This window comes from Procambarus clarkii, chromosome 54 (genome assembly GCF_040958095.1).
Source record: "Procambarus clarkii isolate CNS0578487 chromosome 54, FALCON_Pclarkii_2.0, whole genome shotgun sequence".
Classification (NCBI taxonomy): domain Eukaryota; kingdom Metazoa; phylum Arthropoda; class Malacostraca; order Decapoda; family Cambaridae; genus Procambarus; species Procambarus clarkii.
Genome location: NC_091203.1, coordinates 7,136,616 through 7,208,704, shown reverse-complemented (window position 1 = coordinate 7,208,704; position 72,089 = coordinate 7,136,616). Strand labels below are relative to the sequence as shown.

General features: G+C 41.9%; 2 protein-coding genes across 2 annotated transcripts; one reads left to right on the top strand and one right to left on the bottom strand.

The window, feature by feature from the left end:
- Nucleotides 1–3,150: 3,150 nt before the first annotated feature.
- Nucleotides 3,151–4,281, bottom strand: LOC138352663 (uncharacterized). The gene has a single exon (XM_069305235.1). The coding sequence runs from the start codon at nt 4,279–4,281 to the stop codon at nt 3,151–3,153; it is 1,131 nt and encodes a 376-aa protein (XP_069161336.1).
- Nucleotides 4,282–20,657: 16,376 nt separating this feature from the next.
- LOC123771364 (uncharacterized) lies at nt 20,658–61,338 on the top strand. The gene is made up of 7 exons (XM_069305234.1): nt 20,658–20,866; nt 21,030–21,221; nt 24,803–26,356; nt 50,692–50,894; nt 51,816–52,004; nt 60,761–60,949; nt 61,106–61,338. The coding sequence occupies exons 1-7, from the start codon at nt 20,658–20,660 to the stop codon at nt 61,336–61,338; spliced, it is 2,769 nt and encodes a 922-aa protein (XP_069161335.1).
- The last annotated feature ends 10,751 nt before the right edge of the window (nt 61,339–72,089 follow it).

Sequence of the window (72,089 nt, the reverse complement as noted above, 5' to 3'; positions counted from 1 at the left end):
GCAAGTGAGGTTTGGGGAAAATGTGACCCATCGCCGCTCTCAGTAAATTGAATATTTTCGGTATAAAAATTAATAATTTCAAACTGCGAATACGTGCAGAATTTGGCTGCAAAATATGGCTCACGGCTCGAATTTGTGATATTTTGAAAACTGCAGGGGAGTTTGGGCAAAATGTGACCCATCGCTGCATTCAGTAATTGTTATATTTTCGGTATAAAAAGTCGAAATTTCAAACTGCGAATACGTGCAGAGAGCCAGAGTTTGGCTCCTACATGTGGCTCAAGCGTCGAATTTGGAATGTTTGGGATATTTTGAAAACTGACGGGGTTGGTTTGGGCAAAATTTCACACATCGTTTCTCTCAGTAATTGACATGTTTTCGGTATAAAAAGTTGTAATTTCAAACTGCGAATACGTGCAGAGAGCAAGAACTTGGCTCCAAAATATGGATCAAGCGTTGAAATTGGGATGTTTGGAATATTTTGAGAACTGCAAGGAGGGTTTGGGCAAAATGTGATCCATCGTCCCCTATAGTAATTGCCATATTTTCAGTAAAAATAGTAGTATTTTCAAATTGCGAATACGTGCAGAGAGCCAGAATTTGGCTCCAAAATATGGCTCAAGCGTAGAATTTGGGATGTTTGGGATATTTTGAAAACTGCAGGGTGGTTTGGGCAAAATGTGATCCATCGCCGGTTTCAGTAATTGGCATATTTTCGGTATAAAAATTCGTAATGTCAAACTACGAATATGTGCAGAGAGCCGGAATTTAGCTCCAAAATATGGCTCAAGGGTCGAGTTTGGGATGTTTGGGATATTTTGAAAACTGCAGGGTGGGTTTGGGCAACATGTGACCCATCGCCGCTCTTAGTAATTGGCATATTTTCGGTATAAAAATTCATAATTTCAAAGGGCGATTACGTGCAGAGAACCAGAATTAGCCTGCAAAATATGGCTCAAGCGTCGAATTTGGGTTGTTTGGGATATTATAAAAACTGCAGAGAGGGTTTGGGCAAGATTTGATACATCGCCGCTTTCAGTAATTGGCACATTTTCTAAATAAAAAGTCGTAATTTCAAACTGCGAATACGTGCAGAGAGCCAGAATTTGGCTCCAAAATATGGCTCAAGCGTCGAATTTGGGATGTTTCTGATATATTTAAAACTGCAGGGGGGTTTTGGGCAAAATGTGACCCATCGCTGCTCCCAGTAATTGGCATATATTCGGTTTAAAAGACGTAATTTCAAACTGCGAATACGTGCAGAGAGCGAGAATTTGGCTCCAAAATATTGGTCAAGCGTCGAATTTTGGATGTTTGGGATATTTTGAAAACTGCAGGGAGGGTTTGGGCAAAATGTGACCCATCGCCGCTTTCAGTAATTGGCATATTTTGGGTATAAAAAGAAGTAATCTCAATCTGCTAATACGTGCAGAGCCAGAATTTGACACCAAAATATGGCTCAAGGGTCGAATTGGAGATGTTTGGGATATTTTGAAAACTGAAGGGGGGGGGGGGGGGTTTGGGCAAAATTTGACCCTTCGCTGCTCTCAGTAATTGGCATATTTTCGGTATAAAAAGTCGTAATTTCAAACTGCGAATACGTACAGAGAGCCAGAATTTGACTCCTACATATGGCTCAAGCGTCGAATTTGGGATGTTTGGGATATTTTAAAAACTGCCTGGGAGAGTTTGGCCAAAGTATGACCCATCGCCGCTCTAAGTAATTGCGATGTTTTCGTCATTAAAAGTCGTAATTTCAAACTGGGAATACCTGCAGAGATCTAGAATTAGGCTCCAAAATATGGATCAAGCATCGAATTTGGGATGTTTGTGAAATTTTGAAAACTGCAGGGGGGGTTTGTGCAAAATGTGACCCATTGCCGCTCCCAGTAATTGGCATATATTCGGTTTAAAAAGGCGTCCACGGAGTGCGACATATCCAGCACTGTCGCTCTACACTGGGCTGGCAACACTACCTGGTGCCTCGTACCTAGTGAATCTTCTCCAGCCTCCATTCTCACAGGCCTCCATTGTTTCATCAGCATTCCGTCTTGCATATAAAAATGGGTGGCCCTCCCAGGACCAACACGTCCTCCTTTGGCCTCCTGAATCAAATCTGGGAACTCCACCTGCTGCAACTTCCCCAGACGAGTGCGGTCCACTCTAAGAGAACTGGCGAGGGTCACTTGTAGCTCACCATCCGGGCTGCCATCGCCCACCACTTGTCCTCTGGGTTCCACGACGAGGTGATCGACTCCCAGGCTATCGGATGTCTCTTCTTCAGCCCCATCAGATCCACTCACTCCGTGTTCGTTGCACCGTCTTGGGATCACAGCACACACACAGGGAACGCCACCTCGGCGATTTCCTTCTCGTTTCCACATGCGTCTACCACTCTGCCTTTTTCTTTGTAGTGCTCCAAGCACTCTTCGCTCTTCACGAGGTTAGGGAGGACACACCCTCCACAGGCGTCATTTCCAAGGATAACTTGTGCCTCCATCTTGGGCATCGAGGCACAGACCCCTACCATTAGGGTCTGGCAGCCATAATCAGAATCTAGTCACCTCGTGCAGGGGCGTCCTTCTGGGCCTCCCACAGTGGTCACAACTGCCACCCCCACACTGGTACTCTCGTAACCCTCGGGGAACAGGGTTCTACTCACCAGGGTAAAATCAGCCGCAATGTCTCTCAATATCTTCACAGGACTGCGGGTCTGCGTCCCCCATCCTTACGGACCCCTCACACACGAACGGGTGAACTCTCTTCTCTCCACTTGGTACGGGCTCATCCCGCACCCTCTTGGCCTCTTGGTCCTCCACCCGAACGAAAGCAACGTTCCCCCGCTGCTTAGGGCGTGTGCATTCCCGCGAGATGTGTCTCAATCCTCCGCAGTTGTAGCAGCGGACCCTACTTGGCGGTGACCTTCCACCACCGCTCGCCCTGGCCACGCCTCCAGAGGCAGTCACTCCGTGGGTCTTCCTCGTGCCTTCCGTCGTCTCATTCGTAGCGTCTCTCGTCACAGCAGCAGCTCCTGCACTCTCAGCTAGGGGCTTTTTGACCGGTTCCACAGAACTCTTTGATCCTCTACCGTCTCCACTCGAGAGGTGGGACTTGGGAGAACTCGTTCCTGTCCTTCATCCGTCCGTCTTTCTATAACTTCCCCCCATATGCAGAGTATACTGGCGGTCGGTGCGGTCCCTCTCTGCGTGGTCTCAAGGCTTCCTCCAGCATGTCAGCTCTGTCAGCAGCAGTCCTCAGGTCCTTTATGTCCGCCTCCCTGACTCTAATCCTGATCTCAGGAGAGAGCACGGACATAAATTTCTCCATGACCATGAGCCTCTTGACATCCTCAGCTGACTTAGCCACTTCAGATTCCAACCACTTCAGGAATTTTCTCTCCATGTCTCTCTCCGTCTCTGCAGAAGATTTACCTGGCGAACGGGTACATTCTCTGAATCTTTTCCTATAACATTCTGGCGTCAGCTTGATAGAGTGGAGCACTGCTCTCTTCACAGCATCATAGTTGGCGCATTCCTTGAGGTCAAGCATGTTATAGGCCTCGCGAGCTTCATCGGTGAGCCTACCCTGGACCAGCTCCGCCCACTCTGCCCTTGGCCACTTCTTGAAGGTAGCGACCCTCTCGAAATGGTCAAAGAAGCCCTCAGCTTCATTAGGCACAAAGACCGGTAAATCTCGTTCACGCACCCGGCGGTCTTCCTGCTGCGGAGGTGCAGGTGGGGCTAGCCCTAGTTCAGCCCGCTTCAGCTCAACCTCTCTATTAACTTCAATTTCTTGCTGCTTCAACTTAGCGTCCAGCTCGCGCTCCTCCCGTCTCAGCTGTGCTTCATGCTCACGCTCTTCCCGTCTCAGCTGTGCCTTTCGTTCTTCACGCTTCAGCTGAGGTTCTTCTCTCCTCATCTGTGCTTCTTGCTCATGCTCTTCCTTGCGCAGCTGGGCCTCTTCACGCTTCAGCTGTGCTTCCAGCTGCAGCTTCATTATCTCCAGCTTAACGCTGCGTCTGCTGCCGCTGGATCCCCTACTGCTTCCACCGACGCTCAAGTTCTCCCCTGCGCTGGCAGGTGTTTGTGGCCGTTCCTCCCCCAAAGCCTCATCTCGGGCCCTGAGCTGTGCCACAATCTCAAGCCTCCTCTCTCCCACTTTGGAGGATCTCAACTTTATCCCAAAGTGGTCAGCTACCGACTGCAGCTGCGCCTTGGTGCAATCCTCCAGCACCTGCTCATCCCTGGTATCAATAAACTTTGCCACCTTATCGTCCTCCATACTTGTGCTATGAGTGATTATCTACTACCTGTACCTGATACTATGGCCACTATTAAGTACCACACTCGCAACCGTTATCGTTATCCTTGATCGTTATCCTGGCAAGGTCGCCAATGTTGGGGTTTCGCGTCAGTATGGTAAGTAACCGTACTTAATATCCTGGCCAGGTCGCCAATGTCGGGGTTTCTCTACCTCTCACCAGTCACTACCAAGTAGTTGTAGTGGTAACTGTTACTTACTGTAGCCCTGCGGATCTGCACTCCATCCTCGAGGTGCCACTGTTCAACTGGAGAGTATCCCAGTCTACCTCCGGCTGGCCTTATAACTTGAAGGCGAGTGGGAACACAATCTACTCTCTTGACCGTGTGCCCGCCCCGACAGAGGGCTCTACTGCTAACTGAAAGGTCGCCAACTGGTGTTCTCCATGTCCAAGACACGTCAGTGGTATTATGGAATTGTGGTAGTAGTGGCAGCGAGCACACTAATTAAATCCAGTAACAGACAGGTATGTATCTCAATCACTCTCTCTTTCAATGGACTCAATAGCAACAAGTAATGGAGGGATATTGCAAACACGGAGGTGGTTTTGTATTTTACTTTAAATATTAAAGTATTATCTCTATATATCAACAACAAGGTGATGAAGTACATGGCAGCAGATCACTCCCCCTTCATAAATAAACTGGAACACAACAAGACGGCAACACTCCCCCTCCTGTCATTCCCAGCTGCCACGCCCCCTCGCTGTATAATCTGTGTACTTGTTGTCCTGGCGTTAAGCGCCTATTTCTTTAAATTCATAGTAAACACAATACTGGCAGCCAACACAATAACTTGCTATAATGGCGTTAAACGCAATAATCACTGCACTGGCCTTAAGCTCAATAAATCACTTCAATGGCAATTAACACAGTAATTTTCAGTAATGGCATTAAACACTGTATATCACAGTAATGGTAATAAATGCAATAAATCACTGTACTGGCCTTAAACACCGTAAGTCACTTCAATGGCAATAACACAGTAAATCACTGTACACATGAATATGTTATTCAATACTCCAGCATATATATAGATCACTTCATCAATATTAGCAATAATGAGTCAATACGGGGCACACAACCTAATACTGATAAATGGTACACTTATATATATATATATTCTCTGACAAACTTATAATATTAATGTCACATGAGTATAAATGTCCTCGACACAGCAATCTCTTCAATAAATCACAGGTGCACTCACACACCACATATATATTTCATGAGAGCTCTCTATAGCATCTCTCTGCACAACTGTGCCTTACTATGACATAGACATTAGTGAGCCCTGCTCACGACATAGAAGATACTCTGGCTAAAATAGCTGACTAAAGGGGAATGGGGAGGGAAAACTGAATTACCTACTTCCATCTCAATGATGTGGACTTGCCCTCTGTTGAGAGTTGAACTGAAGCTCCTAGTCCCGGCTCTCGACTCGTTGTAGGGAACACCCCCACACACACACTGATGTTCTCTCCAGGAACCTCTTCAACACCTCAAAAAAAAAAGAGTCTTCACCGTGCTCTTATCCTCTGCAGGCCCGTGCTACTCCACAACTTCTTGAAGGGTTTGAATCGGTCTCCTGGCCGTTGAATTCTCCTCACAACTACGTCTGCAGTCCTTTCTCTCGGCTGTAGTCGTCCTGATTCCCAGCTAGTTCCGTTCTTCTACTGACTCTCGGTGGATTGGCCCGGCCGCTACGTCGTCACTAAACGGGTGAACTTGCTCAGACGTCCCAAACATCAAAGCACAGACTTCACTTCTTGCAAAGCCCCCCTCCCCTTCCGGCCCGTTGGCGTCGTGAGGGGGCTTGGTGGACGGCTGCCGGAGTGTGATGCTCCGTTGGGCGGTCCTCTGTCCTTTTCTGGCCTTGCACTCCTGCTGCTGTCTTCTCCAATTGTGCCGGATCGCTTTTCCTTTTCCTTATGTTTCGTTTTTCTCCCCCCTCTTCTCCTATCTGCTTGTCGTTTCCTGCCGACCTTTTGCTTGTTTTGGATTCTTTCTTTGGACTTCTTCTATTTTGACGCCCGGGTGCTTGAGGAGGCATACTCTTGCACCCGTAGAACTGTAGTACCCGACGTCTCGAGCGAGGGGAACCTTTTATTGTCAATCCCCCTTTCGTCGCTGAACCCGATCTCGACGGACTGACGGTTCTTAAGGTGGCGTTTGTGGGGCGTATACTCACGACGCACCCCTAGGGGGCCCCGGCATGATCAGCGATGGCTTCCTGTTGGGTGTCCTGCCTCTAATTGTGGCTCCATGGTGGGTATGGGGGCACATTCGTGGATGAATTTGTCACTTTTCGTCTCTATGTCGTTGAATGTTTCCGTTGTACCCTCTCAGGCTCGTGGGGTGGGCGACCAAGCCCCCGAGTCGGCCTGTATTGGAAGACCAGGCTCTGTAGCTCCCGCTGCGTTGGGCCCCGACCTTGCTCCTCCTTTGACCGCCCCGACTTCTTCTCCCAGCTCCCCTCCCTCCTCTGAGGTTGGGTCGAGCCTCCAGCCCCCGGTGGTGACCACTTCGTCCCCTGGTGTGGCTAAGTCTTTCGTTGTGACTACTGCGCCTTTTGACCCCTCTCTCTCTAGGGGTTCTCAACGCCGTTCGCGCCCCAACCGCACTCGCTCGATTCCTTCCCGTGCTGATGCGTATCAGGCCTTGTTTGGTCCTGCTTCATGGGCCAAATATTTTGATCTCCTCCCTCTTGATTCTGCGCCTCCTGACGATTTCTCCCTCCATCGGCATCTTGTAGATTCCGTGGATGCGTGTGTTACTTTCAACCCCACTCGTCTCGGTACACGAGTCGTTGCTGCTCCTTCTCAGGATGCGGCTTCCCGCTTGGCTGCCTTATCTTGCCTTGGCGAGATCCCTGTTCGGGTCTCCAAGAACGTTCAGTTGAATTCCAGTGTTGGCACTATTCTCCTCCCACCCCATGTTGCAACCGGTGTTCGGAATCTGCAGGATTGCCATGATGATATTCGGCATATCCTTGATGCCCAAGGCCATTCTGTCCTCCAGGTTGACTCGTTTACTCGTCCCCCTCGTGGTCGTCGCCGTCAACCCCTTCGCGTTGTGAAGATCACCTTTGATGGTAGGACCCTTCCATCCTCTGTCATTCTTGCTGGTGCTAGGTGCTCTGTCCAGGAGTATATTCCTTCTCCTCGACTTTGTAATAAGTGCTGGAGGTTTGGGCATGGTGCCCTCCGCTGCTCTGGGGCTGTCTCTCTCTGTCCTTTGTGTGGGAGTGAAGGTCACTCTAAGTCGGAGTGCACTTCTTCCCAAGCTCGCTGCCTCAACTGCGGTGAGGCCCATCCTACGTTCTCCCGTGCCTGTGTCCATTACAAGCTTGAGGCGGCCGTCCTTAACCTGAAGCACCGGGAGCGTTTGTCTTTTCCTGAGGCGAGGCGCCAGGTTCGCCGGCTCCCGCCTTATACTAACATCTCTTATGCTCGCGTGTTGCGCTCTTCCTCTCCTCGTCCTTCCCCCCTTCCTCAGACTCTCAACCGTTTCCGGGCCTTGGACCCTGATACGCCCACTGCCCCCTCCTCTGTTCCTTTGAGTTCTTTCCCGAGGGGTCCCCCTCCTGGTCCTCTGTCTGGGGTTCCCCTTCTTTCGACCCGGTCTGTCATGTCTCCTGTGTCTTCTTCCTCGTCCCCCTCCGATCCTCCTTCCCATCCTCTTCCTCCATCTATCGGCTCTCCCCGCCGCCTGTCGGTGCAGGCGGATGTCCATCGCTCTCCTAACGGCCGTCGTGTGTGCTCTCGTTCGGCTTCTCCTGTTGAGACACTGGAATCCGTTGCCCGGTACGTAGTTGCTGGGACACCTGTCTCTTTAAGTCAGAAGCGTAAGCCTGGCTCCTCTCCTTCCTCTTCCCCGGCGGGTAAGAAGGCTTCGCTTTCTTCCTTAGCTCCTACTTCTGGCTCTGTTGCTCCTTCCCCTCCCGTTTCAGTGGTTGCGCCCCCTGTTCCTGCTATGGAGGTTTCTTTGGCCCCTGCTTCCCTTTCGGTTGCTGCTCTTGCTGGGGTGCGCTCCCCTCTTTCTACTCCCCCTCTTCCTACTCCCCCTCTTCCTACTGCTGTCCTTGACTGCTCCTCTCCGTTGTCTCCTCCTCTTCCTCCTCCTCCTCCGGACCCCGCCCGCCCACCTCTGATCTGTTCTCCCGTTTCCTTCCCTCCGTCTTTGCTCAGTTTACCCATGCCCCCTAACCCTGACTTTGCTGACCCTGATCCCGACCCTGATATTCTTTAACGTGCTCTGTTGCTCTTTCGCCTTTGTTTCTTCCTTGTTCTCTGTTTTTGTCCTTTCTCTTCCCGTCGTTGTCCATTCTTCAATGGAACGTTCGAGGTTATTACGCCAATTTCCTCGAACTCCAACTTCTGATTTCGCGGTTTTCGCCCCTTTGTGTCTGTCTCCAGGAGCCAATGCTTGGTGCTCGTCCTGGTCGTTTTCGTGGCTATTCCTTTCTCTCCCCCCCCCAGCCATTGCTGGGGCTTCTAATTCTTCTGCTCTCTTGATTCGTGCAGATGTTCCCTTTGTTCCTTTACTTTTTCCTTCGCCTCTCCATTGTTCTGCTGCTCGTATCTTTGTGGGGAAATGGTACACAGTTTGTTCCATTTATCTCCCCCCGAGTGTCCCGCTCTCTCTTCCTGATTTGAAACACCTCCTAGACTCCTTGCCGGAGCCTGTGCTCCTGCTGGGTGACTTCAATTGTCGTCATTCTCTTTGGGGTGACGTTCTGACGAATGCCCGGGGTCGCCTCCTTGAGCCGTTTCTCCTATCTTCTTCACTGTCTCTTCTGAATTCTGGTGAGCCCACTCATTTGGACTCTCGGACTCGCGCCCTTTCTTGTCTTGATCTTTCTCTCTGCTCTTCTTCTCTTTACTTGGATTTCACGTGGCAGGTCCTTGATGACCTCCATGGAAGTGATCATTTCCCCATCCTTGTTTCCTTTTTCTCTTTTCGCCCTTCCCTCTCTTTCCCTAGGTGGCGGTTTGCTAAGGCAGACTGGACCCTATTTACCCTCAGTGCTGCTCTCTCTGACCTCTCCCTTCTGCCTCTCTCTCGCGCTCTCCTCCTTTTTCATGACACTGTCTTCAACGCTGCCCTCCGCTCTATTCCTCGCTCTTCCTCTCGGGGTCCACGGAAGTGCGTTCCCTGGTGGAATGCGGACTGTGCTCGGGCTGTCCGCTGTAAGCGTGCAGCCTGGAAGAGGCACCGCCGTAGGCAGACGACCGATTCTTTTCTTTTCTTTCGGAAAGCGAGTGCGGTGGCCCGTAGGGCCATCCGTACGGCTAAACGTGAATGTTGGGCATCTTATGTCTCAACAATTACGTCCGAAACCCCTCTGGCCCAGATCTGGAAGCGTATCCGCAAGATAGCGGGTAAGTTCGTTCCCGATGTTTCACCGGTCCTTCACCTCCATGATACTCTTGTGGCGGACCCGTTGCAGGTCGCTTCCGAACTGGGTTCCCACTTTTCTTCTGTTAGCTCTGGTCTTCATCTTCCCCAATCTTTCCTTCTTCGTAAACCTATCCTTGAGTCTCGTCCTTTAGATTTCTGCACTCATCTTCAGCTTCCCTATAATGATCCCTTCTCCCTCTCTGAACTTCGTTCTGCTCTGGCCCTCTGCGGTTCTACGGCGGCGGGCTCCGATGGTATTCATTATGAGATGCTTCGCCATCTCCCTCCGAGCACGTCTCAGTATTTACTGAGTCTGTATAATCGGATCTGGGAGTCGTCGTCAGTCCCTGAGGACTGGCTCGATGCCGTTGTCCTCCCTGTTCGCAAACCGGGGTCTCTGGGTACTTCCCCTAAGGACTTTCGCCCTATTGCTCTCACAAGTTGTGTCTGCAAACTTTTTGAACGTATGGTTAACGTTCGTCTGATGTGGTTCCTGGAACACCGTCACCTCCTCTCCCCTTCTCAATTTGGTTTCCGCAAGTGCCGCAGCACGACAGATGTCCTGGTGAACTTGGAGGTCTATATTCGTACTGCTTTTGCTGCGAAGACCTCCGTTGTTGCCGTCCTTTTTGACCTGGAAAAGGCTTACGACACCACTTGGCGTTATCATATCCTATCTCAACTTCATTCTTTTGGCCTTCGTGGTCATCTCCCTCTCTTTCTCCGCAGCTTCCTCTCTCGTCGTTCCTTTCGGGTGCGCCTTGGTACCGCTCTCTCTCCCTCTTTTCAGCAATATGAAGGTGTGCCCCAGGGTAGTGTTCTGAGCACTACTCTTTTTCTGGTTGCCCTCAATGGTCTTCTTTCCTCTCTTCCTTCTGGTGTCTTCTCCGCTCTCTATGTCGATGATCTTACCCTTTGTTGTCAGGGTGATGATTCGCCTCTCCTTCAACGCCGGCTTCAACTTGCAATTGATGCCGTGTCGTCTTGGGCCACTGATCATGGCTTCAAGTTCTCTACTTCTAAGACTTGTGCCATGACATTTACGCGGAAACGGGTTGTTCTTCGTCCCTCTTTGTCACTTTATGGTCATCCCCTTGAATACAAAGATTCCGCGAAGCTTTTGGGGTTATTCCTTGACACTCGTTTGTCTTGGTCTCCCCATATCTCTTACCTCCGTGTTGAGTGCTCTAAGGCCCTTACCCTCCTTCGGGTCTTGTCCCATACTTCTTGGGGGGCAGATAGGCGCACTCTCCTTGCTTTACATTCTTCTCTCGTCCTGTCTAAGCTCGATTATGGTTGCCCTGCTTACTCGTCTGCTTCTCCTTCTACTCTTCACCGTCTTGATGCTTTGCACCATACTGGGTTGCGCCTCAGTTCTGGTGCCTTTCGTTCGACTCCCGTCCTTAGCTTGTATGTTGACACTGGCTTCCTGTCTCTCCAGGACCGCCGTGATCGCTACTGTCTTCGCTATCTTGCGCGGTCCTTGCAACATCCTTCCTCTCGCCTCTGTCGTGCTTTAACTTTTACCCCTCCTGCGGTTCCTGTTCCTCTTCACCACCTCCCTCTTTCTGTCCGGTTATCTCGCCTGCAGGATTCTCTTTCCGTTCGTATTTCTGATGTTTCTCCTCGTGTTGTTCCTTCTTTGCCCCCGTGGAGGGTCCCTCTTCCGCGGTTTTGTACTTCCTTGACCCGTGTCACTAAAGCTTTTACCCCTCCTACGGTTCTAAAACGCCTTTTCCTCGAGCACTTTTCTTCTCACTCCCGCTCCGTTTCTGTCTTCACCGATGGGTCTAAGTCAGCGGACGGTGTTGGCTACTCTGTTGTTTTTCCTGATCGCACTTATATGTGTCGCTTGCCTCCGGAGACTAGCATCTTTACAGCGGAACTTTATGCTATTCTCTATGCTCTTCGTCTCCTACTTTCTCGTTGTCAGTCTTCCTTTGTAGTTGTTGTTGACTCTCGTAGTGCCCTCATGGCTCTCGGGTCCTTTAATCCAGTTCATCCAGTGGTTGTCGAGATCCAGCATTGGCTGTTTCTCGTTCATAGTAAATTTAAGTCGGTTGAGTTTTGTTGGGTTCCCAGCCATATTGGTGTGTCTTTAAATGAGCGTGCGGATGCTGCCGCCAAGGAAGCTGTCCGCTCTTGTCCCATCTCTCGTAAGGGCATTCCGTATTCCGACTTTTACCCGGTTATCCATTCCTCAGTCCTTACCCGTTGGCAGGCTTCTTGGTTGTCTGTTACTGGTAACAAGCTACGTACTCTTAAATGTTGTGTTTCCTCGTGGCAGTCCTCCTTCCACCGTAACCGGCGGTGGGAAACAGCTCTGGCGAGGTTGCGTATTGGCCATACTCGCTTAACCCATGGTCACTTGATGGAGCGCCGCCCTGCTCCTTATTGTCCTAGTTGCATTGTCCCTCTTACGGTCGTGCATGTCCTTCTTGAATGTCCTGACTTCCAGGACGAGCGTATGTCTTGCTTTCCGACCGCCCCTCGCGGTCACCTGTCCCTCGATAGAATTCTTGGTGACTCGGATACTTTTGATATCGTTCGCCTTATGCGTTTTTGTTCTCGTATTGGCATCCTTGGTGATATTTAGCGCCCTCTGATTATTTTGCGTATTTGATGGTGCTACATAGCCTTCCCGGTTTGGTGCCTTCTTTTGATAATTACTTACTTACTTACTTCTTGCAAAGCACCTGTCACTGGAGCACTTGCTGCTCAATTCTCGTCGATTCCTTCTTCGGTCCATCACATGGAATAAAGGAAGACCTCACAGGGTGCTTGTAGACTACTGGGTGACGCGTAAAATCCACCGGAGTTGGGTAAACTGTGAAACTGACAGGACCCTCGATCGCACGTCCGACCTTCTCGACGTGTCGTGTCAAACTGCTGGCGCCACGGGGGCGCGATGTCCGGACCCCCTTGCTCTCGTGACGTCATACTTGCCAAAAGCGTTTCTCATTGGCTCCCTGTGCCACGTCACTGTTCCTGACCAATCTGGAGCAACAGTGACGTCATACCGTTTTGGCTGTAAAATGGAGGGGCCGGCGCCATATTGGCGTTCTAAAAGGCCAAAACCACTGGCCAAGACACTCTTCTTATGCGAATTTCTCGCCAACGCGAGAACACTCCACGCTCCCACATATGTCAAATTGTTCCCCGGAACGTAGAGAACGTTCGGGAAAGGTGGATATGACTCTTACAGCTGGCGTGGAAGAAATATAAGGGGGGAACACCGTCATAGTATACATTATTATTGTCGTATATGTAATGAATTAATAACAATAAGCTGAAAATCCTTAAAAACATGGAAAAACTACAAAATATTGCATAAATCGGACATATTTGGTTCAAAACACCCAAAGGAAAATAGATGAAAGACGTCAAAATATTGCTAAATTCGTTGATTTTTAGTACAAAACATAATGCAAGAAAACTTACTAAAACGCAATATTATGCGGAATTCCAAGATTTGTAGGCCAAATCATATAACGTGAGAAAACCTATAGCAGTATCAAAATATTAGTAAATTCGATTACTATTACCTAAATCACACAACATTAAATATTTAAAAAAAGTGACTATATAACCAAATTCGAGGATATTTACTTCAAATCATAAAGCTAGGTTTCGTGTTATTTAGATCATTAATAAGGCATATAAAAGTGTTTTTTCCAATACAAACCATTAAAATCAATGTGTTTTCATTAGAATTAACTAAAATGTTCTTGATTTTCCGTTATTATTGCCGAAAGAAGATGTACACGTAAAACCGCTCTAATCTGGCTGAAACGTCGAAATATGCAATAAAAACAGTTTCTCTCCAAATCAATATCTTACTCGCTATTTTAACGAGGTACGAATGGTTGATTGAAAATAATGTATTTAATGTGAATTTGCAAATAATTACGTGTACAAATCATATTTGTCGTATATGTAATGAATTAATAACAATAAACTGAAAATCCTTGAAAACGTGGAAAAACTGCAAAATATTGCATACATCGGACATATTTGGTTCAACTCACCCAAAGGAAAAAAAATGAAAGAAGTCAAAATATTGCTAAATTCGCTGATTTTTAGTACAAAACATAATGCAAGAAAACTTATTAAACGAAATATTATGCGAAATTCTAATATTTGTACGCCAAATCATATATCGTGAGAAAACCTGTAGTAGTATCGAGATATTAGTAAATTCGATTACTATTACCTAAGTCACACAACATTAAATATTTAAAAAAAGTGACTATATAACCAAATTCGAAGATTTTTACTTCAAATCATAGAGCTAGGTTTCTTATTGCATATTTTGACGTTTCAGCCGGATTTGAGCGGTTTTACGTGTGTATCTTCTTTCGGTAATATTAACGGAAAATCAAGAACATTTTTGTTAAATCTAATGAAAACGCATTGATTTTTATGGTTTGTATTGGCAACAACATTTTCATATGCCTTATTAATGATCTAAATAACACGAAACCTAGCTCAATGATTTGAAGTAAAATCCTCGAATTTGGTTATATAGTATCGGGGTGTCTCTCTCTCTAAGCCACTCGTCACCAAGTATTAGTAGTTATAAACGTTACTTACTGTATCCCCCACGGGTCTGCACTCGATCCTCACGGTGCCACTGTTCACCAGGAGAGTCTCTCAGTCTGTCTCCGGCTTGCCTCGTAGCCTAATGACGAGTGAGAACATGATCACTTCACTTGATCATGTGTCGCCCCGACAGAGGGCTCTACCACTCACTATAGGTCGCCAACTGTTGTTTACCGTGTCCAGTAACACTTCAGTGGAATAGTAGTAATATAGTAGTGGCCCCAGGGAATACTAATCAATTTGGTAACAGGTAAGTATATGTTTAAATCACTCACTCTTAGATAGTCTCAATAGCAACAAGGTAATGGAGGGTTGACACAAACACTGTGGTGCTTTTGTAGTTTACTTAAAAGATCAAAGAATCATAACTCTCCATCAACAACATGGCAAAGGAATAAATGAGCAGCCTTCTCTCCGCCTCTTCACAATTCTGGAATACTCTGGGAACGGCAACACTCCCAGTTGACCTGCGTTCCCACGCTCCACATGCAGTGTTATCGAACGTTTGGCAACTCGCGAGATGCCACGCCCACTCACTCCTCACTGTTCCTCACACTGTTCACTTCCTCACTATACTCACACTATTGGCGTCAGGCGCCTATTATTCCCTTGTATTCACAGTATATCACAACACTGGCATACTCACAATTAACCACTAGACATATGAATATGCTATTTAAATTAATAACTCCAGTATATATAGTTCACTTTATCAATATTTATAATAATGAGGTAACTCTAGGCACACAGCCTTACACTATTAAATTGTATATTTATATATATAACCTTTGGCACGAACTTATAATATAAATGACATGTAAATATAAATGTCTTCGTCACAGTACTCTCTTCATTAAACCACAGGTGCAATCACACACCATATATATATATACCTTGTGAGAGCTCTATAGCATCTCCCTTCACAACTGTGTTTTACTAGAAACACAGACATTGGTGAGCCCTGCTCACGACATAGAAGATACTCTGGCTAATCGCTAACTAAAGGGGAATGGGAGGGAAAATTGAACTACCTACTTCCACCATAAATGATGTGGACTCGTCCTCTGTTGAGGGCTGAATTGAAGATCTTGGTCCCGGCTCACGACTTGCTGTATGGAACACCCCCAGACACACTGATGCTCTTCCCAGGACCTCAACCAACACCCAAAAAGCGCGTCTTCTCCGTACTACTTCTCTCTGCAGGCTCCATGCTCCTCCACAACCTCTTGAAGGGTTGGAGTCGGTCTCCTGGCCGTCGCCTCCTCCTCACAACTACGTCTGCAGTCCTTACTCCCGGCTGTAGTCGTTCGTATTCCCAGCTAGTTTTTTGTTCTTCTTCCTCACGGTGAACTGGCCCAGCCGCTACGTCATCACCCGACTGGTGAAACTGTACAGTCGTCCCTGACGTCACTGCCCAGGCTTCACTCTTGCTAAGCACCTGTCACTGGAGCACTTGTTGCTCGTTTCCCTTCAATTCCTTCTTCTGTCCGCCTCACGGAGTTCAGAAAGACCTCACAGGATGCTCGCAGACCACTGGTGATGCATATATTCACCAGAGAGGGGCGAATATTGTCAGACTGACAGGACCCCCTTATCGCACGTCCGCCCTTGACGACGTGTCGTATCTAACTCCTGGCGCCACGGGGGCGCACGGCCCGGACCTACCTCCACCCGTGACGTCACACATGCCAGGGGCGTTTCTCATTGGCTCCCTGTACCATGTCACTGTTCTTGGCCAATCTGGTGCCACTGATGTCATAACATTTTGGCGCGATAACGTAGGAGTCGGCGCCATCTTGGCGTCCAAAAGGGCCTAAGCCACTGGCCAAAACACTCTTCTTTAGTTAATTTCTCTCATATGCGAGAACACCTCATACTCCCACATATGTCAAATTGTTCTCTGGAAGGCAGAGAACGTTCGGGTAAAGTAGATATGACTTTTACAGCTGGCGTGGGAGAAATATTAGGGAGGGAACACCGTCACACTACTCTGCTTCGTTTGGCCAATATTCAGAGAGTAGGCAACAATCTTTATATTGAAGATTTAGCGCTGGCTTATCGAGCTCTACTGTCTCCTAATTACGTCGAATTTTCTTATAAAATTAGTATATTTCGAAGTAAAACTATTTTTTTTTACCTTCTACAGCCAGCACCGACAATGTAGTAAAAAAATGTTACTTTTGTTGTTTACCTAAGTAATTCTAAGAGATACTGTGAAGCTGTCCTTGTTGCTCGGAAGGTGCGCTGACAATTATTGTATATATTTACTGAATTTACCCAAGGGCCACTAACTATCTAGTGGCTTCGACGAGGACAGAAAGCCGGCGGCTTGTTAAAGGGACCGCCAATTGTCTTAATGATATTTTTTAGCTGGAATTTGTCTTTTACAGCTTCAGCGGGTAGTCGGTTCCATGGGTTTATTAGTGGAAAAAAACATCTGTTTTCAGTTCTACTTGAGAGAACATACTCTCCAACACTATATCTGTGATTGCCCTGTTATCAGTGACTTCATACCAAATGGTATGAGGTACTTTGAGCTCTGTAATTACTTCATACACTCAGGAATATTGGAAGATATTCTTGTGCTGCACCCAGATTTTGCCAGTGGAGGCTAATAGATCAGCCTTAAGTATTTTGTTCTCTCCTGATTCCATGTATAACTGGCCATCCTGAGAGGTGAGGATGTTGGATGAGCTTGTAGCTGGTTTTTGATCTACACTGTGTGGTCCTTCATACAGAATAGGGAAGCAGTACATTGTTGTGTATTCCTAAGCATGATAATTAATTCATTGTTTGAGAGGAGTCTTGTAGAAACTGGTTGGAGTAATTATAATATAATATTTCCATGCTTCAGTGCTTACCTCCTGTGAAAATCGTGAAGTGTTGTTTAGTCAGAGTTGATTTTTTTTTTTTTTGTATTGAGGCTGGAATTTTCTACCTTGATTCCATGTATGTCTAACTATCCTATGAAATGAGCGTATTGGATAAACTTATAGCCAGTTTTTTAACTACGCTGTATAATATTCCATATAGAATAGGGTAGCAGCACATTGCTGTGTATAATACCTAAGCTTCATAATAAAAAAATCAGGAATAAAGATTTTTAATTATAGTTTGTATTATTAAAAGTACCGTATTATCCTAATTAAATCATGTTAACCATGGATCATTTATATCTCATGTTGATATGTAAGTCATATTTCTTTTGAACTGCTAATCATTTTTTAGTCATTCATTAAATTGTGCATTATGTCTCAATTTTTCATTCGTTGGATATACTGTACAGTACAGATAAAAATAAACCAGTAATATTTATTTCATTACATTTTATATTTAAATAACTGCATCAATATTTTTACAGCTGACAGGATTTGTTTTATCATACAGGTCCATTATTTGTTAAAAAAATTGTTTTATTGTTACACATAATGGTGCTACATAGCCTTCCCAGCTTGGTGCCTTCTTTTAATACTTACTGATTAAAAAATAAATAATAAATACATTTTATTCAGGAAAAGTACATACAGTTGATTCTCAAACATAATATTGGATTTATAGACAGAGCTAGAACATACAATACTTAAAGCCACTAATACTCATAGCATTTCGGGCAAGGTGAAGCATAAAACACTTAGACTAAAACTTAATAGTAATCGGGATTAGGTATAAATTGTGTTGAAAGAAGGAATAAAAAATACAAAAAGGGGGGTTAACATAGCATAAATCAGCAATTGCACATGTTGGTGAACAGTGTTGTTTAAAAAATAGCAAGACATGGGTTGACATTTAAGAGGTAAATTAGGTTACATGGAGTTAATTAGGCAGTATTTGGTTTAACTCTTAAACTGGTTGAGAGAGGTACAGCCTTTGACATGATTCGGGAGGTCATTCCACATTCTTGGTCCCTTGATTTGTAGAGCACTTCTAGTTTGGTTACACACAGCCAAATTGTGTAACAGGCAGAGGTCTTGGACACAAATTTGTTCCATGCTAAATGTAAAGGAATCAGCTGAGTATTCCTCAAATAAAATAAGCTGCCTGAGCTTATAAGGTAAATAAAATAAGCATTCCTCAAATAAGTAGCTATCTAACCTCACTGTTTTACTGCTACATAACCTTCCCAGTGTTACTTATCGTTCGTTACGGCTCGGGACCCTACAACAGCCAACTTTAAAAAAGGTCTAGGGTTACTAAAACTGCTGTTCACAAGAGCGGGTCACCAGTGTAACCCCTTAATAAGTAATGAGCACTTTGTTAAAATTTTCCTTTAGGACTGAAGGAATACATATAAAATTTATATATATATATATATATATTCAACATAAATCTCAATAGCATTTATAAGTACAGATGGTTACTTTATCACAAATATATCAAATTAAAATATTACTGTCTCTCCCAGAAATTAATATAATATTATTATATGTATGGTTATGACAGAACAATAATGTACAACTAAACTCCACAAGATGTTAACTCTCCGGTTCCGTTACAGCTACTGACCTACATATCAGTGGGAGTCAAAATCATTGCTTCTGCCCCGCGAAAATTTGCCAAAGTTACAATATTTATTAATTCTACAATGGAGCAATACATTGTGACAAGAGTAATCTTAAACTAACTTAATGAATGGTCAATACATATTGGTATAACAAAAATAATGTAATTATTGTTTTACATAGTAATTAAAATACACATACAAAGGAGAATGATGGCATGCTCATCCAGCAACGGACTATCCCACGACAATTTGCCAGATAAGGCTCACATAATTATTATTCACCTATGTTACCCACATATGATCACATATAAATCATTAGTTCCCATGGGAAACTGAATACACAAAGAAATAAAACAATCATTCCCACGATACGTTGGGCCTAACGCCAACAATGTAACATGAAATTATTTTACATAGAACATATAAGTATATCAATATTCATACATGTAATTTATACACAATTATAAATGTACATATTAATTTATTTAATTACGTATCTTATAGAGGTACGTAACACCCGGCATAGTGCCTTCATTTGATAATTACTTGTTCCACACCCAAGATGTGTAACAGAAAGAGGTCTTGGACCCCTACTTCACTCTCTCTTTTTTAATAGTCCATATAGTTATAATTATAGCTTTAAATATTCAATAAATAAAGTTTTTGACGTTTTTACCCTTCTCCTTACCTAACATCATTTGTGCAGCATATTTTAATTTTATGTCTCACCCAGATTCAATTTCAAAATAAAACCAAACTAATAAATTAGAAATGGGTATGTATAGCTAAGGTACATCCTTACTACTAGGTGAACAGGGTGATAGTAAATGATCCCATCAGGCAAGACTCATCACCTTCTCTCATATTTCATGTTCACCAGTGTTTATTTACTTAATAACTACTTGTATAATATCTTGCTATTATAAAACTAATTCTAATATCATAAAAGACATATTTACTTCAAGTTTCAAGCAGAGAATGCATATATAACAAACACGAAGGACTCCTCTTCACGAGATTCACCAGCTATAATCTTTTGTTTACTTTCCAAAATCTTAAAATCGATCCTCCATGTTGTGTAGCAGAGAAAGGGACACTTAGATGACGGACTAAACGGACGAATGTTTTTCTTCTTAGTGTACCTATTTGAATACCGATGTAGCCGCCGCGAAGACGCTAAGAAGAAAAGCATTCGTAGCTAAGAAGAAAAACATTCGTAAGTACTTTCGTGAATCTGGCCCCAGGAGAGGACGGGTGATTAAGATAGTAGATGTAGGAGAGGACGTAGTCCTCTACCCAGCCAGGCAGAACTGACCCTATATATATCTCGGAAGACAAACTGGCACAAAAGCGGAGTAACAACGAACAGAATAGCAATATACGGAATTTAGAAGCTATTACTAAGCCAAATAGGAACAACGAAAGACATTTAAATTGCTTCTACACTAATGACAGAAGCCTGGTGAATAAATTTGATACATTGTGTACATACGCTGAGAACGATAATTTTAATATCACTGGCATCAGTGAAACATGGGGACGTGAGGAAATTATTGAAGGGGAATTCCTCCTCCCAGGGTATCATCTACCGTTCAGAAAGTACTGAACAACAGGAGCAAGTGGTGCTTCATGTGAAAAAGGATCTGAATGCAACAACAAATGAGGAACTGAACACCATGGGATCCTCAGAGACAGTATGATGCAACATACAAGCTCAAGACGGTAACATACTGACAGTGGAAGTATTCTACAGGGCTGACACAGGAACAGCAGAGTAAGTTACAGATTTGCAATATATGATCAATGTTGCATCCCAACCCAAAATCTTTATAATGGGCGACATTAACCACGAGACAATAGATTGGGTAAATCTGACATCACAAGAAGAAGGAGATCAGTTTCTAGACCTGGTGCAGGACTTCTTTCTCATACAATATGTGGTAGAGCCCACTCGAGGTAACAGCATTCTGGACTTTGTGCTAACATCAGAAGAGAGCATGATCGATCAAATTAAAGTTGGAGAAAAGCTCACCCTTATCGGGTGATCACAATATTGTAAGATGGAATACGATTACAGAAACTCACGTAAAGTTCCAGGATGATGACCTTCTAGAATACCATCGAGGAGACTATCGTAAAGGTAAATCCAGTGACGTAAAGGAATTGGCAGATGCATTATGCGTACAACTGAAATTCCTTTTCAGAAAAACCCTGGACCAAGGGATATTTCCCCTAGGTTGGAAATATACAAATGTTACCCCAGATTTTTACAAAAGGCAGAAAGAGCTCGGCAAAAAACTACCGTCTGATCAGCTTGACATCACACATCTGCAAACTCACGGAGAGAATCTTAGGGGAAAGAATCATCTAACATCTCAGGAGTGGGGAATTGACTTGTGAGATTTAAATTTATTGGATTTATATTAATTTATATAGCAATTTATATTTTACGTTAATTTATATTTTTCGTTGGGGGACTGTATGAGATTTAAAGTGGACTGTATAAGATTTAAAGTGGACTGTATAAGATTTAAAGTGGACTGTATAAGATTTAAAGTGGACTGTATGGTTTAAAATGTCTCACAAATCGCTTCCTTACACTTTCCGGGGGTTAATGGTTGATATGTAGTCTAGCAATCAAATTATTGATTGGTAGACATTCACTACAATATTACCAGGAGTTAAACCAAAACTAAAATGCATTAGACAATACTTGGGAATCCTTATCTGATAAGAAGGCTTCAGTTTAATAGTGTAGAGTAAGTGGGTAGCCTGCCAGTCACGTGGTCTCACTCTTTGAGTGGTTCCACATTAAGTACTTCACTTCTCAATTTACCTGTCAACGAGATTGCACAGTAATATTTGCTGCACATAAATAATTATGTTAACAGATATATTATAATATTCTGAAATAAAGGGATGAGAATATTGCTTTCTTTGGTGTTTTGTTTATATGTGGCATAACCATAGCAGTAAATTACACAATGAAATTAGAGCTCTACAAATCATCTTGTATACTGCACGGATATAATGCCTTTCCTGGATACGACGGAGTCAATATTTGCTAGCTAACTCTTCGATATTAACTTGTATGGTACAAATAATCGAGATGACAGCATGACAAGTCTGAACTGTCCGAGGTAAAAATGGCTACTGCCTGAGGCCTCCCTCTCAGTGTCCTTATACCTTACTCTCCAGATGCGTTAAGAAGTGGTAGAAGACCCTCATTTACTCAACATAAGTACTGATCAAGTGAAATGTTTTTATGTTTTTTTATGGTCCAAAGACTGCTGTATTAAGAATAATCCCCAACAGAATTAGCTGGTTAATTTAATATCGACGTGGCAATGATATCCTGTTTTCTTCCAAGGGAAAATTCCACTGTGCCACATCCACTTTAAGTGATTAAAGCACTATTTTTTGGGTTAATTTGTTATTTACACAACATCAGCAATATTATCTGCATATTGTATTAAATGTTGGTACATGGTGTCGGTTTTTCCAACATCAGGGAACAATCTTGTAAAATCAACGCAACATGGGTTTGTTAAAAATAGATCATGCCTTACAAACCTGCTTACATTTCTGGAAACGGTAACCAGCTATTTAGACAAAGGACTTCCAGTAGATATAGTTTACATGGACTTTGCTAAAAGCTTTGACAAGGTACCACTTGAAAAAATAGCAAGGAAAAACAGGCACATGGAATAAATGGGAGAATACTGGAATGGATAAAACAAAGGTTAAAACAAAGAAAACAAAGGGTCGTGCTAAATGGGAATGAATCAGACTGAAGAAATGTGGTAAGTGGGGTGCCACAGGGGGTCCATTTTGGGGCAACACTTATTGTCTTATATATTAATGACATATATGAAAATATTACAAACCACATCATCAAATTTGCAAATGACACTAAGATCTATGGTAAAGTGGGAAGTGAAAATGACATTGAGACCTAACAAAGAGATCTGCATGAAATCCATAAATGGTCAGAAGACTGGCAAATGCTTTTTAATGTCGGTAAATGCAAGACCTTGCATGTGAGGCATAACAATCCATGTCATAACTACCAAATTTCCAGCACTACCTTACAACAGTTTGATGAAGAAAAGGACCTTGGAGTCAGAATCCATCATTCTCTAAAAACTGGACAACAAGAAATACAAAAACAAGTCAAACTCTGGAAATTTTAATCAATCATACTTTTACCTTTAAAGAAAACAAGGTAGTCATTCCACTGTATATGTCTCTGGTGCGGCCCCCACCTGGAGTATTGCATCCAGGCATGGAGACCGCATCTTCAGAAATAAATAACTGCACTTTTAAAGTTGCAACACCGGTAAACTAAAATAATTCCAGAGCTAAATCATCTCTCGTATCAGGAACGGTTGAGGGCCACAGGGCTAACAATACTGCAAACGAGGCATGATAGGGGGGGATCTCATCGAAACCTTTAAATTTGGAAGATATTGATCCGGTCAATTTCTTCGAAAGGTCAGATGTAACACGAACGAGGAGAAACGGTTTCAAGCTTAAGTTGCCACAATGCAGGATTGAGAACAGGAGATGCTTTTTCATCCATAGGGTTATTCACCCCATGGAACAGCATACCCGCCGAAGCCGTAAACGGCAAACCTCTCTTGGGTTTTAAAATACAACTGGAAAAGGTCACCCACTGGATGGGGGCTGTGTGCAGGACAAACATATCAATTATGACACTAGCTCTCCACATATGTTTGTTGCTTCATTTAGAAACTGTACTTGTGGTCGATCTCGAACCCATTTATGATGTGACGACTTATACTGAATTTTGTAAGTAGCTCATCAAGACTGAAACTTGCTTAGCTAAATTAACTGTGGAGTTCAGTCCCTGAGCCCATTATGTGCCTCTGTAATCCTTTCCATTACCGCCCACCCGATGGGTATGGGGTGCATAATAAATGAAATAAACTAACTAAAGATCCTCACGGCAAATAGGGAGACGTTTTACAAGCCGCCGGCTTCCTGTTCTCGGAGGCTACTAGTATTAGTGGCCTTCAGGTAAAGTCAGTTAAGTAGCATCTTATACCCATATGTTCCACAGTAACAACCTGTAGCCATATGTTCCTAAGTAACAGCTTGTAGCCATATGTTCCAACGTAACAGCTTGTACCCATAAGTTCCCTAGTAACAGCTTGTAGCCATATGTTCCACAGTAACATTTTGTAGCCATATGCTCAGTAGTAACACCTTGTAGCCATATGTTCCCTAGTAACAACTTGTAGCCATATATTCTATACTAACAACTTGTAGCCATATGTTCTGTAGTAACAACTTGTAGCCATATGTTCCCTAGTAACAGTTTGTAGCCGTATGTTCCCTAGTAACAGCTTGTAGCCATATGTTCTATAGTAACCACTTGTAGCCATATGTTCCACAGTAACAACTTGTAATTGTAGCCACATGTTCCCAAGTAACGGATTATAGCCATATCTTTCCTAGAAGCATCTAGTAGCCATAGCTTCCTTAGTAACAGCATGTAGCCATATCTTCCCCATTAAAATCTTATATGTGTATCCTCATCAGAAACAATTCGTAGCGATATCTTACAAAAAAGTCTACTCATATCTATATCCACCCTAGTAACGGCTACTAGTGGAATCCTCCCTATTACCCGCCTACAGGAGTATCCTTGCTAATAACAGATCATAGCAGAGCCCCAATTAGCAACAGCTCATAACGACATCGTCCTCTTGCAGGTAGGATGAAGACTAAAATAACTCATCGTTGCTATAGCTGCCAAGGTCGTGAGGAGCTTTACCCTTCCGTAATTATCGTGTAGTGTAATCACCTAAGTTGGTCTGGTCTTATTCAAACATATGTATATATTCTCATCGTCAGAAGAAATTTCAGCACCCCCTGATCTTAAAAAGAAAAGCTTGATCACATAATTTCCAGAGTATCATGATTTCTTTTAAAATTTGTTCATCTCTTCAAGAGACGCCGGTTGGATGAGAGGTGTTACTTCCAGGCCCCTGAAGGAGGAGGAGGAGGAGAGGCACGAGAGCGGGAGGACCTCCCTGGGTGAGGTGTCGGAAGCGGCGCTGAAGGCAGGCTCATGTGAAGGGCCTTCCTTATTGATGTCTGTGTTAAGGGGCAGGTCTCCTGGCGATTGGCCATCACCCTCCGCTGACTCCATCTCAAGTACTGAAATAATAAGGACAAGTTATCATTATATGTCTGTCATCACCACACAGTGTAATGTAACTGTCATCACCACACAGTGTAATATAACTGTCATCAGTACACAGTGTAATGTAACTGTCATCACCACACAGTGTAATGTAACTGTCATCACTACACAGTGTAATGTAACTGTCATCACTACACAGTGTAATGTAACTGTCATCACTACACAGTGTAATGTAACTGTCATCACTACACAGTGTAATGTAACTGTCATCACCACACAGTGTAATGTAACTGTCATCAGTACACAGTGTAATGTAACTGTCATCACCACACAGTGTAATGTAACTGTCATCAGTACACAGTGTAATGTAACTGTCATCACCACACAGTGTAATGTAACTGTCATCACTACACAGTGTAATGTAACTGTCATCACTACACAGTGTAATGTAACTGTCATCACCACACATTGTAATGTAACTGTCATCACTACACAGTGTAATGTAACTGTCATCAGTACACAGTGTAATGTAACTGTCATCACTACACAGTGTAATGTAACTGTCATCACTACACAGTGTAATGTAACTGTCATCAGTACACAGTGTAATATAACTGTCATCACTACACAGTGTAATGTAACTGTCATCACCACACAGTGTAATGTAACTGTCATCACCACACAGTGTAATGTAACTGTCATCACCACACAGTGTAATGTAACTGTCATCACCACACAGTGTAATGTAACTGTCATCACCACACAGTGTAATGTAACTGTCATCACTACACAGTGCAATGTAACTGTCATCAGTACACAGTGTAATATAACTGTCATCACTACACAGTGTAATGTAACTGTCATCACTACACAGTGTAATGTAACTGTCATCAGTACACAGTGTAATATAACTGTCATCACTACACAGTGTAATGTAACTGTCATCACCACACAGTGTAATGTAACTGTCATCACCACACAGTGTAATGTAACTGTCATCACCACACAGTGTAATGTAACTGTCATCACCACACATTGTAATGTAACTGTCATCACCACACAGTGTAATGTAACTGTCATCACCACACATTGTAATGTAACTGTCATCACCACACAGTGTAATGTAACTGTCATCACTACACAGTGTAATATAACTGTCATCACTACACAGTGTAATGTAACTGTCATCACCACACAGTGTAATGTAACTGTCATCACCACACATTGTAATGTAACTGTCATCACCACACAGTGTAATGTAACTGTCATCACTACACAGTGTAATGTAACTGTCATCACCACACTCAGTAATGTAACTGTCATCAGTACACAGTGCAATGTAACTGTCATCACCACAGTGTAAGGTAAAAGACATCACCACAGTGTAAGGTAAAAGACATCACCACAGTGTAAGGTAAAAGACATCACCACACAGTGTAATGTAACTGCCATCACCACACTGTGTAATGTAACTGTCATCACCACACTGTGTAATGTAACTGTCATCAGTACACAGTGTAATGTAACTGCCATCACCACAGTGTAAGGTAAAAGACATCACCACAGCGTTATGTAAAAGACATCACCACACAGTGTAATGTAGCTGCCATCACCACAGTGTAAGGTAAAAGACATCACCACAGTGTAATGTGAAGAAAGATCTACAAATATACATTAGAAAGTGAAGCGACGACGACGCTTCGGTCCGTCCTGGACCATTCTCAAGTCGATTGTGATGAGGGAAGGAGGCGAAGGAAATAAATAGGCAAAAGAGAGAGGTGAGGAGAAGAAAATCTTAGAGGAAGAAAAATCAAGGCAAAAGGTACGGAAGGTAAGGTGTAATAAAGGGGGATAGGAATAGGAATTAGAAAGAAATCGAAAGAGAAAACAAAAGAAAGAAAAAGAAAGAAAGAAAGATAAATGGAATAGTAAGCGTATTTTAGGTCACGTTTGTTAGAAAGTTTGGAACATGTTCTAAACTTTCTAACAGAGGTGACCTAACATAAGCTTACCCTAGAGGTAAGTTGACCAGACCACACACTAGAAGGTGAAGGGACGACGACGTTTCGGTCCGTCCTGGACCTTTCGCAAGTCGATCTGTCGATCTGAAACTGTTATCAACAAAGAATCAGAACACGTTAACTCTTAATACCACAGATTTAGCACACTGTAACTCTCATCATCACAGAATATAACAATTTCCATAGAGTGATCACACTGTAATTAAAATCATCACAGAGTCAGAACACTGTAACTGCCATCACAATAGAGTACGAATACTGTAACTGTCATCACCACAGAGTCAGCACATTGTAACTGTCATCACCACAGAGTCAGCAAACTGTAACTATCATCACCACAGACTCAGCACACTCTAACTTTCATCACCACTGACTCAGCACACTTTAACTGTCTTCATCACAGACTCAGGCCACTCCACATGTCATCACCACAGAGTCAGCAAACTGTAACTTTCATCACCACAGAGTCAGCAAACTGTAACTCTCATCACCAAAGAGTCAGAACACAGTAACTGTGATCACCACAGACTCAGCACACTGAAACTATCTTCATAACATTCTCAGCACACTGTAAATGTCATCATCACAGAGTCAGCAAACTGAAAAAGTCATCACAACAGAGTCAGCACATTGTAACTGGCATCACCCCAGAGCTACATTATACCAGTCATCACCACAGAGTCACCAAACTGAAACTGTCATCAACAAAGAATCAGCACACGTTAACTCATAATACCACAGATTTAGCACACTGTAACTCTCATCACCACGGAATATAATAATGTAGATGTCATCACCAAAGAGTAAGCACACTGTCACTGACATCACAAAGTCAGCACACAGTAACTGTCATCACCACAGTCAACTTATTATAACTGTCATTACTACAGTCAACTTATTATAACTGTCATCACCACACATTCAGCACACTGTAACTCTTATGACCATAGAATATAATAATGTAACTGTCATCACCACACAGTCAGCGCATTGTAATTGAAATCGTCACAGTCAGAGCACTGTAACTGTCATTACCACAGCCAACATTTTATAACTGCCACAGACTCAGAACACTGTAATTGTAATAAGAACTGAGTACGAATACTATAACTGTCAACATCATAGAGTCAGCACACTGTAAATGTCAACACTACACAGTCAACACACTGTAACTGTCATCACCAAAGACTCAGCACTGTAATTGTCATCACCACACAATCAACATAATGTAATTGTCATCACCACAGAGTCAGCACACTGTAACTGTCATCACCACAGCAAACATAGTATAACTGTCATCACCACCGGTGATGCCGGGGAGCCGGTCGGCCGAGCGGACAGCACGCTGTACTTGTGATCCTGTGGTCCCGGGTTCGATCCCGGGCGTCGGCGAGAAACAATGGGAAGAGTTTCTTTCACCCTTTGCCCCTGTTACCTAGCAGTAAATAGGTACCTGAGTGTTAGTCAGCTGTCACGGGCTGCTTCCTGGTGGTGGAAGCCTGGTCGAGGACCGGGCCGTGGGGACACTAAAGCCCCGAAATCATCTCAAGATAACCTCAAGATAACCACAGAGACAGCACATTGTAACTCTCATCACTGCCAAGAAAGAATTCTCTGTCATCATCACAGAGTCTGCGCACTTTAACTGTCATCACCTCAGAGACAAAATGCTGTAACTATCATCACCATAGAGTCGGCACACTGTTACTGTTATCATCACATACTCAGCACACATTTTAAATGTCATCGCCATAGAATCAGCAAATTATAACAGTCATCACCACCGAGTTAGCACACTGTAACCGTCATTACCACAGAGTTATACTGTAACTCTGTGAAGATGTCATATTCACAGACTGAACATACTATACCTGTTATCACCACAGAGTTATCACACTGTAACTGTCATCACCACGAAAGAAAAATGCTCTAACGGTCAACATCACAGACTCAGCCCACTGTAACTGTCCTAATCACATAGTTAACACATCACCTCAGATTGAACATACAGTAACTGTCATCACCACAGAGTCGGCACACTGTTACTCTCGCCATCTCAGATTTGAACACACATTACCTGTCATCGCCATATATTCAGCACACTGTAACTCTCATCAACTCAATGCTATACTGTAATTGTCTACACCAAAGAATATGCTCACTGTAACTGTCATCACCACATAGTAAGAATATTGTAACTGTCATCACCACATAGTAAGAATATTGTAACTGTCATCACCACATAGTAAGAATATTGTAACTGTCATCACCACATAGTAAGAATATTGTAACTGTCATCACCACATAGTAAGAATATTGTAACTGTCATCATCATAGAGTAAGAATACTGTAACTGTCATCATCATAGAGTCTACATACTGTTATTATCATCATTACATAGTCAAAACATTGTAACTCTCATCACCACAGATTGAAAATATTGTAACTGTCATCACCACACACTCAGCACTCTGTAACTCTCATCACCACAAAGTTATACTGCAACTGTCATCACTACAGCCGGCCGGCCGAGCGGACAGCACGCTGGACACGTGATCCTGTAGTCCCGGGTTTGATCCCGGGCGCAGACGAGAAACGATAGGCAGAGTTCCTTTCACCCTATGCCCCTGTTACCTATCAGTAAATAGGTACCTGGGTCACAGGTACGTAACACCACAGAGTCAGCACACTGTCAGTCAGCTGTCACGTGCTGCTTCCTGGGCGTGGATGCCTGGTCGAGGACCGGGCCACGGGGAAACTAAAGCGCTGAAATCACTCAAGATAACTACAGAGTCAGCATACGGTAGCTGTCATCACCACGGAGTTAAGATGCTGTAACTATCATCACCACCATGGAGCTAAGATGCTGTATCTATCATCACCACAGAGGTGCCACACTGTAATTATGATCTTCACAGAGTCAGCACACTTTAATTGTCATCACAACAGAGTAAGTAAACTAAGTGTCATCACAACAGAGTACGAATAAAGTACCTGTCATCAGCACAGACTCAGCACACTGTATCTGTCATCATCATAGAGTTAGTTCACTGCAAATAACAATATCACAGAGTCAACACACTGAACTGTCAGCACAACAGCCAACATAATATAACTTTCATCACCACACTGTAATTATCATCACGAAGGAGTCAGCACACTGTAACTGTCAGCACCATAGACTCAGCGCACACTGTACGTGGCTTCGTCACATACTCAGCACAGTGTACATGTCATCACCACAGAGTCAGCACACGGTAACTCTCAGAACTGGAGAGTTATACTGTAACTGTCATCACCACTGGTCGGCCGAGCAGACAGCTCCACTGGGAGCCGGTCGGCCGAGCGGATAGCACGCTGTACTTGTGATCCGGTGGTCCCGGGTTCGATCCCGGGCGCCGGCGAGAAACAATGGGCAGAGTTTCTTTCACCCTATGCCCCTGTTACCTAGCAGTAAAATAGGTACCTGGGTGTTAGTCAGCTGTCACGGGCTGCTTCCTTGGGGTGGAGGCCTGGTCGAGGACCGGGCCGCGGGACACTAAAAGCCCCAAAATCATTTCAAGATAACCTCAAGATAACCACAGAGTCAGCACACTGTAACTGACATCATCAGAGAGTCATCTCTCTGATAATGACATCAACACAGCAAACATTTTATACCTGTCATCACCACAGGGTCAGCACACTGTAACTCTAGTCGACGCAGAATACAAATACAATAACGGTCATCATCACATTATCAACCCACTGAAACTGTCATAATCACAGATTGAAAATACTGTAACTGTCATCACCACAGAGGAGCACACTGTGACTGACATCATCAAAGAGTCAACGCCCTGTAACGGACATCACCACATAATCAGCAAACTTTAACTTTCATCACGAAAGAGTCAGCACAGTGTAACTGTCATCATCACAGACTCAGCACACTGTACCTGTCTTCGTCACATACTCAGCACACTGTACATGTTATCGTCATAGAGTCAGCACACTGTAACTGTCAGCACCACAGCCAACATACTATAACTGTCTTCACTAAAGAATAAGTGTAACTGTCATTATCAAACAATCCACCAACAGTAACTATCGTCACCACACATTCAGCACACTGTAACTGTCATCATCACAATGTTATACTATAACTGTCATCACCTACAGAGTTAGCATACTGTAACTCTCAACACCAAGGAGTTAAGATGCTGTAACTATCGTCACCACAGAGTCGCCACACTGAGACTTTCATCATCTCAGATTCAGGACACTATAACTTTCATCACCACAGAGTCAGCACACTTGAACTCTCATCACCATAGAGTAAGTAAACTGTAAGTGTCATCATAACAGTCAACACACAGTAGATGTCATCAGCATAGTGTCAGCACATTTTTACTGTCAGCACTACAGCCATCATACTATAACTATAATCACCAAAGAATCAGCACACTGTAACTATCATCATCAAAGAGTCAGCCCACAGAAACTGTCAACACCACAGAATACGCACACTGTAACTGTCATCATCAAAGAGTCAGCCCACAGAAACTGTCAACACCACAGAATATGCACACTGTAACTGTCATCATCGAAGAGTCAGCCCAGAGTAACTCTCATTACCACAGAGTCCACATATTGAAATTCTCTTCATCACAGACTTAGCACACTGTAACGGTCATCATTACATACTCAGCTCACTGTAAGTGTCCTCACCCAAAGGTCAGCAATTAGTAACTGTCATCACCCCTGAGTCAGCATATTGTAACTGTCGTCACCACAGAGTCAGCTCATGTAACTCTCATCACCACAGATTTAGCACACTGTGCCTCTTATCCCCACAGAATCAACGTAATGTAATTCATCACCACAGATTCAACGTAATGTAACTGTCATCACCTCAGACTCAGCACACTGTAACTGACATCTTCACAAAGTCAGTACACTGTAACTGTCCTCAGCACAGCCAACTGCTGCTATACTATACTACAATGCTACAATACTATAACTGCATTCACCACAAAGTCAACACACTGTAACTGTTATCACCACCGAGCAAGAATACTGTAACTGTTACTACAACAGAGTCATTACACTTTTACTCTCATCACCACAGAGAAAGCACACTGTAACTGTCATAACCACAGAGACGGAACACTGTAACAGTCACAGAATCAGCACCCTTTAACTGACATCATCTCAGAGTCAGCACACTTTAACTGACATCTTCTCTGAGTCAGCACACTGTAACTCATCACCACAGCCAACATACCATAACTCTCATCACCTGAGTCAGCACACCATACCTTTTTTCATAAAAGAGTAAGCCCACTTTAAATGTCATCACCTAAGTGTGAACATACTGTAAATGTCATCACAAATGAGTCAGTACACTGTAATTCTCATCATCACAGAATCAGCACACTGTAAATGTCATCACCACCGAGTGAGCACACTGTAACTGTCATCACCACAGAACCAACATACTGTTTCTGTCATCACCACTGTGGCAGCACACTGTAACTGTCCTCACCATGGAGCCAAGATGCGGTAGCAATAATACACACAGTCGACACACTGTAACTATCATCATCACAGAGGCAGCACACTGTAAATATCATCACCATAGACTCAGCACACCGTAATTGATACATCACATATTCAGCACACGGTAAATGTCATCCCGAAAGAGACTGCACACTGTAACTGATACCATCACAGAGTCAGCACACTTTAATCTGTGCATCACACTTTATAAAGTGCATCACACTTTAACTGTCATCACCACAGAGTCTGCACACTGTAACTATCATCACCACAGAATCAGCATATTGTAACTCTCATCACCACAGAGTCAGCACACTGTAACTGTTATCACTACAGTCACCATACTGAAACTGTCATAATACTGTAACTGCCATCACCACAGAGTCAGCATACTGAAACTGTCATCACAGAATAGGAATACTGTAACTGTTGTCAACACAGCATCAGCACATTGTTGTTGGAAATAAACCAATATTTAATTACCATTGTATGCTAGGTATAGCATTTATTAATCCTACTAATTTGTAGAACTAACGGAAATTAATATTTTCCTTTCTGCGCATCATTTACCAAATTCCTCCTACTGAGGATGGCGGTATTGTGTCAGATAATACCCAGCAGAGGTATAAATACTATCCACATGCCAGAGAATTGAATAATATTCTCGACTTCTGTCAGTATTTTTTACAAGAATTTCTGACAATATAACCACTAGTGATCTAATAACAACGTGTTATCAGCTAAAAGATCACTACATAACAGTATATCTGTTATCTTAAATCAACATGGAGGAAGCAGAAATTTCTCTCTATTTCTTGCTTAATAAGAACACTGTTCATATTAATTACTATTTGACGAGAATTTAAATAATATCTAACTCCTTATAATTGCAACCTTGGTCTCATTAATTCATTAAGTAGAATATTCATAAGGAAAAGAATTTTCCGTTTCTACTGAAACATGAGCATGCATGCGCGGGCGAGATGGGTTGAGGGAGGAGGAGGGAGAGACTTGGCCATGAGACTTACGGACGGCAACAAGTACTCAGAGTGAGGAGGCGCTTTCGCAAGCTACGTGATCAGCCTTTGCAGTTAATTGGCCTTGGAGTGCATAATTTCTCCATCAGCGATCCTAGGATTGCATCGGCGAACACCAACACGGTTAAGTGGTTTAGTATTTGGTGTATTGAGCTCTTTACATTTAATCTTTTACCCTTAGTTAAACACAAGTACTTCCCCAATGAACTCTATTTATTCCATTTTTTTGTCTAATTGTGACATATTCAGTAGAGTGTAAGCTACTCCTACATTGTACTGGAAATTCCAGCATGTGTTGAAGTTGCCTGGGGAGAAATAAACTCCCCCCCCCCCCCCCCCACGCTAGCAAGTCACGTGTTCCAGCAGGTTCCAGATGACGCAACCCCACAACCGCGCTACCGTTCACTGTCACAGCTAAGAGGCTGAAATTTCTTACTAATTTACATACTAACATTTGTGTGTTATTGAGATTTAATGATATCTCATAATTATAAATAATTTACGTATGCTATGAATTTATTCATATATTTTTATGGCATAACTAATGTTAGATAGGAATTATTATCTTGTCTAATACTCATTGCTACATAATATTATCATTGATCCACTTATTTTCTGCCAAGATTGATTTAATGAATATTTATTTAATTTTTATATATTTCTTAATAAATCTTACTAACCCCTTTCGAGGAAGAACCAGCCTCGATTAAGTGTACTAGAAATACTTTGATTTCTAGTATTAACCACCTATTTAGTTTGGGAACGTTTAACTTTTGAGTAATAATTATTCGTACAGTCCATTAATGCTCTATAAATAATTCTTGATGATTACACCTTCCATAGGCACTGTGTCTCAGTCCAGTATATGACTTTATTTATCTGTTTCTCTTTGCATTAAAAAAAGGGGGGTCCTTCAAGTATTTCGATTTAAATAATTGAATATCATTATATTGTGAGTTAGATTTCCCACACTAAAATTTGGTCGACTTCGAACAGGATACATTATTAATTCTATAAATATTTTAGTGACCAGTTTACTAAATCAAATTTGCTGGTCCTATAACCTAATGATTAACTAATCATTTACTAATCACTGTGTGTAGTATTTTTAGGCTATACATATTTCATTGTCTACGGTTACCAGCAGTATACCCCATATGTTAGCCTAATCCACACCAATTTATCTATATAAATATAAATGGAAATGTTCGTTTGTTCAAAATCACTAATCTCCGAAAGTTCTTCACCGATTGCTTTGCAATTTTCACACACCGTTCCATTCGCATCCGGCCAAATTTTTATATACATATTATATAGATGTCATGTCTGTGACGGTAAAAAAAAATTTTCTGAAAAACTGTTTTTCATGTGTTTTTTCATGCGAGGAAAATCTTTGAAACCTCTTTACCGATTGCTTTGAAATTTTCCCTGGAAACAATTTTAGGTTGCCACAACGTATCTGGAAAGTGTTGGAAAGTAGGGGCAACGTTTGTTTTCACGCATTGGGTGTGTAATTTTGTGTGGATGTAAATAAGTTTCTAAAACGTATTGCACGAAACGTTGGCTAAAAAAATTTTGAAACCTTGTGGCAACCTTAAATGTTTCATAAAAATAGTGTTTTATTGCTGTTATATAAAAGTAAAAATATAAAAGTATATTTCTACATTTAGTAAAATGAAACAGGATCATAATAAAGGTTGATTCATCATTTTTATTCATTTTCTTAGGAAGAGGTCGAGGAGGAAGGAGGATGAATTCCAGGTAAGAGGATGAGGTCGTGGAGGAAGGAGGAGGAGATCGAGGAGGAAGGTGGAGGAGGAGGAGGTCGAGGCAGAGGAGGAAGGAGGATGAGGTAGAGGAGGAAGTTAAAGAGGACGTTGAGGAGGAGGAGGGCGAGGAGGGAGGAGTAGAGCAAGGAGGAAGGAAGGCGAGGAGAAAGGAGGAGGGCGAGTAGGAAGGAGGAGGCCAAGGAGGAGGGCGAGGAGGAAGGAGGAAGACGAGGAGGAAGGAGGAGGAGAGCGAGGAAGAGGAGGGAGAGGAAGGAGGAGGCGGGTGAGGTGTAAGGAGGAGGGCGAGAAGGAAGGAGGAGGAGGACGAGAAGGAAGGAGGAGGAAGGAATAGGAGGTCGAAGAGGATGGAGGGCGAGGAGGAAGGAGGTTGAGGAAAAAGGATGGCAAGGAGGAAGGAGGGGGAAGGGCGAGGAGGAGAGCAAGGACGAAGGAGGAAGGAGGAGGAGGAGGGCGAATAGGAAGGAGGAGGCCGAGGAGGACAATAAGGAAGGAGGAGGAGTAAGCAAAAGGGCGAGAAGGAAGGAGGAGAGTAAGAAGGAAGGAGGAGGAAGACGAAAAGGAAGGAGGGGGGAAGGAGGAGGAGGAAGGAGGTAGAGGAAGGAGGAGGAGGGCGAGGAGGAAGGAGGAGGAGTAGGAGGGCGAAGAGGAAGGAGGAGGAGGGCGAGGAGGTAGGAGGTGGACGAAGAAGGATGGCAAGGAGGAAGGAAGACGAGGAGAAAGAAGGAGGGCGAGTAGGAAGGAGGAGGCCAAGGAGGAAGAAGGAGGAGGGCGAGGAGGAAGGAGGAAGACGAGGAGGAAGGAGGAGAGCGAGGAAGAGGAGGGAGAGGGAGGAGGAGGCGGGTGAGGTGTAAGGAGGAGGGCGAGAAGGAAGGAGGAGGAGGATGAGAAGGAAGGAGGTGGAAGGAGGAGGAAGGAATAGGAGGTCGAGGAGGATGGAGGAGGAGGGAGGTTGAGGAAGAAGGATGGCAAGGAGGAAGGAGGAGGAGGCCGAGGAGGAAGGAGGGGGAAGGGCGAGGAGGATGGAGGAGGAGAGCAAGGACGAAGGAGGAGGAAGAAGGCGAGGAGGAAGGAGGAGGAGGAGGGCGAATAGGTAGGAGGAGGCCGAGGCGGACAAGAAGGAAGGAGGAGAGCGAGGAGGAGGAGTAAGGAAGAGGGCGAGAAGGAAGGAGGGTTAGAAGGAAGGAGGAGGAAGACGAAAAGGAAGGAGGAGAGCAAGGAGGAAGAGGAGTGCGAGGAGGAAGGAGGAATAGGGCGAGGAAGAAAGAGGAGAGCGAGGAGGAAGGAATAGGAGGTCGAGGAGGAGAGCGAGGAGGAAGGAGCAAGAATTCTAGGTAAGAGGATGAGGTCGAGGAGAAAGGCGGAGGTTGAGGAGGAAATAGGAGGAGGAGGAGGAGAGCGAGGAGGAAGGCAAGGAGGAAGGAGGAAGGAGGAGGAGGAGGAGGAGGAGGAGGGCGTGGAGGAAGGAGGAGGAGGAGGAGGAGAGCGAGGAGGAAGTAGGAAGAGGGCGAGGAAGGAGGAGGAGGAGGGCGTGGATGAAGGAGGAGTAGGAGGTCGAGGAGGAAGGCGAAAAGGAAGGAGGAGGATGTTAAAGAGGAGAAAGGAGGAGTAGGAGGTCGAAGAGGAAGGAGGAGTTGGTAAGGTAAGAAGATTGCGGAGGAGGAGGTCGAGAAGGAGGAAAAATTCCAGGTATAAGGATGAGGTCGAGGAGGAAGGAGAATGATGTTGAGGAGGAGGAGATCAAGGAGGAAGGAGGAGGAGGAGGTCGAGGCAGAGGAGGAAAGTGTAGGTCTAAGAGGAAGGAGAAAGAAGAGGAAGAGGAAAGGAGGAGGGGGGGAAGGAGCAGGACGTCTGGGGGGGAATTTGGTAACGGAGGAGAAGAGGAGGGGGAAGAATACCAGGGGTAGGAGTAGTACAGGTAAGATTGGGAGGGGGAAGAGGAGGAGGAGTAAGAGAAGGGGGATGAGAAGGAAGGGGAAGAGATGGGGATGAGGAGGAAGGGGAAGAGGAGGGGGAGATAGGAGGGATTAGAGAAAGGGAAGAGGAGGGGGGAGGGGTAAGAGAAGGGGGATGTGGAGGAAGGGGAAGAGAGGATGGGTAAGAGAAGGGGGGATGAGGAGGAGGGGAGGGAAAAATGTAGGGGATGAGGAGGAAGGGGAAGAGGAGGGGGAGGGGTAAGAGAAGAGGGATGAGGAGGAAGGGGAAGAGGGGAAGGGTAAGAGAAGTGAATGAGGAGGAAGGGGAATAGGAGGGAGAGAGGGGGGTAGGGAAGGGGAAGAGGAGGGGGGAGGGGTAAGAGAAGGGGGGATGAGGAGGAAGGGGAAGAGAGGAGGGGTAAGAGAATGGGGATGTGGAGGAAGGGGAAGAGGAGGGGGAGGGGTAAGAGAAGGAGGAAGGGGAAGAGAAGAGGGGCAAGAGGAGGAAGGGGAAGAGGGGAGGAGTAAGAGAAGGAAGGGGCTGAGCAGGGGAGGGGGTGATGATCACTACGAGCGAGTATAAACACTGGCCAACCCGGGTGATGGTCAGCTGGGTACTTCTGACCCTCGCCTGGTAGGACCCTCACGACAACCGTCGCTGCCTCACCAACCTGCATGTTCAGTTTATAATGTTAATTTAATTCATTAGTAAAATCAGAGATAAAGTTATTTAAAACATTATTATCTGATTCTTTATTTTTCTTGCTGTATTTTATTAAGATGAACACACCATAGTCATCTACCAAGACATGCCTGTTTAATCCAGCGCCCTAACACGTCATGGCAACTGTTGTAGGCTTATAGTGTATATGCGCCAGGCCTCACACAGGTCCCGTTACACTCCCACCCCATCTTCTCCTTCCCCTCTTCCCTCCTCCCTTCATCCCTCCTCTTCCCCTTCCTCCTCCTCATTCTCTTTCTCTTACCCCTCCCCTCTTCCCCTCCTCTTTCCCTTCCTTCACAACCCCCCTTCTCTTACCCTCTCACTCCTCCTTATCCCACTTCCCTTACCCCCTCCTCATTCCCCTTCTCTTACCCCTACTCCATTCTTTTTCCCTTTCTCTTACTCCCTCCCTTCTTCCCCCTCCTCTTCCCATTCCTCCTCATCCTCCTTCTCTTTCCCCTCCTCATCCCCTTCCTCCTCATTTTCATCCTCCTTCTCTTCCTCCTCATCCACCCTTCTCTTTCCCCTCCCCCTCTTTACCCTCCTTCTCTTACCCCTCCCCCTCTTTACCCCCCTTCTCTTACCCCTCCCCCTCCTCTTCTCCTTTTCTCCCCCCTCCTCTTCCCCTTCCTTCTCTTTCCCCTCTCCTCTTCCCCATTCTCTTCCCATTCCTCCTCATCCCCCCTCCTCTTCCCCTTCCTCCTCATTTTCATCCTCCTTCTCTTCCCCATCCTCCCCTCCATCTCATCCCCCTTCCCTCACTCCTCCTCTTCGCCCTCCCCCTATTACCTCTACTACTTCTACCCCTGTTATTCTCCCCCCTCCTCTTCTCCGTCACTTAGTTCTCCCCCTCCCCGACGTCCTCCTCCTTCCCCCTCCCCCCTCTTCCTCCTTCCTCCTAGACCTTTCCTTTCTCCTCTACCTCATCCTCCTTCCTCCTCTGCCTCGACCTCCTCCTCCCCTCTTCCTCGTCCTCCTCCTTCCTCCTCAATCTCCTCCTCTTTAATTCTTCCTCGAGCTACTCAATTTTCTACTCTTCCTCCTGGACCTCCTCCTTCTCCTTCCTCCTCCTCCATCCTCCTTCCTCTTAGCCCTCCTTCTTCTCCTTCCTCTTCGTTCTGTTCCTTACTCCTCGCTTTCCTCCTCCTTCCTCCTCGCCCTCGTCCTCCTTGCCTTCCTCCTCATTCCACCTCTCCTTCCTCCTCGCCCTCTTCCTCCTCGCCCTCCTCCTCCTCTTTCCTCCTCGCCTTCCTCCTTCCTCCTCGCCCTCCTCCTCCTTCCTCCTCGCCCTACTCCTCCTTCCACCTCGCCCTCCACTTCCTTCCTCCTCGCCCTTCTCCTCCTTCCTCCTCGTCGTCCTCCTTCGTCCTCGCCCTCCTCCTTCCTCCTCGCCCTCCTCCTTACTCCTCGCCCTCCTCCTCCTCTTCCTCGCCGTTCCCCTCCTTCCTCCTCGCCCTCCTCCTTAATCCTCACCCTTTTCCTCCACCTTTTCCTTCCTCCTTGCCCTCCTCCTCCTCCTTCCTCCTCGCTCTCCTCTTCCTTTCTCCTCGCCCTCCTCCTCCTTCCTCCTCGCTCTCCTCTTCCTTTCTCCTCGCCCTCCTCCTCCTTTCTCCTCACCCTCCTCCTCATTCCTCCTAGCCCTACTCTTCCTTCCTCATCACCCTCCTCCTCCTTCCTCCTCGCCCTCCTCCTCTTTCCACCTCGCCCTCCTCCTTCCTCCTCGACCTCCTACTCCTCCTTCCTCCTCGACCTCCTACTCCTCCTTCCTCCTCGACCTCCTACTCCTCCTTCCTCCTCGACCTCCTACTCCTCCTTCCTCCTCTCCCTCCCAATTATTTGCTATCACCATAAAATAAAAGACACTAACTTCTCTCACAAAGAGGAACAAAATATATGGACTGCAGTCTGCTGTTATACGGTAGGTGTCACAATTACAGAATTGCCTACTTTGTGCTTCATGTTTGAGCTTCAACCCTCTACAGACAATACTGTGCTTTTTTTGTTTTAATTTGTACACTTGTTGTATATGAAATGTAACCTTACAAGAGAACAATACTTGATAGATTTTAGTCTTTGTCCTAGATTTTAGTGGCTTGATCAAGAGCACAATCAAAGCTTGTATAAGAGGATTAATTATACTGCGTCGTAGAATGCTTGCTCCGTGACAGCGCAAGTATATTAATTAGTTTGGTTCTAGTTTGGTAACATACAGCTGGACTGGATTGCATAAAATATATTTTTTTCTACTTGGATAACTGTTTAAAATAAGTTTCATTATATAATGTACATTCAGTAAATCAGTAAAAAAACACTTTTTTGTTGTAATGTTAAAAATTGCTGGCAATACTGGTGTCATTTTTTTACTTAGAGTATTTTTGGCATTTGTGGACAGTATTTATATGAAGTGATATTTGTAACCAATTATTGGTAGGTTAAATTCTCTAACCAAAGTTCCATCAAGATGTATTGTAGTACTGAGTTGCTGAAGCATGATGGTTAGTGTGAAAAAAAAGTTTAAATTTTAGTGAAGACCATCTCAGAGGGAAACTACCTCAGCTCATTCTGTCCCCCCTATGTAATCAATGTATTGTGAGAGTACGTAATGACACTATATGTGAATGTAATGACACTACAAGTGTATGTGTTATGACACTATACTTGTATGTTATGATGTTACATTTGTACGTTATGATGTTACACTTGTACATTTAGGTGCTACACTTATACGTTATGAGACTACATGTGTGTATTATGACACTACACTTGTATGTTTTGACACTACACATGCACACACATGACACTACAAGTGTATGTTATGGCACTACACATGTACTTTGACACTACATGTATAAGTTGACACCATGCTTGTGTGATATGACACTACATGTGTATGTTACGACACGACACTTACATGTAGTGACATACAAACGCATGTTATGATGCTACAAATGTATGTTATGACACTACACTTGTACGTTATGACATTACACGTATACGTTACGACACTGCGCTTGTGTGAAAGCGTTCTTTATAAAAATGGAGGCAGAAGACAGGATTTCCGTCAATGTCTGTACCATGTTAGCTAAGGGCTTGGTATTGCTGCACATGTATAAATGAATGGTAATGGTGCCATTCTTGACCCTGGTCTTTAAGATGGATATTATGTGTTAGGGTCAATATTGCTGTGAATTTTTTGTCTTGTTTATAAACTGGTCATTGCCACCATGATCACTTTGATGTTTAATGTGTCTAATATACTGGGATATTTTTCAACATTTGATGTACTGTGCAGAGCTAATTGAAGCACTGTATTGTGTACATTGCTTGGCAGTGCTCTGAAGAAATTGGATTTGTGCCATTTTCCTCATTGATATGAGTTAGAGTTCTTTTGCATTTCTTTAAGTCTGATGCCCTAGATAATGAAGGCATTTGAATCATTATTGTTTAGAAAGTAGAAATTTATGTATTGGTTCTACCTCTAATGAAGTATTAAGTAAACAAAAATCACACCTGAAATCCTTAGTCATTTTACCATTAGAGTACAGTACTGTAATTTAAGTCCTTGAAAGGGGGTTATACATATATATTTTATTAACATTTATAAGTGAGATTAAGGGTATCTGATTTGTTTATTACATGTTCAATTTAGCTAACCTGCTGATATTAAGGAAATAGTTATGTACTTCAGACTGCTTTTGTATATTTTTAATGCTAAACCTTTGTAAATTTAAAAGATACTGAAGGAGCTGGGTATTCAAGTTCCTTCTGTGTTGGTTAAATATATACTGTACACTGTTTGAAATAAGTAATGACTCATTGAGACAGATATTGATTGCTATAAAAATGTGAATTCCAAACGACATTCATCTGACTAGTAGACGTAAAATAAGAATTTTGTTTAATTATATATCAGTATTTTTCATTTTCATTTATATAAAGGTATTAATGGCTGTATTAGCTTTATATAATAAAGGTAACTTTTTTACTTTTGTTTTTCCTGGTGTATGAATTATATTTAGATATAAATTATTGAATATTTACAAAATTTGTCATTAAGCCATTGTTGTATTAGACTGTGCACAAAGTTAGGCACAAAGTGTTTTATAAATGTTTTCTCAGTGACAGTCACTTCGATTTTCTATACTTCTATTTTGGTTCTGAATAAAAGTTCTCTTAAATGAGTTAAGTTAGCTTTTTTTATACATAGGGTTGTATAGACCCTAAAGTAATCTACCGTCGTATTCTATCGAAAATATATGAATATAGTAAGTGTGTGTGTGTGTGTGTATGTATATATATAAGTGTAATTACCTAAGGAGTTAATGGATGAGACCAACGCTCATGGTGTCCCGTCTTCCTTATAATCATTGTCGGTCGGGAGCCGGTCGGCCGAGCGGACAGCACGCTGGACTTGTGATCCTGTGGTCCCGGGTTCGATCCCGGGCGCCGGCGAGAAACAGTGGGCAGAGTTTCTTTCACCCTATGCCCCTGTTACCTAGCAGTAAATAGGTACCTGGGTGTTAGCCAGCTATCACAGGCTGCTTCCTGGGGGTGGAGGCCTGGTCGAGGACCGGGCCGCGGGGACACTAAAGCCCTGAAATCATCTCAAGATAACCTCAAGATAACCTCCTCCTCCCTAAGTGCAGTATGGATGCACTTCCATACTCCCCTTCCCCTCCTCTTCCTTGACTTCGGTAGTTGTGAGGTGTTGCATGGTGAGTTGTACTCACCTACATGCACTCACCTAGTTGTTCTCGTGTAGTTGTACTCACCTACACGCACTCCCCCAGTTGCTTTCATGCAGTTGTATTCACCTACTTGCATTCATCTAGCAGTGTTCCCCAAGGTGTACTCACCTAGCTACATGTACTCTCCTAGTTGCACTCATGTTGTTGTGCTTGCCTAGTTGTACTCACCTATTTGTACTTCAGTGATATTTAATGTAAAATCTACTATAATACAGATGCATGAGATAAAGAGGTATTTTGATGCATTCTAATTTTTTATTAGAAAAAAATGGTAGAATAAATGTTGTGTGTGTCCATACACCTATGCAGCAGCATTTTCCATTTATGTTGATGTATTATGCATAAAGTACCAAAATATAATTTAAACATAAAAACAGTATTACTGAATACAGCATTTAGCAAACAGGGTTATAATTTTTTTTAGCAAGATCATAATAAAAACTAAGTGTTTCGCACACCTATCATACAACTAAGTCACAGCATTTACAATTTATATGTATAATGTACATAAATTTAATATTTAAACATGAACAAAATATTTTTGTAGTAAATAAAGGGGAAACTTGTGTAAGAACAGGCAGCATTTGCTGTATTACATAAAGAAATACTTTAACCATTCTTGGGTTAAAGGTTGCTCATGTGCTTCTTGAACCACACATGAAACTTATCTCTCCCCTAAACCTCGTTGAAACTTTGGTGAAGGTTTCCAAAACGTTTTGTGTTTGCTGGGTTGACACAATGTTGCATTCGAATAGGCGCATCTTTTTATATATCTACTACATACATGCCTCATCTGTGACAGGAAAAAACATGTTTTTTTAAAAACAGTGCCATTTGTTGGACGTAAGAGCAACACACGCTGTAATCTCAAAAAGTTCTTCACCAATTGCTTTGAAATTTCGACACAACGTTGCATTCGAATAGGCACGTCTTTTCATATACCTACTATATTAATGCCACCCGTGACAGGTAAAAACATGCGTTTTTTAAAAAGAGCGCCATCTGTTGCACATAATAGCAACATGCATGCTATACTAAATATGTCACGAATTCCATTTCAATGTTTTGGATTGTATTGATAAATTGTATTTTCATAGATTTCAATATATTTAATTTTTTATTGAATTATTTTGTGTGACATTGTGTTGAAATTGAGCTGTGTTTACCATACTATTCATTTCATAAGTATAAGTATAGATGCCCCACCTGTGACAGGTAAAACTTGTTTTTCTTGAAAACAGTGCCATCTGTTGCATGAAAGAGCAACACACATGCTTTACTAAATATGTTGCAATTCCATTTCAGTGTTTCTGATTGCATTGATAAATTGAATTTTCATAGATTTTTATTTATTTTCATTTTGATTTAATTATTTTGTGTGAATTGCATTGGAATTGATCTGTGTTATTTACCACATTGTTCATTTTGTGAGTATAGTTTATTTTTTAATATTTTCATATTTTCCTTACATTTTTTAACTGTTTTGTAATATTTCAGTGATGGGAACATCAGATCTCTTGATGTTCCCAATTTTCTGATGGGAACATCAGACCATTTCGGAAGGCATCGGACGAGGGAGTGGGGAATGGTGGGGATGACAAGGGGATGGAAGTGAGAAATGGTGGGGAGGACAAGGGGACGAGAGAGAGGGTAATGGTAGGGAAGGACGAGGGGATGGAGGAGTTTGGGAAGGTGGGGACAAGGGGATGGGGGAATGGTGAGTGATGGGAAGGACAAAGGGACAGGGGAGTGGGGGAAGGAAGAGGGGATGGTGGAGTGGAGAATGGTGGGGGGACAATCGGACGGTGGAGTGGGGAATGGTTGGGAGGCCGAAAAGATGGGTGAGAGGGGAATGGTGGGGAGGACTGGGGGACAGGGAAGGTTGCTGTGGCTCAGCAACGCACATGCGTTGCTGAGCCACAACAATGCGTGGCCGGGTACTGCTAGTAATTAATATTTGCTGTTAATACTTCATGTATGAGGTAGCACTAGTGGGACACAGTCAGTTACCCACAACACTTAGACCTACACCTCACACTGAGTTAAGAATTTTCAGGTCACCAGGAGCAACAGCTCACAACTTTAAACAATAATTCAACATAAACACCTGCATTAGACTGGCTTCACCATCTAACCATAATTTACTTAGGTCATAATGACATCCATCCTACTTTGCACCCAGCTGAAGTAATTAATCGTCTTAAAACAATAATTTCCTCATTTAAACTTATTAGCAGTTCAGTAGTGTTCACATTAGTGGAACCTCGCCAACTAAGTAATGATAATCATTGGGGAGTGAGACCAGAATAATACCAACGTGCTGCTAAATACATAAACTTTCGGCTAAGGAAAAGAGTACGATTGGATGTCACTTACATTCAATTTACAGCCAGACCATATAGGCAAAACCTAGCATCAGATGGTATGCACCTGTCAGGTGAGTCTAGATCAAATGTAGTTGAGAAATTAGTTAACACTATCAACCATCATAGAAGGTTGTGGCTGGCAAGCCAAATTTAGCTGTATATATTTAATTCTTTCACTTGTGTGTTTAGATGCACATTTATATATAACAAAAAATATAAAAAAACAAAAACACAGCACAATTATATTCACATTACTGCACCATCAGTTATTTTATGCCAACCTTTATTAAGGAATTTAGACTAGTTTGTGCTAAGCTTTGCACATATGCATACTAAATAATTTAGTGGTTTCTTAAGTATAAATTATTTTATCTAGTTCTGAACTAGACAGTAGTGTACATTTAAAATATTTACTATTGTGCTGACCATAATCAGGGTGGGATTTATCCTCATTATATTATTTACTGTTGAGCTCACCCTATAATAGGGTGGGATACATATCCATTTAATAAGTAATACCATTTTATTATTTTATACATTTTGAGTGCATCTGAGTATTCACTATCCCATCAAATGGTGATAATGAAAAGCTAGCCAGACGAAATTCAATAGTGACATTCCAGTATCACTCAAATCTTAGTTATTTGTTACTAGGTAGGTAAATTTAACCTCCAAAGAGGTGATACGTAGCCTAGTCAGAATAATTTAGGCTAATATCAAGATACTTGAAACTTGTGTGGGAAAATCTGACTCCAATATTTGTAATTAAAATGAAAAGAGACATCAATAGCTATGAAGGACCACCACTTTTTGAGAAAAAGTGGAAAACAAGAAAAGAACAAGTGGATTAGATTGATCCCAAGAACTAGTGTCCTATGGATCTTAGTGAAACTGTATTTACCATGAAATAAGTGTCAAATTAACTTTCACAAATTGGGGGGTACGAGCACTAGGATACAATTAAGTTTTAGCACCAATAATCCCACACTGGTTCAATCATCAGAAATACATATGTATGCAAATTCAAATCATACTTCATATATAAATCAAATAAATGTAGTTAGTAAATAGTATAACTTTCATATATGCCAAGTAAATGGCAATTTGGAAGGGAATCATTCATGTAACTAGATGTTAGCATATCTAATACTATGCTACTAGAAAATCAGGTCAGCTTAGCTGTTCGACTGAATTAGTTGGAAACGTGTGGGGCGATAACGACAGCACACTCATTGCAATGCGTTGTCGAGCAAGCACATGGAATGAAATTAATTCTTCTCCTTCTCACCGCTCCCAGTCAAGCTGATAGGCAAATTAAAAAATAAAGAAAAGGTTGTCTAGACTATTGTTAATGTCACTATTTCTCATTGAGAAGGGAGAGTCTAGACTCTGTTCAACTAGCTTTGGTTTATTGGTTGTAGCGTGGCATAACGAACGAGCAACCTACATATGAAAAATGTAACCAAGTGCACTTATATAACAAAAATCAGTAGGAACTGGAATTATGCTCGCCCAGAACTGTGTTGCATGCAGATGTAGACCTCCACGAACTCTGGCACCTGCTGATGCTAGGATGACATAACTATGAGTCGTTAAGTAGGAGTTCTGGAACACAGTAACTTAGCAAGATAGTTTCCCACGCTTCCGTGTAATGGCGTCGGAGAGGCAAGTGTTGATGCATTCTGTAGTACATTGTTAATGACATTTCTCTCGCGTAGAGGCATGTTGTTAATGGTGTCTCTCACGTGGTGGCAAGCAATGCTCTCGCATTTTCTTCCTCCTCCCGATTGCGCAAGCACTGCTCTCTATGGACATCTCGAGCATAAATGGATTTATATATAACGGAATTAACTAAGGAAAGAAGAGATTGTGACAAGTATTTATGTCACATTTAATTCTTTCATGTTATAACTTCTCATAGCGTAAGTCGGTTCATTTAACCTACGTAACTAAATGAGGAATATAAAGTTGAATTATTTTACATTTAGATAATTTCCACTGAAATGTTTAACCCTTGTGTGGCTCCGGGATATTTAGCATTTGTCACCCACAGTTCTTCTAAACCTGTTAATTTGTGTTCTCTGATCATGGGAAAAATAATAAAAACGTCATAAGTGGCATATATTGCCCGCTATAGGGTGGGGAAGTCAGGCAAAAAACAGGCACTGACTCAGCGTGCGTCCCAGACGGTCTGTTGCTCGCCAGCTGTCAGGCAGGAGTTGCCACAAAGAGATAATTACCTATAATTACCTTTTTTGCTGTAATATTATTCAATAGTGTGTAGTGTGATATATCTATATAATTAAATGAGTGAATCATCGCTGTACTCAAAATTATGGTGTGCATATTGTTGATTCAGTTATTATGTTCATTAAGCAGTGAACAAATTCTTTGTCGGTTATTACACTATATACACAGGTTATTTATAAGCATCTACATGTTTTGTTCACCATAACAAGCCACTAAGTTGTTATTATGAGTCAAAAAGCAACGAGGAGTGACCGCCACACACCAGCCAGCCACTCGTTGCCACTCACTCCCTCAACACCTCACTCGCCCACATTACCCTCCCACCATACTGTTTTGCTTTTATTCACTATATACAGACGTTATATATAAGTATCTACATTCGTGTTCACCATAACGAACCACTAAGTTTGCAAGCTCAGTGGCACCACTGGCTGCTACTTCCTCCCTCCCTCAACTCACCTGACTCACCCACATTCTCCTCCCACAATTTTGTTTTTGCTTTTATTCAATATATACAGACGTTATATGTAAGTATCTGCATGTTTTGTTCACCACAACTGTACAACTAAGTTGATATAGTTAGTTCAGGCACTAAGAGACATCGCTACACACAGTCAGGTGGCGGCTGCTTCCCTCACACATTCAAGGTCAGACGCACTAAAATTTCACCCCCAACAATACTGTTTGTGGTGTTATTATCCTATATGCAGACGTTATATACAAGAATATACTTGTTTTGTTCACTATAACTGTTCAACTAAGCCGGTATAATGACCAAAGAGCATAGTGGCCACCCCTACCAACATGACAAATTATGCAGATATTACCACACCCATCACCAAAATAGCTTCTCCACCACACTCCTTTTGTTGTTATTACACTGTATATACATGTTATATATAAGTATCTACATTCATATTCACCATAACGAACCACTAAGTTGGTATGCTGAGTGGCAGTGGCAGTTAGTGGCAGGGTAGCCAGTGGCAGCCCACCACTGGCTGCCACTCCCTTCCTCCCTAATCTCACCTGACTCGCCACCATTCTCCTCCCACCATACTGTTTTTGCTTTTATGTACAAACGTTATGTTTTGCTGCATGTTTTGTTTACCATAGCGAACAACTAAGCTGGTATAGTGAGTCCAGACAGTAAAAGGGGGTCACTGTTGGAAATTTCCAACACTAATAAACTACTATTGTATTATAATAAATCATTATTATTATATACTAACTACAGTAGTCACTAAATTTACTAACAGTAGTGTCAACATAAACTAACCATTGCATCTGCATATTAATGCTAGAATTCTCACGAAATAGAGCAGCAACATTGCGTCAGATAATGTCTAGTTAAACACATTGATTACCAATGTGTTAGAGAATTGAATGTGGTTCTCTAAAAACATCAGTATTCCGTGTAATAATTACTTACGGATAATATAACTCCCAATAATCTTATAACTCAATAATCGAGAGTTATTAGTTAAATTATTCTGTAGTAACATTTCCTTCAGTCTCACACGAATATCATAAGGAGATAAAATCTTCTCCATTTCTCGTTTAACACCATAAAACGAGAATATGATAATATTTAAACCCCTATAATTGCAACCTAGTCCTCATTAAAGTATTTCATCCATAATCGCGCGGAAAAGAATTATTCGTGATTAATAATTTCTGTGGTAAATGCGAGAGCCGGGTTGGGGGAGGCGGCGACGCCATTGTGGAGAGCGTGCCTGGATAGCGTATGAGAGAGGAGGGTCCTGGCGTGAAGAGTGGCGAGACAGGTGGCGATTGGGAGTTATCAGTAAGAATTACACTGATACCCAACTAATAGTGAATAATTATTCCTCCACGTGCTCTATAGTGCCCAGCCAGCCAATAACACGTCTACAATTAAAGCCAAAACCCACAAATACGCGTACAACGCCGTGAACGTCTGGGACTGGCAGACGCGATATCAGCAGACTTCAGTATTACATACACTCACATTAAGTATAGGTTTCTTTCTTGATGCATCATCTAAGATCGTATATTTGTGAGTAGTCTGTCGTTACACAGTGAGAAGACCCCATATCCAACGTTAGTACCAAATCGGCATTTCTTCTATTTTCATGAATATTGAGATTAAAGTAGCCTATTCCAATGCTACTTAATATTCTTTAATTTTCAGCTCGTATGTGAGGAGTCATTGAGTCGTTTTCTTCATTCGTGCTATTCACCTCTAGTTCCTTCTATGTGGAGATCCTGAGATCACGAGGACGAATCACAAAACGATGTCATAGAAATCGTCTTAAAGCTAAGACTCTTTTGTACAAATTTAATTCCTCCAATTTGATTCACATACAATTTTTGTAGGATCATTATATTAAATATTATTACCAGATATGATGATTGGAAATTCATGTGTTTGCTTAGACTGTTGCTGCGTAATTTAATAATCATTAATATTTAATATTTGAGTTCACATATTTGAATCTATAGCATTTTAGATCATAATATTATTTACTCAGCAATGAACTGGTGACGAACCACACTAGTTCCTAGACGTATATGAAGTTCTAGTAATACCCCCCCCCCCCCCCAATGTAGGTGTTTGAGGCTCTGACTTTAATTAATTAATCATACAGTCCATTCATTATTTCAAGTGATTATCCCTTTTAATAATTATCCATAGACACTGGTTCTCTAGTGTTATTCTAATGATCACTTTTATTAGTTTTCCCTCTTTTCTCAAAAGTGGGTGGTCCTTCGTTATTAAATTAAATAAGTAAATAATTGAATAATTGAGTCAAGCCCCAGATATCCCACATTATGGTCCTTATCGAACCGGATGCATACCAATTAACATTACCAATTAATTATATCGGTTCTCAGAGATCAAAACAACATTATGGTCCTTATCGAACCGGATACATACTAATTAGTAATAACTAATCACCGTGTGAAGTAGTCTAGACTAACCACATTTATTAATTGTGTGTACCGGCTGTGTACCACATAGATTAGCCTAATTCACAGCAATTTATTTGCTGCTTATACCTCATTATAAGGTAGCACTCGTGGGACACAGTCAATTGCCCATAACACTTAGACCTATACCTCATACTGAGGTAAGAATCTTCAGGTCACCAGGAGCAACAGCTCATAACTTCTAAAATAATTCCACACTAACACCTGCGTTAGAGTGGCCTCACCATCTAACCATTATTTATTTAGGTGGTAATGACATCAATCCTACTCGACACCCAGCTGAGGTAATTAATCACCTTAAAACCATAATTTCCTCATTTAAACTCATTAGCAGTTCAGTAGTGTTCACATTGGTGGAACCTCGCCAACTGAGCAATAACAATCGTTCGGGAGAAAGTCCAGAATATTACCAAAGAGCTGCCAAATATATAAACTTTAGGCTGAGGAAGCGAGTACGATTGGATGCCACTTACATTCAATTTACAGCCAGACCATACAGGCAAAACCTGGCAAGAGATGATGTACACCTATCAGGTGAGTCTAGGTCACATGTAGTTGACAAATTGATCAACACAATCAATCACCACAAAAGGCTGTGGCTGGCAAGCCAAAATTAATTGTACATATTTGTATTTTCACCTGTGTGTGCAAGTGCACACTTATATAAACTATAAAATCTAAAAAAAAACAAAAATACAGCACAACTATATATTCACATTACTGCACCACAATTTAATCTTTGCCAACCTTTATTATGTAGGAATTTAGGCAGTAATTGTGCTGAATTTAGCACAAACGCAGACTAAATAAATTTGTAGTTTCTTAGGTAGAAATTCTCACAACTAGGCTTGAGCTAGTTAGTAGTACATACATTATTCATTCTTGTACTGACCCTATCAAGGGTGGGATTTAACCTTAGGGTAACTCTGATTAGAATATATCCATATTACTTATTCGTGTACTCATTATTTGTGTGTATGCATTTTGAGTGCTGCTGAATGATCACCATTACATCTAATGGGAATAAAGATGAGCTAGCCGGACGAGAGTTAATGGTGAAGTTCAAGCACTGCTCAAAATACTTAGTTACTTATTGTTAGGTAGGTAAATTAACCTCAGAACGAGGTAGTATAGTCTATTTAAATACATTAGGCTATTATATTGATATTGAACTCCATTGAATGAGTCAATATCCCAGTTACATCAGTAACAACTATTTACTATCAAACTAGCCCTTACCCAGCAAGATGGAAACGGCTGACAAAATGAAAAGGTCCCTTATCGGTCTGAAAGGTCATTTGACCCGACAGATTACCAAGTGTCAAAATCTGTCACAACAGTCACCTGTTGACTATCATGAATTAGAAGATTTACTTCAAGTTGCTGAAGGCAAATTCGCGCATATTAAGCAACATATGAATCTGTATTTGACAGAACTTTACTCAACTTCAATAGGTGAAACTGAACTTGAGGATATTGTAAATGATTTAGTCCAGTATGAAGATGATATACAGGTTAAGCTTCAACCCTTTAAAAAGCAAATTGCTACAAATAAATTAACAACAACCTCTACTGCACATCCAGATCCTGATGTCAAATTACCTCAGATCAATATACCCACATTCTCTGGTAACGACAATGAGAGTTGGGATGATTTCTGGAGTAAATTCGTAGATGCAGTAGACTCTAAAGCTAACATTCCTCAAACAACCAAGTTCACTTATTTACAAGGCTTGTTACGAAATGAAGCCTTGAAAGTAATCTCTAACATAACACTGACCAGTGATGGTTACACCCTAGCTGTTCAATTGCTCAAAACCAACTACGATAACAAGGAGAGAACTATTACTATCTTAGTTCAAAAATTGCTGGACTTGCCATCTGCTAATAATTCTACAGATTCTCTCCAAACTTTCAGGCTAGAGTTAGAATCTTTACTCAAGGAATTAAGCCTTAAAGTCCAAATTCAGACAGCTGAATGGATGACAAAAGTAGTTGTAAGACGCAAATTACCAAGAGGAAACTTTAGATAAATTGTGTACAATATACAATAAAACCTTTCTGACCTTGAATGAAATTACAGAAGGTTTACATACCTTAGTCGAAAGACGAAGAGCCAACCAAGAGGGGAAAAGTGTTTCAAACTTCTCTACTAACTCTCATCATAACTCACCTAACATTGACAACTCAGTCAAATACAAATCGACTTTGAAAAGGTCCAATAAATTCAAACCTAAGACTACTCCATCCACTGGAAAAAGGAGTGGTAGTGTAGGTATTTATTCTGTATCTCCCTCTAATGTAACAAATGATTTGCCTACTAAAGGGACAAATTCAACCAGAGAGAGAGAGTGTCTGTTCTGTAGTCAAGAACACGTCACCTACAAATGCACTGTTTATCCTAACTTTAATACCAGGATTAAACAGTTACAAGAATTACACAGGTGCACCAAGTGCATGGGCTCTCATGATCCCAGTAAATGTGTAGTGCAACTACAGTCATGCAGTAGATGCAACAAAGGTATACATCATTATGCCTTATGTAGAAAAACTTCTACACAATCTATGACAACTGGGGAGAATTCTACGAATTTTACCACAGTACAATATTGCAAGGTACATCAGGAAATAAATGTACTTGCTACTGAGTCAGGCAATAATACCACTCTGCCCACAGCTCAACTCAAACTAATTGACAGGAAATCTAGAGTTAACACTAGAGGTCTTTTTGATCAAGGATCACAGAAAACCTTCATCACACAACAATTAGTCGAGCAGTTAAAATTAAACCTGCCAAAAGTATGAGATTGAATATTTCTGGATTCTTGACTAATAGTGGACCTCGTGAATACCAAGTAGTTAAGGTATTAGTGAGACTTGGATCTTCCACTAGTCCAATTCAAGCGGTAGTAGTAGATAAACTTCCTGCAGACCTGCAGGTCACAGGACTAGCTCGCACTGCGAAATATCTTAAACGAAACCGCATGAGGCTAGCAGATTACAAAATAAATTCTGACTGCCTCACTAATGTTGGCATACTTATAGGCGCTGACCATTATTATAAATTTATAACGGGATGCACCAGAAAACATGGAATGAATTTGTTGTCATCTGCTGGAGGCATGTTGCTTACTGGACCGGTGCTTTTCCAACAAAATCCAGCGTCAACCAACCAACAATCTAACAATACAATAGTGCCGTGACTAGGCTTGGAACAGTCACCCCTACCTTTCAGAGAAATATCTGAAGATAATGAGTCTGATCCACCTGTACATCGTCTGTGGGATTTAGACACTTTAGGTATTGTCCCTGAACAACCAAGCCCTGATGATATGTGGACTTACCAGCAATATCTGGATACAGTTGTCTATAAAGATAAACAATACTGGGTGAGACTACCATGGAAGTTGAATTATCCACAACTTCCAGTTAATTATTTCATGGCAGCCTCACAATCAATTACAGTCTCAATTAATACGGCTGAAGAAGCAGCCAGACAAACTGAACATGTATCATCAATTAATTCAACAACAACTCAACAGTAAATTTATCGAAGTTGTTGATAATGATGACCGAAAAATAGGTCACTATTTACCCCATCACGCTGTGGTGAAAGATTCATTGACAACACCAATACGTATTGTCTTCAACTGTAGTGCCAAAGTGAAACCAAACAGCATGTCCATGAATGAATGTCTCCAAACGGGACCTAGCCTAACACAAAGGCTACATGATGTACTATTACGATTCCGTACTGGTATTTTCGCTTATACTGCTGATATCAGTAAAGCTTTCCTTAGAGTAGGCTTGCAAGAACAGGATCGTAATTAAACCAAGTTTCTCTGGATTAAGGACCCACTGGATCCTGACAGTGATACCATAACTTATCGTTTTGCCTCAGTACTATTCGGAGCGACTTCCTCCCCGTTTCTACTTCAAGCTACATTAGATACACATTTGAGGAAGTCAAATAGCCCTCATAAGGCAGAGATCAGTGACAACTTGTATGTCGATAATTTCCAGGGAACTACAAATGATCAATCCAAATTGGTAGAAATCTACCATGAGGCTAACCATGAGTTATTAGGAGCCAATATGCCACAACAATCATGGGCCTCAAACAATAAATCATTAAACCAGATAATCGAGAAAGAGTTTCCGGGTTATCAGGTGCCTAATCAATTAAATGTTCTGGGTGTGGAATGGAACACAAGTACTGACGAGATGAATGTCAAGTCAGTACAAACCGATAATTCATCCCTTACCATGAGAAAATTACTCTCGAATGTCAGTCAACCATTTGACCCTTTAGGCTTACTTGGTCCTATATTAATAAGGGGCAAACTCCTAATGCAGGAATGCTGGCAGAAACATATGGGATGAGATGATCCGTTGCCAATTGAGTTGCAAGATAAATGACACATACAACGGATTTCAATCAGTTAGGTGTTTTGAAATTTCCTCGTAATGCTTCAGGACAAAACTTACCCACAAATTTGCACGTTTTTTGCGATGCCTCTGGCAAAGCGTATGGCGCTGTAGCCTACTTAGTCAATAGTGCACAATCAATTTTACTCACATCTAAAGCAAGAGTTGCTCCAATTATGAAGAGATCTTTACCTCAAATGGAGTTAACTGCATTGCTGGTGGTAGTAAGATTGACTAATTGCCTGACCAAGACACTCAATAATATCCACTTTGGTGAAATCGTCGTGAGGTCAGACAATGAGGCAGTCTTACAATGGGTAAGAAATAACAACAATAAAACTCCCTACGTTAGTAATCGTGTTAGGGAAATTCATGAATTATCTGCTGGATATAAATTCAGACATGTTCCCACTAAGGACAATCCTGCACATTACTTATCACGAGGATTAACATTAAAACAACTCATCAAGTCTTCGATGTGGTTTAATGGACCTTCATGGCTTGTTAGTGGTCAGTGGCCCAAACAAAAGCCACAAGTCATAGTGACTAATATCACTACTCCCATGACAGAACCTGAACCTCACCGAATCTTAGCTATTAATCCTCACAATTATTCTAACTTGATTAAATTATTAAGAGTGACAGCACATGTGTTTGACTTTCTTGCTAAGATAGGAATCAGACATAAGTTTCCCAATCCTATCCTCTACTGGATCAAACGTGCACAACAAGAGACATATGGAAGTGAATATGAAAATCTTCCAGATAAATTAACCAAGTCTCTAGGTATCTGGTATGATGCCAACACTCATAATATATTACGGTGTGGAGGACGTTTGCTTCATGCAAAAATTGATTTGGATACAAAGAATCCGATCCTTCTACCACGTCACCACATTATTACAAAACTTCTAGTTTTACATCACCATCTATATGGTACTTTGCATGGTGGAGTGTTATACACTCTCACCGACCTCAGACAGAAGTATTGGCTTCCTCAAGGTCGTCAAACTGTCAAATCAATCATTAAGTTCTGTGTGATCTGCTAAAGATACGACGATCGAGTGTGTCCTTACCCAGGACCTCCACCACTCCCTAAGGAAAGAGTAGTTCATCTTTGTCCCTTTGAGACCACTGGTGTCGATTACACAGGAGCCTTGCTTCTCACTGGCAATCCAGATAAGATACCAGTGAAAGCTTATATTTGCCTCTTCACGTGTGCTACCACACGAGGCGTACATCTTGAAGTGACTTCTGACATGAGTACCGAAGCCTTCATCCAAGCTTTTCGTAGATTTGCAGCTCGCAGATCCTGTCCCAAACTAATGATATCGGATAATGGCTCAAATTTTGTGGCAGGAGAAGCCTGTCTACGAGAGGTATGGAATCATCCAGAAGTGCAGTCAGTCCTGCAGAGACGACAATGCCACTGGAAATTTATTGCTCCCAGAGCCCCCTGGCAAGGTGGATTCTACGAACGTATGATAGGGACTGTCAAGAAGTGTTTATAGGGACTATAGTGTTTATAGGGTATATAGTGTATATAGTGTTTATAGGGACTGTCAAGAAGTGTTACTAAATTTACCTTACATCGACAGAAAATTAGTTACTCCGAACTCCAAACACTCGTCGCGGAAATTGAGGCGCGAGTCAACAATCGCCCATTAACTTACCTATCAGATGATTGCTCACAGAGAGAACCTCTGAGTCCCTCTCACTTAATACATGGAGGCCTCCTGAGCCCTCTGATACCTTTGGCAGAAGAGGACCCCGTCGACCCTTCCCATGTAACCAGGAGTGACTTAGTAGAAAGTTACCAACATCTCTCAAGAGTAATTGAAAGGTGGAATGAGGTGTGGACTGGAGAGTACCTCACAGCTCTACGAGAGTACCACTATGGAGCTTCGAGCGCCTATAATAAAGTACAACTTAAACCAGGAAACCTAGAATTGGTTGACAGTGATGGACCAAGGTCAGAATGGCCTATCGGCAAAATTGTTGCTATCCACCCAGATCACCAAGGCATCCAGAGAGTAGTACGGGTTTTGTGCCGAGGCAATACTACCCTAAAAACCTTAGAGAAGTTGGTACCTCTCGAATTAGCAGAACGAGAGTGTATAACAGAACCAGCTTCACCAACAGTTTCCGAGGACAACAATTCTGATCCACCGAGCACCCGCCCCACTAGAGCAGCTGCTCAACAATGCAAACGGAAACTACAAGCCTATTACAGCTCTGACTAAGAGCAAATAATTTCCCATCCAATTTGAGTAATCATGATGATGCTGTGTTGTGATGTCAAGTAACAAAACAGTTACAAGTCACAATGACCCAAAACATTCACCTCATGGTGGATTCTCAGTTACTTTAAATTGTGTGATTTAATCTTTAATTTGTTTGTATAGGCTATCAACAATAACATTATTTCATCTAGAGTATCTATGAGTTTGCAAAACTTTAAGTCTTAGTAACATTACATGTCATAGCGACACCAGTCACAGAGTATATTGTAGGCTTTATTAGTCATTAACTTTAGATGATTCACAATACCATGTTTCATTCAACATGAGTTTCTTTACAAGACTCAAATTTCTTGTATGTCCTTGACAATTACGGGACATCCGTTATGTGTGTACTAACATACTAACATTAATAATAACTTCTGGATAGGTATGTCAGTACTCAACATTGCACTGCAACCCGAGAATTCTCCACCCGGAGTTATGTTGGAAATTTCCAACACTAATAAACTACTATTGTATTATAATAAATCATTATTATTATATACTAACTACAGTAGTCACTAAATTTACTAACAGTAGTGTCAACATAAACTAACCATTGCATCTGTGTATTAATGCAAGAATTCTCACGAAATAGAGCAGCAACATTGCGTCAGATAATGTCTAGTTAAACACATTTATTACCAATGTGTTAGAGAATTGAATGTGGTTCTCTAAAATCATCAGTATTCCGTGTAATAATTACTTACGGATAATATAACTCCCAATAATCTTAAATCGAGAGTTATTAGTTAAATTATTCTGTAGTAATATTTCCTTCAGTCTCACACGAATGTCATGTAGAGAGATAAAATCTTCTCCATTTCTCGTTTAACACCATAAAACGAGAATACGATAATATTTATACCCCTATAATTGCAACCTAGTCCTCATTAAAGTATTTCATCCATAATCGCGCGGAAAATAATTATTCGTAATTAATAATTTCTGTGGTGAATGCGAGAGCCGGGTTTGGGAAGGCGGCGACGCCATTGTGGAGAGAGCGTGCCTGGATAGAGTACGAGAGAGGAGGGTCCTGGCGTGAAGAGTGGCGAGACTGGTGTAGATTGGGAGTTATCAGCAAGAATTACACTGATACCGAACTAATAGTGAATAATTATTCCTCCACGTGCTCTATAGTGCCCAGCCAGCCAATAACGCGTCTACAATTAAAGCCAAAACCCACAAATACGCGTACAACGCCGTGAACGTCTGGGACTGGCAGACGTGATATCGGCAGACTTCAGTATTACATACACTCACATAAGTATAGGTTTCTTTCTTGATGCATCATCTAAGATCGTATATTTGTGAGTAGTCTGTCGTTACATAGTGAGAAGACCCCATATCCAACGTTAGTACCAAATCGGCATTTCTTCTATTTTCATGAATATTGAGATTAAAGTAGCCTATTCCAATGCTACTTAATATTCTTTAATTTTCAGCTCGTATGTGAGGAGTCATCGAGTCGTTTTCTTCACTCGTGCTATTCACCTCTAGTTCCTTCTGTGGAGATCCTGAGATCACGAGGACGAATCACAAAACGATGTCATAGAAATCGTCTTAAAGCTAAGACTCTTTTGTACAAATTTAATTCCTCCAATTTGATTCATATACAATTTTTGTAGGATCATTATATTAAATATTATTACCAGATATGATGATTGGAAATTCATGTGTTTGCTTAGACTGTTGCTGCGTAATTTAATAATCATTAATATTTACAATTTGAGTTCACATATTTGAATCGATAGCATTTTAGATCATAATATTATTTACTCAGCAATAAACTGGTGACGAACCACACTAGTTCCTAGACATATATGAAGTTCTAGTAATACCCCCCCAATGTAGGTGTTTGAGGCTCTGACTTTAGTTAATTAATCATACAGTCCATTCATTATTTAAAGTGATTATCCCTTTTAATAATTATCCATAGACACTGGTTCTCTAGTGTTATTCTAATGATCACTTTTATTAGTTTTCCCTCTTTTCTCAAAAGTGGGTGGTCCTTCGTTATTAAATTAAATAAGTAAATAATTGAATAATTGAGTCAAGCCCCAGATATCCCACATTATGGTCCTTATCGAACCGGATGCATACCAATTAACATTACCAATTAATTATATCGGTTCTCAGAGATCAAAACAACATTATGGTCCTTATCGAACCGGATACATACTAATTAGTAATAACTAATCACCGTGTGAAGTAGTCTAGACTAACCACATTTATTAATTGTGTGTACCGGCTGTGTACCACATAGATTAGCCTAATTCACAGCAATTTATTTGCTGCTTATACCTCATTATAAGGTAGCACTCGTGGGACACAGTCAATTGCCCATAACACTTAGACCTATACCTCATACTGAGGTAAGAATCTTCAGGTCACCAGGAGCAACAGCTCATAACTTCTAAAATAATTCCACACTAACACCTGCGTTAGAGTGGCCTCACCATCTAACCATTATTTATTTAGGTGGTAATGACATCAATCCTACTCGACACCCAGCTGAGGTAATTAATCACCTTAAAACCATAATTTCCTCATTTAAACTCATTAGCAGTTCAGTAGTGTTCACATTGGTGGAACCTCGCCAACTGAGCAATAACAATCGTTCGGGAGAAAGTCCAGAATATTACCAAAGAGCTGCCAAATATATAAACTTTAGGCTGAGGAAGCGAGTACGATTGGATGCCACTTACATTCAATTTACAGCCAGACCATACAGGCAAAACCTGGCAAGAGATGATGTACACCTATCAGGTGAGTCTAGGTCACATGTAGTTGACAAATTGATCAACACAATCAATCACCACAAAAGGCTGTGGCTGGCAAGCCAAAATTAATTGTACATATTTGTATTTTCACCTGTGTGTGCAAGTGCACACTTATATAAACTATAAAATCTAAAAAAAAACAAAAATACAGCACAACTATATATTCACATTACTGCACCACAATTTAATCTTTGCCAACCTTTATTATGTAGGAATTTAGGCAGTAATTGTGCTGAATTTAGCACAAACGCAGACTAAATAAATTTGTAGTTTCTTAGGTAGAAATTCTCACAACTAGGCTTGAGCTAGTTAGTAGTACATACATTATTCATTCTTGTACTGACCCTATCAAGGGTGGGATTTAACCTTAGGGTAACTCTGATTAGAATATATCCATATTACTTATTCGTGTACTCATTATTTGTGTGTATGCATTTTGAGTGCTGCTGAATGATCACCATTACATCTAATGGGAATAAAGATGAGCTAGCCGGACGAGAGTTAATGGTGAAGTTCAAGCACTGCTCAAAATACTTAGTTACTTATTGTTAGGTAGGTAAATTAACCTCAGAACGAGGTAGTATAGTCTATTTAAATACATTAGGCTATTATATTGATATTGAACTCCATTGAATGAGTCAATATCCCAGTTACATCAGTAACAACTATTTACTATCAAACTAGCCCTTACCCAGCAAGATGGAAACGGCTGACAAAATGAAAAGGTCCCTTATCGGTCTGAAAGGTCATTTGACCCGACAGATTACCAAGTGTCAAAATCTGTCACAACAGTCACCTGTTGACTATCATGAATTAGAAGATTTACTTCAAGTTGCTGAAGGCAAATTCGCGCATATTAAGCAACATATGAATCTGTATTTGACAGAACTTTACTCAACTTCAATAGGTGAAACTGAACTTGAGGATATTGTAAATGATTTAGTCCAGTATGAAGATGATATACAGGTTAAGCTTCAACCCTTTAAAAAGCTAATTGCTACAAATAAATTAACAACAACCTCTACTGCACATCCAGATCCTGATGTCAAATTACCTCAGATCAATATACCCACATTCTCTGGTAACGACAATGAGAGTTGGGATGATTTCTGGAGTAAATTCGTAGATGCAGTAGACTCTAAAGCTAACATTCCTCAAACAACCAAGTTCACTTATTTACAAGGCTTGTTACGAAATGAAGCCTTGAAAGTAATCTCTAACATAACACTGACCAGTGATGGTTACACCCTAGCTGTTCAATTGCTCAAAACCAACTACGATAACAAGGAGAGAACTATTACTATCTTAGTTCAAAAATTGCTGGACTTGCCATCTGCTAATAATTCTACAGATTCTCTCCAAACTTTCAGGCTAGAGTTAGAATCTTTACTCAAGGAATTAAGCCTTAAAGTCCAAATTCAGACAGCTGAATGGATGACAAAAGTAGTTGTAAGACGCAAATTACCAAGAGGAAACTTTAGATAAATTGTGTACAATATACAATAAAACCTTTCTGACCTTGAATGAAATTACAGAAGGTTTACATACCTTAGTCGAAAGACGAAGAGCCAACCAAGAGGGGAAAAGTGTTTCAAACTTCTCTACTAACTCTCATCATAACTCACCTAACATTGACAACTCAGTCAAATACAAATCGACTTTGAAAAGGTCCAATAAATTCAAACCTAAGACTACTCCATCCACTGGAAAAAGGAGTGGTAGTGTAGGTATTTATTCTGTATCTCCCTCTAATGTAACAAATGATTTGCCTACTAAAGGGACAAATTCAACCAGAGAGAGAGAGTGTCTGTTCTGTAGTCAAGAACACGTCACCTACAAATGCACTGTTTATCCTAACTTTAATACCAGGATTAAACAGTTACAAGAATTACACAGGTGCACCAAGTGCATGGGCTCTCATGATCCCAGTAAATGTGTAGTGCAACTACAGTCATGCAGTAGATGCAACAAAGGTATACATCATTATGCCTTATGTAGAAAAACTTCTACACAATCTATGACAACTGGGGAGAATTCTACGAATTTTACCACAGTACAATATTGCAAGGTACATCAGGAAATAAATGTACTTGCTACTGAGTCAGGCAATAATACCACTCTGCCCACAGCTCAACTCAAACTAATTGACAGGAAATCTAGAGTTAACACTAGAGGTCTTTTTGATCAAGGATCACAGAAAACCTTCATCACACAACAATTAGTCGAGCAGTTAAAATTAAACCTGCCAAAAGTATGAGATTGAATATTTCTGGATTCTTGACTAATAGTGGACCTCGTGAATACCAAGTAGTTAAGGTATTAGTGAGACTTGGATCTTCCACTAGTCCAATTCAAGCGGTAGTAGTAGATAAACTTCCTGCAGACCTGCAGGTCACAGGACTAGCTCGCACTGCGAAATATCTTAAACGAAACCGCATGAGGCTAGCAGATTACAAAATAAATTCTGACTGCCTCACTAATGTTGGCATACTTATAGGCGCTGACCATTATTATAAATTTATAACGGGATGCACCAGAAAACATGGAATGAATTTGTTGTCATCTGCTGGAGGCATGTTGCTTACTGGACCGGTGCTTTTCCAACAAAATCCAGCGTCAACCAACCAACAATCTAACAATACAATAGTGCCGTGACTAGGCTTGGAACAGTCACCCCTACCTTTCAGAGAAATATCTGAAGATAATGAGTCTGATCCACCTGTACATCGTCTGTGGGATTTAGACACTTTAGGTATTGTCCCTGAACAACCAAGCCCTGATGATATGTGGACTTACCAGCAATATCTGGATACAGTTGTCTATAAAGATAAACAATACTGGGTGAGACTACCATGGAAGTTGAATTATCCACAACTTCCAGTTAATTATTTCATGGCAGCCTCACAATCAATTACAGTCTCAATTAATACGGCTGAAGAAGCAGCCAGACAAACTGAACATGTATCATCAATTAATTCAACAACAACTCAACAGTAAATTTATCGAAGTTGTTGATAATGATGACCGAAAAATAGGTCACTATTTACCCCATCACGCTGTGGTGAAAGATTCATTGACAACACCAATACGTATTGTCTTCAACTGTAGTGCCAAAGTGAAACCAAACAGCATGTCCATGAATGAATGTCTCCAAACGGGACCTAGCCTAACACAAAGGCTACATGATGTACTATTACGATTCCGTACTGGTATTTTCGCTTATACTGCTGATATCAGTAAAGCTTTCCTTAGAGTAGGCTTGCAAGAACAGGATCGTAATTAAACCAAGTTTCTCTGGATTAAGGACCCACTGGATCCTGACAGTGATACCATAACTTATCGTTTTGCCTCAGTACTATTCGGAGCGACTTCCTCCCCGTTTCTACTTCAAGCTACATTAGATACACATTTGAGGAAGTCAAATAGCCCTCATAAGGCAGAGATCAGTGACAACTTGTATGTCGATAATTTCCAGGGAACTACAAATGATCAATCCAAATTGGTAGAAATCTACCATGAGGCTAACCATGAGTTATTAGGAGCCAATATGCCACAACAATCATGGGCCTCAAACAATAAATCATTAAACCAGATAATCGAGAAAGAGTTTCCGGGTTATCAGGTGCCTAATCAATTAAATGTTCTGGGTGTGGAATGGAACACAAGTACTGACGAGATGAATGTCAAGTCAGTACAAACCGATAATTCATCCCTTACCATGAGAAAATTACTCTCGAATGTCAGTCAACCATTTGACCCTTTAGGCTTACTTGGTCCTATATTAATAAGGGGCAAACTCCTAATGCAGGAATGCTGGCAGAAACATATGGGATGAGATGATCCGTTGCCAATTGAGTTGCAAGATAAATGACACATACAACGGATTTCAATCAGTTAGGTGTTTTGAAATTTCCTCGTAATGCTTCAGGACAAAACTTACCCACAAATTTGCACGTTTTTTGCGATGCCTCTGGCAAAGCGTATGGCGCTGTAGCCTACTTAGTCAATAGTGCACAATCAATTTTACTCACATCTAAAGCAAGAGTTGCTCCAATTATGAAGAGATCTTTACCTCAAATGGAGTTAACTGCATTGCTGGTGGTAGTAAGATTGACTAATTGCCTGACCAAGACACTCAATAATATCCACTTTGGTGAAATCGTCGTGAGGTCAGACAATGAGGCAGTCTTACAATGGGTAAGAAATAACAACAATAAAACTCCCTACGTTAGTAATCGTGTTAGGGAAATTCATGAATTATCTGCTGGATATAAATTCAGACATGTTCCCACTAAGGACAATCCTGCACATTACTTATCACGAGGATTAACATTAAAACAACTCATCAAGTCTTCGATGTGGTTTAATGGACCTTCATGGCTTGTTAGTGGTCAGTGGCCCAAACAAAAGCCACAAGTCATAGTGACTAATATCACTACTCCCATGACAGAACCTGAACCTCACCGAATCTTAGCTATTAATCCTCACAATTATTCTAACTTGATTAAATTATTAAGAGTGACAGCACATGTGTTTGACTTTCTTGCTAAGATAGGAATCAGACATAAGTTTCCCAATCCTATCCTCTACTGGATCAAACGTGCACAACAAGAGACATATGGAAGTGAATATGAAAATCTTCCAGATAAATTAACCAAGTCTCTAGGTATCTGGTATGATGCCAACACTCATAATATATTACGGTGTGGAGGACGTTTGCTTCATGCAAAAATTGATTTGGATACAAAGAATCCGATCCTTCTACCACGTCACCACATTATTACAAAACTTCTAGTTTTACATCACCATCTATATGGTACTTTGCATGGTGGAGTGTTATACACTCTCACCGACCTCAGACAGAAGTATTGGCTTCCTCAAGGTCGTCAAACTGTCAAATCAATCATTAAGTTCTGTGTGATCTGCTAAAGATACGACGATCGAGTGTGTCCTTACCCAGGACCTCCACCACTCCCTAAGGAAAGAGTAGTTCATCTTTGTCCCTTTGAGACCACTGGTGTCGATTACACAGGAGCCTTGCTTCTCACTGGCAATCCAGATAAGATACCAGTGAAAGCTTATATTTGCCTCTTCACGTGTGCTACCACACGAGGCGTACATCTTGAAGTGACTTCTGACATGAGTACCGAAGCCTTCATCCAAGCTTTTCGTAGATTTGCAGCTCGCAGATCCTGTCCCAAACTAATGATATCGGATAATGGCTCAAATTTTGTGGCAGGAGAAGCCTGTCTACGAGAGGTATGGAATCATCCAGAAGTGCAGTCAGTCCTGCAGAGACGACAATGCCACTGGAAATTTATTGCTCCCAGAGCCCCCTGGCAAGGTGGATTCTACGAACGTATGATAGGGACTGTCAAGAAGTGTTTATAGGGACTATAGTGTTTATAGGGTATATAGTGTATATAGTGTTTATAGGGACTGTCAAGAAGTGTTACTAAATTTACCTTACATCGACAGAAAATTAGTTACTCCGAACTCCAAACACTCGTCGCGGAAATTGAGGCGCGAGTCAACAATCGCCCATTAACTTACCTATCAGATGATTGCTCACAGAGAGAACCTCTGAGTCCCTCTCACTTAATACATGGAGGCCTCCTGAGCCCTCTGATACCTTTGGCAGAAGAGGACCCCGTCGACCCTTCCCATGTAACCAGGAGTGACTTAGTAGAAAGTTACCAACATCTCTCAAGAGTAATTGAAAGGTGGAATGAGGTGTGGACTGGAGAGTACCTCACAGCTCTACGAGAGTACCACTATGGAGCTTCGAGCGCCTATAATAAAGTACAACTTAAACCAGGAAACCTAGAATTGGTTGACAGTGATGGACCAAGGTCAGAATGGCCTATCGGCAAAATTGTTGCTATCCACCCAGATCACCAAGGCATCCAGAGAGTAGTACGGGTTTTGTGCCGAGGCAATACTACCCTAAAAACCTTAGAGAAGTTGGTACCTCTCGAATTAGCAGAACGAGAGTGTATAACAGAACCAGCTTCACCAACAGTTTCCGAGGACAACAATTCTGATCCACCGAGCACCCGCCCCACTAGAGCAGCTGCTCAACAATGCAAACGGAAACTACAAGCCTATTACAGCTCTGACTAAGAGCAAATAATTTCCCATCCAATTTGAGTAATCATGATGATGCTGTGTTGTGATGTCAAGTAACAAAACAGTTACAAGTCACAATGACCCAAAACATTCACCTCATGGTGGATTCTCAGTTACTTTAAATTGTGTGATTTAATCTTTAATTTGTTTGTATAGGCTATCAACAATAACATTATTTCATCTAGAGTATCTATGAGTTTGCAAAACTTTAAGTCTTAGTAACATTACATGTCATAGCGACACCAGTCACAGAGTATATTGTAGGCTTTATTAGTCATTAACTTTAGATGATTCACAATACCATGTTTCATTCAACATGAGTTTCTTTACAAGACTCAAATTTCTTGTATGTCCTTGACAATTACGGGACATCCGTTATGTGTGTACTAACATACTAACATTAATAATAACTTCTGGATAGGTATGTCAGTACTCAACATTGCACTGCAACCCGAGAATTCTCCACCCGGAGTTATGTTGGAAATTTCCAACACTAATAAACTACTATTGTATTATAATAAATCATTATTATTATATACTAACTACAGTAGTCACTAAATTTACTAACAGTAGTGTCAACATAAACTAACCATTGCATCTGTGTATTAATGCAAGAATTCTCACGAAATAGAGCAGCAACATTGCGTCAGATAATGTCTAGTTAAACACATTTATTACCAATGTGTTAGAGAATTGAATGTGGTTCTCTAAAATCATCAGTATTCCGTGTAATAATTACTTACGGATAATATAACTCCCAATAATCTTAAATCGAGAGTTATTAGTTAAATTATTCTGTAGTAATATTTCCTTCAGTCTCACACGAATGTCATGTAGAGAGATAAAATCTTCTCCATTTCTCGTTTAACACCATAAAACGAGAATACGATAATATTTATACCCCTATAATTGCAACCTAGTCCTCATTAAAGTATTTCATCCATAATCGCGCGGAAAATAATTATTCGTAATTAATAATTTCTGTGGTGAATGCGAGAGCCGGGTTTGGGAAGGCGGCGACGCCATTGTGGAGAGAGCGTGCCTGGATAGAGTACGAGAGAGGAGGGTCCTGGCGTGAAGAGTGGCGAGACTGGTGTAGATTGGGAGTTATCAGCAAGAATTACACTGATACCGAACTAATAGTGAATAATTATTCCTCCACGTGCTCTATAGTGCCCAGCCAGCCAATAACGCGTCTACAATTAAAGCCAAAACCCACAAATACGCGTACAACGCCGTGAACGTCTGGGACTGGCAGACGTGATATCGGCAGACTTCAGTATTACATACACTCACATAAGTATAGGTTTCTTTCTTGATGCATCATCTAAGATCGTATATTTGTGAGTAGTCTGTCGTTACATAGTGAGAAGACCCCATATCCAACGTTAGTACCAAATCGGCATTTCTTCTATTTTCATGAATATTGAGATTAAAGTAGCCTATTCCAATGCTACTTAATATTCTTTAATTTTCAGCTCGTATGTGAGGAGTCATCGAGTCGTTTTCTTCACTCGTGCTATTCACCTCTAGTTCCTTCTGTGGAGATCCTGAGATCACGAGGACGAATCACAAAACGATGTCATAGAAATCGTCTTAAAGCTAAGACTCTTTTGTACAAATTTAATTCCTCCAATTTGATTCATATACAATTTTTGTAGGATCATTATATTAAATATTATTACCAGATATGATGATTGGAAATTCATGTGTTTGCTTAGACTGTTGCTGCGTAATTTAATAATCATTAATATTTACAATTTGAGTTCACATATTTGAATCGATAGCATTTTAGATCATAATATTATTTACTCAGCAATAAACTGGTGACGAACCACACTAGTTCCTAGACATATATGAAGTTCTAGTAATACCCCCCCAATGTAGGTGTTTGAGGCTCTGACTTTAGTTAATTAATCATACAGTCCATTCATTATTTAAAGTGATTATCCCTTTTAATAATTATCCATAGACACTGGTTCTCTAGTGTTATTCTAATGATCACTTCTATTAGTTTTCCCTCTTTTCTCAAAAGTGGGTGGTCCTTCGTTATTAAATTAAAAAAGTAAATAATTGAATAACTGAGTCAAGCCCCAGATATCCCACAGTCACACAGAGTCAGCAGACAACGCTACCTCCCTCCCCACCAAGATTACTCCTCCCACTACAGCGCTAATTATCACAACAATCCTGCTATTATCAGAATCCTGGTCATTTTTATCACAGTCAGGGGTCTTCTATAATAATATCATCGCTAAATAATAGCATGCAAATGTATATTATGGCATTTTTAGGCGATGCTGTGGTCACAAGCTGAACAGAAGTACTGTGAGTTCATTCTGCATGCATCAGGCTTGGTAGCTCACTCAATACTGAGGCCCCTCACACCCGGGAATTTGGCCCACGATTTTTTTTAAATGGCGTCTGTTTACAAGAGCCCTGATGAAGGTGTGGTGAACCCCGTGTATCCGCGGGCCGTTTAAATATTGCGTAGTACCCCAATACATCATATGATGTGGAGCGCATAATAATGAATAATATTTATGTACACCAGCGCTGTCTAGTACAGTACTCGCTAAATAATTCCTACTTAGGAATGACTAAATAGATTAGGCTGCACTTGTACACACCTTAGTACAATTTTAGTCTAAAAATATCGTACCTCATCAGAGGTTGGCATATATGCAATGGTGCATTAATATGGATATATAGTGCTATTTTTTTGGGGGGGGGACTTTTTTTTATATAATGCATGTACTTAGAAATACAAGTGAAAAATTATGAGTATATACACTTAGTTTGACTTGCCAGCCACAACCGTTTGTGATAATTAATTGTATTGACTAATTTATTGACCACATGGGTCCTGGACTCTCCCGACAGATGTACACTGTCTGAGGCCAAGCCCTGTTGATATGACCTGGCTGTAAAATGAATGTAAGTGGCATCCAATCTCACTCTTTTCCTCAGCCGAACGTTTATGTATTTAGCAGAAAGCTGATAATATTCAGGACTCACTCCCCAATGGTTATCATTTCCTAGTTCGGGAGGTTCCACAAATGTGAATACCACAGAGTTGCTAATTTGTTTAAGGAACTGATGATAGTTTTTAAGTGGTTAATTATTTCAGTTGGTTGACGAGTTGGATGGATATCATTACCACCTAAATAAAATATGGTTAAATGGTGAGGCCATTCTAATGCAAGTGATAGTATTGGATTGTTGTAAAAATTGTGAGCACTTGCTCCTGGTGATCTAAAATTCTCATCTCGGTGTGAGGTATAGGTCTAAGGGTTGTGGGCAATTGGCTATGTCCCACTAAAGCTACTTTATACATAAAGTATTAGTAGAAATTTTGATAATAATTAATGAGTTTTAGGCTATAATATGGGCGGTCTGCTGACAGCCGTAAAAAATGGAATATACTGGTATATAGCCTAATAATAATAACACATGATAATTAGTGTTAGTAAATGGTTAATTATGTTAATGTGCGGGATAGTTTAATTCTCAACTATCTATCTAGGTTCGAAGGACCAAAACTTGTTTCGGCTCTGAGAACCAGTATAGATTTTAATATCAGTTGTGACTGATCCGGTTCGTTAAGAACCAAAACTTGTGTGGGAAAATCTGACTCCAGTATTTGTAATTAAAATGAAAAGAGACTTCAATAGGTAGGAAGGACCACCACTTTTTGAGAAAAAGTGGAAAACAAAAAAGAGCAAGTGGATTAGATTGATACAAAGAACTAGTGTCTTATGGATCTTAGTGAAACTGTATTTATCATGAAATAAGAGTCATATTAACTTTCACAAATTGGGGGTTACGAGCGCTAGGATACAATTAAGTTCTAGCACCAATAATCCGACGCTGGTTCAATGGTCAGAAAGAAATATATATGCAAATTCAAATCATGGTTCATATATAAATCAAATGAATGTATAAGAATGTAAATAGTATAACTTTCATAAATGACAAGTAAATGGCAATTTAGAAGGAAATCATTCATGTAACTAGATTTTAGTATATCTAATACTATGCTACTAGAAAATCAGGTCAGCTTAGCTGTTCGACTGAATTAATTGGAAACGTGTGGGCGATAATAACAGCACACTCGTTGCAACGCGTTGTCGAGCAAGCACATGGAATGAAATTAATTCTTCTCCTTCACGCCGCTCCCAGTCAAGCTAAAAGGCAAATTAAATGTAAAGGTTGTCTAGATTATCGTTAATATCACTATTTCTCATTGAGAAGTGAGAATCTAGATTCTGTTCAACTAAATTTGGTTTATTGGTTGTAGCGTGGCATAACGAATGAGCAACCTACATATGAAAAATGTAACCAAGTGCACTTATATAACAACCCGTTCTCACACAAGACAGCACATATATGACTTAATGCTTAAAGTCAATATGTTGAATGTGATTTAGTACATATGTGATATATTCCCAGTTACCTTTTTTACCACGGCCCAAACTCTTCCTCACGTACCAATTTACGTCTCACAGTACCTGTCCATCAACGTAGATAGCAGAATAGTCGTGATTGGTTCAATTATAATGAAAATTGTAGTTTCCAGGTCCCACATGGGTTGTGAAATTTACCTTCTATTGTCCATGCTCTTATAATATTACAGATCAGCTATATCCTATTGAAGGCTCGTAGTTTTGTTTTGGGAAATATTAGTTGTTCTTAGTAAATTATAATAAGCACTATAAATTATTACATAGAATAACAGTGCTTCACCAATCAATATTATATACCATAGTTTGTGCTTTAAAAATCTTTAAAGAATATTTTGTAGGAATGCTAACAGAAAACGATGTTACGTTGGAATGTTTATGGGGTAAACTACTGCAAACAGCATGGTATTGTGTCTACTATACCAAATATTGGATGGGTTTAGGGTCCAATACCACCTGTTAGGTGGGTAAGGGGTCCAATACCACCCGCAGGATGGGTATGGGGGTCACATCCACCCACAGGATAGGTATGGGGTTTAATACCATCCACAGGATGAGTATTGCGTCCACTATCACCCACAGGATGGGTATGGGGCTCCAGACACCCACAGAATAAGTATGGGGTCCAATAACACCCACTGGATGTGTATGGCGTCCACTACCACCCACAGGATGGGTATGGGGCCCACTGCCACCCACAGGATAGGTATGGGGTTTAATACCATCCACAGGATGAGTATTGCGTCCACTATCACCCACAGGATGGGTATGGGGCTCCAAACACCCACAGAATAAGTATGGGGTCCAATAACACCCACTGGATGTGTATGGCGTCCATTGCCGCCTACAGGATGAGTATAGGGTCCAGTATCGCCCACAGGATTAGTATATAGGGTCCACTGCCGCCCACAGGGTCGGTAGGGGGTCCACTACCGCCCACAGGGTTGGTAGGGGGTCAACTGCCGCCCACAGGGTCAGTAGGGGGTTCACTACCGCCCACAGGGTCGGTATGGGGTCCACTGCCACCCACAGGGTCGGTATGGGGTCCACTGCCACTCACAGGGTCGGTATGGGAGTCCACGACCGCCCACAGGGTCGGTAGGGCGTCCACTACCGTCCAAGGGTCGGTAGGGGTCCACTACCGCCCGCAGGGTTGGTAGGGGGTCCACTGCCGCCCACAGGGTTGGTAGGGGGGTCCACTGCCGCCCACAGGGTCGGTAGGGGGTCCACTACCGTCCACAGGGTCGATATGGAGTCCACAGGGTCGGTAGGGGGTCCACTACCGTCCCCAGGGTCGGTAGGGGTCCACTACCGCCCACAGGGTTGGTAGGGGGTCCACTACCGCCCACAGGGTTGGTAGGGGGTCCACTACCGCCCACAGGGTTGGTAGGGCGTCCACTACCGTCCCCAGGGTCGGTAGGGGTCCACTACCGTCCCCAGGGTCGGCAGGGGGTCCACTACCGCCCACAGGGTCGCTATGAAGTCAACTACCGCCCATAGTGTTTGCATAGTGTCCACTACCGCCCATAGTGTTTGCATAGTGTCCACTACCGCTCATAGTGTTGTTATGGGGTCCACAACCCCTCATAGTGTCGGTATGGGGGTCCATTACTACCCACAGGGTGTGTCTGGGGTCTATTTGTT

What these genes read in the sequence shown, in the direction of transcription:
- LOC138352663 (XM_069305235.1), bottom strand. Translation starts at nt 4,281, where the DNA reads ATGGAGGACGATAAGGTGGCAAAGTTTATTGATACCAGGGATGAGCAG.
- LOC123771364 (XM_069305234.1), top strand. Translation starts at nt 20,658, where the DNA reads ATGGGCGACATTAACCACGAGACAATAGATTGGGTAAATCTGACATCA. An exon ending in GAAAAGCTCACCCTTATCGG is followed by an intron (nt 20,867 to 21,029) that starts GTGATCACAATA and finishes ATTCCTTTTCAG; the next exon opens with AAAAACCCTGGACCAAGGGA. An exon ending in CAGGAGTGGGGAATTGACTT is followed by an intron (nt 21,222 to 24,802) that starts GTGAGATTTAAA and finishes CATCTCTTCAAG; the next exon opens with AGACGCCGGTTGGATGAGAG.